Below are 72,089 nucleotides of genomic sequence, written 5' to 3' on the forward strand. Positions count from 1 at the left end.
TCAGGGGAGATTGGGTTCTAATAATGGACAAAACCATGTGCACTGCAGGGGGGCAGATGTAACATGTGCAGAGAGAATTAGATTTGGGTGAGTTATTTTGTTTCTGTGCAGGCAAAAAATACTGACTGCATGATTTTACACTTCAATATAGATCTCACTTTGAAGAAAAACCCCACCCAAATCTAATTCTCTCTGTACAAGTTACATCTGCCCCACCCGCAGTGCACATGGTTTTGTCCATCTAAGAAGGATTTTGTCAGAAAGAATGGACTAGAATAACCCCAAATTTTTGGTATACATGTAAGCATCATTACGGTGTGGCATTATGTGTATAAGGACATTACTAATGTGTGGCATAATGTGTAAGGGGAATTAATGTGTGGCATTATATGTAATAGGGAATTACTAATGTCTGGTATAATGTGTAAGAGGAATTACTGTTTGTAAATTATGTGTAATAGGCATTACTGATGTGTGGTATAATGTGTAAGGGGAATTAATACTGTGTGCCATTATGTGAATAAATGTCTCTATTACTGTGTAGCATAACATGTCTAAACTAAAGGGCACTACTGTGTGGTGCAGGGTGAATAAAGTGCAATGTAATTTGTATAAGGAGCAATGCAGTGTGGTGTAATGTGAATAAGAAGCAATGGGTCGGGCGGTTCTAGCAACAGTGCTAGGGGGCACCAACCAAAATCTTGCCTAGGGCATTAAGGGGTAGATTTATTAAGCTCGGTGAAGTGATAAACTGTCTGGTTTTTATCAACGGCCAATCAGCTCCTACCTGTGAAGTTACAGGCTTGGTTTGAAAAATGATAGGTAGGAGCAGATTGGCCGGTGATAAAAACCAGACAGTTTATCACTTCACCGAGCTTAATAAATCTACCCCTAAATTAGCTAGGGCCTGCTCTGCTAACCAGCCTCCCTCCACAGTGCCCTGCAGGCTAACCCCAATCATTACCCTGCAACCTAACCTTAAATCATCCACCTATGCAGCCTAACCCTAACCATTCCCCTGCAGCCTAACCCTAACCATTCCCCTGCAGCCTAACCCTAACCATTCCCCTGCAGCCTAACCTTAACATCACCCACCTATCCTGATGCTGTTTGCATCTCTACAAACAGAAATCACTTCTTTATACATGTTTATGTATCATAGAGTGTTATAATAAAGTTGCATGGTGTATTAAGACTATCAGACCATAGATTATTTTGTCACCTCATTGTGTGGAAAAGAGAATTGATACTTGTGATATTTCTGTGTCAGCATCACAGCCCAGGGCAGCCCAGGGAGGGACATCTATGTGAAATCATAGGACCCTGGTGCCACTGAGTCTAATGCTGAGTTCTGTTCAAACTTTTCGACAAGGACCTGTTCAGTTTAGGGTGTCAGGATCATATGTGGACATGGGTTCAGGGGAAGTTCTCAGTGCCTGGTACCATCAAATTGTACATTGTTTCTCTATTAGGGGGTCCGATCCAAGCTCTGAAATGGCTGTGCGGACTGGTCTCTCCCCGTGGTAACTAGGATGCTGTGTCCAGGTGACTAACTAGATATTCTTAGGCCCCATGGCAAAAGTTTGTAAGGGCCCCCATGTTACTTGGACAGTAAAGATGGGCCCCATTCAGTTTAGCAGCTGCACCTCTTGCACCTATGGTAGTTACGTTATTGGCTGTGTCACAATCTGCCATCCAATCATTGCCCATGAATAAACAGGAGAACTCCCCTGGTTCCTGGCATAAAAATACTTGTAGACGCAGTAGCGCACGCAGGGGGGGTTTCTGAGTACCCAGAAACCCCCCCAGGAGTCTAAGGACCCTAGGCTGAAAGCTGAGGGTCCCCTCTTTCAATGGGTACAAGAATTTTAAAAATCGGCCCCTGGGAACTGGAGATATCTGACTTCAAAGCAGTGGTCCCCATCCAAGCCTGTTAATTGCTCTTCCCAGTCAGATATTTCAGATTCTGTCTCACTTAGAGTTTTTCTGAGGGTATATTCCAAAAGCTGGGACTCTCCCCCTTTGATGGACACTAGAAGCTTGTCTCTACTGTTCTCAGAACCAAGAGATATCAGCCTTCCAGCAGCTGGTTACTGCTCCAGCTCCACACACCTGGTATGTAGTTGTATATACTGGTTGGCAGATTGCTCTGCCTCCTGAACTCTCATCCCCTAGTCCCCAATACCATTTGGTAGGTGGGATTCTCTAGTTTTTAATTCCATTAAAATCTAAGAAATCTATTTCCGGGAACTGGAGATATCTGCAGTCAAGCAAGCTGTCCTCCCACCAGAAAATTATGAATAGTTAGCCCACTCCACTATACACCCCTCCTCTGTGTATTAAACATCCTCTACCACCCTGGAAGTTATGTATCAGGGCCCCTTCATTCAGCCCAATGCCCCCTTATCCCACCTCATCTCCCACCATCTGTGCAGTAAAGGTGTAATTAGTGGAAATTACTGATCCAGACCCTACATGCTGAGGAGTTGATATAATACCCCCTACCACCCGGGGGGACATCAAAGCTTCCCCCACCCCTAACGCTGGAGGATCAGTGGGGGCCTCAATACATTGCTATGCCCAGGGGTCTACACTGCTGTTGACGCCCCTGTATGTGTGTATGTATATATATATATATATATATATATATATATTTTATTATTATTTATATACATTTGGTCTATCTATAATACTTTAACTGACCCGGTATATACTGGGTCACCTAAGTGTCCATCTCCGTGCTTTGCTCCGCCCCTCTAGAAACCCCCTTCTGAAAATCCTGAGTTTGCCACTGGCTAGACCATACTGTATATATATTTCATATTAAGAAAAATAAATCTGTCAGATTTTTTACAAGTTTTTATCTTTATTCAGTAATAATAATCATATACACCTGCATAGTGTTTTGACTTTATATATAAAAAATATAAGCAATTATTATTACAAGTCATTGTTTGTAGGTTTAGCAATATTCAGGATGTCCAACTTTACTGCTGCTGTAACTACTGACACAGTTAGAAAATATTCTGGGCAAAGCACTAGATCACGCATAAGTGTACATGAGTAGTGGCGTATCATCAATCAGACAAAGTCATCTGTATACTGTGACCCATCAGCCCTAAGGGAGAGAAAATGGTATATATCAATACAACAATGTCAGCAGAATAATGAATGCAATGAATGTCCTCTCTCCCCCTTATTTATATAATGTTTCCTACAGGGGGAGTGGCCACGAGCCCTCCATTTTGCCGTGGCCCACCTGACTTGTCGGCACCCCAGCAGAACCCAAGGTGATGGGAATTCCCCCACACTGATGGCCGTCGACTATTCAAATATCGAATGATTTTTTACTTGTTCGGTGGCATGTGAGGGGATGTGAGATACCCCTTTTAGACATACTACCTGGGAATTACCTGCCATTTTGACTGCTGGGTCATTTTCCCGGGTGCAGCCTGCACCATTTCACAACTACAGCAGCAGATTACTGGGTGAAGCAGTTCTTCTACCTGGTAATTTGCTGAAAAACCCGGGTTTTTCTTATGTCTGAAAGGGTCAACCTGGGTCGTACATCCCAGGTCCTTAAGCCAGGAAAAAGAAGGGTTGGAGACCCGGGTTTTAACACCCAGGTTGACCCTTTCAGACATACCAAAATCCCGGGTTGATGCGCATTCATGTGCAAAAACCTGGGATTTTGGAGTATGTCTCAAAGGGTATAAGCGTAAACATCCCCTCGGATGCAAACACGGGGATTGGAGCAGCATGGTGGGGGGGGGGGACGGACAGCTGTTTGGTCGGGGCGCGGTTAACTGATCGCTAGGCAGCAAACATGCGCAGTCTACCGAATCAGGCCCTTTTTGTGGAAAAGCAAACTTTAGCCCTGACTGATTAGCACTGACTGAAAGAAGGAGATGTCTGTTATGGGAGTGTTGGACTTTGATATGACCTTTATACATCTGCAAGGCGTGACTCTGGAGAATTCTCTGACTCACAGTACCATGCTTTTACGTTGTTTGTGAGGGCGTCTCCTAAAGGAAGAGGGCAAACGTGCTCACTAAGATTGCTAGTGCAGATTGCTAGTGCAAGGCAAGACATTTCGATGTTGTGACTTAAAATATAACCTTGAGCAAACAAAGCAGCAGTTATTTGTAAGGAACAGGGAACGGAGTAATTTGGGGGGGGGGGGGGGGGTATTTAATTAGCTGCGATAACCTGTTTTTGCCAAAATGATGCTTTTTTCGCAATTATCGATAAATTGCATGCGCTATTCTCTCTAAGGTTTATTCACCTACAGTACTCTGAGCAAGTGAAAAGTTGGGGAAATCCTTGTTTTCCAGTAACAATATCGGCAATTGGTTTCGAACCCCTTGGCCACCCCCTTAAAAACCAATTAGGCACTTTGAAGTTTGCAATTGTTATTTAGCCAATAATGAGATGTTTTGCAAGGTTTTTGAAAGTGCCTATAATTTACCCAAATTTATACTTTATACTGATCCATTATTATAGTGTTCCAAATTTTATGAGAGCATTTATTTTACACAAAAAAACTTTTTATTGTTTTTTTTTTTTGTGTGTGTTTTTTTTTTTAGAATGCAGACTGTGAAGGACACATTTAAAGTCCCCCAAATCATTTTTAATATAACCTCTAATATACTTTTATACAGTTATCCAATGATTTTTGTTTTGCCTTTGATTTTTTCTATTTTGGCCTCAACTTTTCCCTGGTTAACACAACATAGGTCACCTGGTTTCACAATTTTCTAATAGGATAGGTTGAAAAACGGGATTGCGCATAGGTGATAGGTACAATAACTTTACCTGCGATAGCAGATTGTGTTATTACAGCTAATTGGATACCCCCCATAGTTTGTGACTTTTGTTGGTACTAATTTATAGCTATTGGTTTTCCATTCTATTTAGTTTTAAATATAATTTCAATGTTTAGCCAGAACAAAATGATTCGCTATGCAGTGTTTTTATCCTGGACATTCTCTACAGGTACACGTAATTGTTTTTCCATGCATTCTACATTAGACTCATATCCAAAGAACAAAATGGCTACCTCAAGCGTACACCATTTGTAACCAGTTGCACTTTTGTGACTTTTGTTGGTACTAATTTATAGCTATTGGTTTTCCATTCTATTTAGTTTTAAATATAATTTCAATGTTTAGCCAGAACAAAATGATTCGCTATGCAGTGTTTTTATCCTGGACATTCTCTACAGGTACACGTAATTGTTTTTCCATGCATTCTACATTAGACTCATATCCAAAGAACAAAATGGCTACCTCAAGCGTACACCATTTGTAACCAGTTGCACATTAAGAATACAACTAAATACTTTGTATAGCGTATAATTGTCCCTTTTCTCCTCATATATACATATAAATCCACTGATAAATGGCCAAATGTAATTGCACATACATTATTGGGTGTAACAGCGTACTTACTTGTTATTTGAAAGTGTGACTTTCTGTTCCACCGCGACCAAACCCTGGAAAGAGAAGGATATACCAGCACACTTAGTACTGCATGCTTAGAAAATAGTTCTGAAAATCTGTAAAGCGCACCAAAATATAGCTGCAGAAGTATCCAAGTTTGGAGAGAGATAAAGTGGACATAACTGTCATGTTACAGGTTGTGGGCGGGATGCATTAAACGTCATCAGAAAATGTTTTTTGGTTGTTGTTTTTTAACCGCATTCCTCCTTTAGTGCATCCCGTCCTGTGTCTGCAAAATATCAGGAGCTGAATGGTTAGTACTTTACCTCTCTCTCGGAGGCCGATTCAGACCCGTACACTATGGGCCAAATTCAGCCGCATCCCTGGTGTTCGGGGGTTTGTACACGCAGAAACCCCTGGAGCGAATGGCTTCCACGCGTTCCACACTCGCAAGGCCGTTTGCTCCAGGAGGAGCGGGGGAGTGCAGGTGTTGAAGACTGTTCGGGGCAGGCGGCTGACATCACATGACATCATCCCCCACCCCGAATTCGGAGGACAGCGTGTAAATGAAAGTCCAGGCTGACTTTTCATGACAAATGGCAGAAAAATGATTTAATGGGAAATGATTTTTTTGGCCGTGCGACTGCATGCGAGGGGATGTGTTACCATACACATCCCCTCGCATGCTAGCGAGGGGAATCATGCAGTGGGGCGTTCAGCTGGGCGGCGTTTACCTATTCGCTGGGCTACGATTACTGCAACCTAGTGAGTAAGGCTGTAAGCTTGGATAAATCTCCCTCATAGACACCGGCAGTCTTACCTTTTGGTCCAAAGAGCGCTGCATAACATGGCTGGTTGCAGTAGGGCTTTCCATCATGCTGTAAAGGAAACAAAAATGTAAATAAATAAGGGGTGTATAAAATTATATATATATCTAATCAAAACGAGATATTAGAGGGCGCAATGTAAACTCAGTTATGAAGTGATCACAATTCAAAGCTGCCACAAAGTTTATATAATGTACATTTATTTAAAATTGCAGCTTTTCATAGTTGTCAGTTGGTTACAGATTCCATACAATACAGTCATTCTCAAAAACCCAACGCGTTTCGTCTTTAAGACTTCCTCAGGGTCAAATCACGAAGAATTTGTACAGTGATCTTATAGGACATCTGTTATCATTTTATATTACGCCTGTTCATTAAGAACATGCGTAATATAAAATCTTTAATATCCTGACGGAGGGTCTAGTAGACCAATAAATGTATTGGGGTGGAAAAATTCCTTTTTTCAAAAGGACCAACTTTTTCTTCCAGGGATAATCTCCAATCTGAATCATCCACCAACTGAATGTGTAGTCTGCTGTCTCTTGTGAAGGATATTGGCCCCAGTCTGACGGAGTTACTCTCTGCCAAGGCTCACCAGCGTGGACGTTCTGGCGAGCGCCGGCAATGGAAGAGAGTGGATCCAACTGAACGTGTGGCACTCTGTCCTCGTATAAACATATACAGTCAGACGGCTGTTACCATTAGCGTTTCCGTTTATCAGTCTTCAGCTTCAGACCTCATTTTCCAGTCAAATCTATATATATTGTTTGAATAATCTGCATGACGTGTGCCAGCCGAAGCCATCAAACATGACAACATGACACTGACACCTTTAACGCAACAGCACTTTTTTTTTTTTAAAGCACAAGTTAAATGAATCAGCTGTCCACAGGCCTGCCAAAGGGCCAAAATCTTTCTCAAATGGGCAAAACCATGCTGCACTGCAGGTGGGGCAGATGAAACATGCGCAGAGAGAGTTAGATTTGGGTGGGGTGTGTTCAAACTGAAAATTGCTGTGTAAGGATAAAGCAGCCAGTATTCACCCTGCACAGAAATAAAATAATTCACCCAAATCTAACTCTCTCTGCACATGCAGGGCAGCCGAGAGGAATGCCGGGCCCCGGTAAAATTTTGGGGGCGTGGCCTAAGTGTGTGTGTGTTGTGGGAACCTCCCACACTTACGCCACGCCCGAAATGTTTAGAATAGGGTGAAAGAAAACTCTAAAAACTGTAATCTCAGAAGCAGCACACACCTACAGCATGTGCTGTGCTGACAGCAGGCTCAGCTTGACCTCTCACGCTGTCAGTGAGATGCTCATGCTGAGCCTGCTGTCAGCACAGCACATGCTGTAAAAGTGTGTGCTACTGTTGCTACCCGGGAGGGATGGAGGGGGAAGGGAGGGGTCAGACCAGGGCCCCTGCAGGGCCCCTTCAGCAAGCGTGGGCCCGGGTAATTAGTACCCGCTCCCCCCCTCTCTCGGCTCCCCTGTGCACATGTTACATCTGCCCACCTGCAGTGCAGCATGGTGTTACCCAATTTAGAAAGATTTCTGCCCCACCTGCAAGAATCAGGAGCAGGGCCTTCTCTGCTTCCTCTGTCATACCTGTACCTTGTACGTATGTGTGTGTCCCGTTTTCATGGTGATCTGTATTTTCTATGATTTGCCAGAAATGACAGAGCCCTGTTACTGGTAATCTTACTGCTTCCATCATCATTCATAACACTTGGCCAAGGGGACTGAGACAGCCCGGTAATTAGGAAGGTATGGTACAGTATGTTCCCGCTGTGGACAGGTGGCATGGGCTCCTGCTTTGTTGTATGGGACATACTGGCATTGCAATAGAAGCTATCTCCGCTCCTCTAACTCCTGAGTTTATATATTGGCTCCAGCTTGCAATGTGTGGATAAGTAATGTGGGTGTTCGCCAACACAGAACCATCGCAGAGATTGACAGTAGCACATAGTGACGTGGGGCTCGGATCATCTCTATACACATTTCTATGTGGCACAAAGTTCATGCATTCAACTTGTATCCTATAGTTCTAATATTGGCAGTGCTCCGAATATGTCGCTGTGCCATTTTATAATGAAATAAAAATAGTTATATGTCATTTGTAAGGGGTTGTGTGTCATATGATGACACCCAGCGTGCTGTTGGTCAGAATCCCGGCAACGGAATTCCAAAATTCTAAATCCAGATGGATTTAAAGAAGTGTTGTAACCCTAAGATTAACCCTAACCCCTACCACAGCCTAATCCTAAACGACCCCTTCCACAATTTAACCCTAACCCATCCCGCAGCCTAACCCTAACCCACCCATCCCTCAGCCTAACCTTAACAAACCTGTTCTGCAGCCCAACTCTAGCCCACCCGTCCCGCAGCCTAACCCTAACCCTCCCCTTCCAAAACCTAACTCTGAACCTTCCACTAGTGTCTACCCATAGATGTAACCCTAACCTGGGAAGCTGGTCTTACACAAGTCAACATGTTGGGAGGTATGTAAGGGGGGAGTTGTCCTATGGGATACTATATTTAATTTACAATCCTTATATTAATATTGTATACTGTACCTCAGCATGGCTGCCGGGGGTTAGCGTCTTGTTGCATTTCTCACATCTTAGGCATGGTCTGTGCCAGTCTTTATTTAGAGAAGTCACCTTCTCAGCTGTAACCAAGCAGAATAAGAAGTTCAGTATTAAAGGAAAAAATAAATATATATATATATATATATATATATATATATATATATATATATATATATATATATATATATATATACAGAAGCAGGCAGGATATGCCGATAGCTGGCAATCACAAGTCCACATGGAGGGGACAATGACATCACTGAGAACATGGTGGTGCAAAGCTTCCCAGAGGGGAACCCCTCCACTTGAAACAGCAGTGTGTGGTGGCCCTTAATGTATGGGGGTCCTGGGATGGCTGCCCCTCCCTTAATCCGACCCTGGCTGCAATGTGTGTCAGGGGGACTGTTCACTTTGATTGGCAGGATGGCTAATGTTGCTGAAGTTTCCATAGAAACAAACTAACATCCAAGGTCCTGCTCCACCAAGTTACCTACCCACTAGTAAAGTAGAAGTATATAATCTGAGTGCACAGTCTAGAACACAGGTTCTCAAAGTCGGTCCTCAGGACCCCACACAGTGCATGTTTCCAGGTCTCCTCACAGAATCAAGTGAAATAATTAGCTCCACCTGTGGATCTTTTAAAATGTGTCAGTCAGTAATGAGTGCACCTGTCGGGTGACCTGGAAACCGAGGACTGTGTGGTTCCTGAGGACCGAGTTTAGGAACCACCGGTCTAGAATCTGATTCCTAAAGGAGGGCGTAAGCCCTCAGACAGTAGGGCGTACCGAGGGCTTCCCCTGTTTACCTATTGGCCAGTCCAGCCCTGCGCTCCATTATACATACACCTGTGACATCAGTGCACTTGTTTCTTTGTTTTGTCACCACTGAAGTAGAAGTTTTGTATTTATGTATCATGAATAAAAAGATAAGAGATAAAGCCAATACTGTGTGTGTGATTTGGCCACCGAACCTTCTTGACTCAAGGTGGTGCCAGTCAAGGAAACACTGAAATGCAAACATCAGTGACGGAACAGAGTTATTGCAGGTTCCCTACAGTAAGTATTACTGCCCTTATTCACACAGACACTTCCATCACAAACACTGCAGTGTGCCAAAGACGCAGACAGAGATTTGTGTTAGGCAAAGAAGCGGCTGACAGTCCGCTGCCAAAGGTATGGAAATGATTCTTAAAAGTACAAAAAAAAAACACAACTGCTGTGACACACTGTAACACAAACAGTGTAACCCATTTGTTGTGCTTGCCATATCTGCTTGGTTGCGCAAACAACATGCAGACACTTTCAGCTGTAGTCAAAGAGTGATGTTCTTAGGCAAATAGTGAGGATACTAGCCTTACTGACAGGTTACATAGGAAGGACAAGGAAGGAAGCCTTACTGACAGGTTACATAGGAAGGACAAGGGAGGAAGCCTTACTGACAGGTTACATAGGAAGGACAAGGGAGGGAGCCTTACTGACAGGTTACATAGATAGGACAAGGGAGGAAGCCTTACTGATAGGTTACATAAGAAGGACAAGGGAGGAAGCCTTACTGACAGGTTACATAGGAAGGACAAGGGAGGAAGCCTTACTGACAGGTTACATAGGAAGGACAAGGGAGGAAGCCTTACTGACAGGTTACATAGGAAGGACAAGGGAAGAAGCCTTACTGACAGGTTACATAGATAGGACAAGGGAGGAAGCCTTACTGACAGGTTACATAGGAAGGACAAGGGAGGAAGCCTTACTGACAGGTTACATAGGAAGGACAAGGGAGGAAGCCTTACCGAAAGGTTACATAGGAAGGACAAGGGAGGAAGCCTTACTGACAGGTTACATAGGAAGGACAAGGGAGGAAGCCTTACTGACAGGTTACATAGGAAGGACAAGGGAGGAAACCTTACTGACAGGTTACATAGGAAGGACAAGGGAGGAAGCCTTACCGACAGGTTACATAGATAGGACAAGGGAGGAAGCCTTACTGACAGGTTACATAGGAAGGACAAGGGAGGAACCCTTACTGACAGGTTACATAGGAAGGACAAGGGAGGAAGCCTTACTGACAGGTTACATAGGAAGGACAAGGGAGGAAGCCTTACTGACAGGTTACATAGAAAGGACAAGGGAGGAAGCCTTACTGACAGGTTACATAGGAAGGACAAGGGAGGAAGCCTTACTGACAGGTTACATAGGAAGGACAAGGGAGGAAACCTTACTGACAGGTTACATAGGAAGGACAAGGGAGGAAGCCTTACCGACAGGTTACATAGATAGGACAAGGGAGGAAGCCTTACTGACAGGTTACATAGGAAGGACAAGGGAGGAAACCTTACTGACAGGTTACATAGGAAGAACAAGGGAGGAAGCCTTACCGACAGGTTACATAGGAAGAACAAGGGAGGAAGCCTTACCGACAGGTTACATAGATAGGACAAGGGAGGAAGCCTTACTGACAGGTTACATAGGAAGGACAAGGGAGGAAGCCTTACTGACAGGTTACATAGGAAGGACAAGGGAGGAAGCCTTACTGACAGGTTACATAGGAAGGACAAGGAAGGAAGCCTTACTGACAGGTTACATAGGAAGGACAAGGGAAGAAGCCTTACTGACAGGTTACATAGATAGGACAAGGGAGGAAGCCTTACTGACAGGTTACATAGATAGGACAAGGGAGGAAGCCTTACCGACAGGTTACATAGGAAGGACAAGGGAGGAAGCCTTACTGACAGGTTACATAGGAAGGACAAGGGAGGAAGCCTTACCGACAGGTTACATAGGAAGGACAAGGGAGGAAGCCTTACCGACAGGTTACATAGGAAGGACAAGGGAGGAAGCCTTACTGACAGGTTACATAGGAAGGACAAGGGAGGAAGCCTTACTGACAGGTTACATAGGAAGGAAAAGGGAGGAAACCTTACTGACAGGTTACATAGGAAGGACAAGGGAGGAAGCCTTACTGACAGGTTACATAAGAAGGACAAGGGAGGAAGCCTTACTGACAGGTTACATAGGAAGGACAAGGGAGGAAGCCTTACTGACAGGTTACATAGGAAGGACAAGGGAGGAAGCCTTACTGACAGGTTACATAGATAGGACAAGGGAGGAAGCCTTACTGACATGTTACATAGATAGGACAAGGGAGGAAGCCTTACTGACAGGTTACATAGGAAGGACAAGGGAGGAAGCCTTACTGACAGGTTACATAGGAAGGACGAGGGAAGAAACCTTACTGACAGGTTACATAGGAAGGACAAGGGAGGAAGCCTTACTGACAGGTTACATAGATAGGACAAGGGAGGAAGCCTTACTGACAGGTTTCACAGGAAGGGCGAAGGGAGGAAGCCTTACTGACAGGTTTCATAGGAAGGGCGAGGGAGGAAGCCTTACTGACAGGTTACATAAGAATACATGCCAACTGTTTCTTATTTTGAATATATTCAAATGTGTACCTTGGACACTGACCTGTGATACAATGTTATATTACTACAGATAATCTCATCAGTGTGGCTGATAACCTATCTGCAGTTGTAAAGATTTCTATAGTAAATAGACCTTCTGTAGGCGCTGATAGGACCCACAACGGTGATATTGCAGGGTATAAACACACGCAATAACTACAGCATAGTAACTTTTATTAACATCAATGTCCAATGAATATAATTACGAGGCTGGATTGAAAGGTAATGCCTCCATGGCTAGAAGTGTTTTTGTACATGATAACTCAGGTTATCCTCTATGTAATACACTATTCATTTTTCACTAGTCCCCATCCCTTTCCACGCATGTCTGCCAACGCTTGTGTGCCAATGGGCAAACCCAATCGGAGAAGAAATCTGGTGGTTACTGTTGACAACGGTAGCTTTCGCCTTGTGGTCACAGTTGAAGTGTTGACCCTAAGGTGCTCCTTCATCTTTGTGGACTCTGGAGCTGGCACTGAGGGGACGCATGGTCTTTGCAGATTCCAATGAGACTGGTCCTCCACAAGGAATGCCCAGCAGATGCCCAGCAGTTCACAATAAACTGGTGTCCCCACCCCCCTCCTTTTAGGGGTCAAAACTGGCATTGCGGTAATGACAATAAATAAGAAACCCCTGAAAACAAGCATGAAAACCCTGGCTACAAACATGTAACTGTGGGCAATGAGCATAAAAAAAACCCTAGCAACAACCATGCAACCCCTGGCAATGGTCATAAAATCCCTGGCAACGAGCATGTAACTACTGTCAATCAGCATGAAACCTCTGGCAAAGGGTATTTAGGTAACAAGATAAAAATAAAATGTATGAGGGGGGAAGGGGCACCAGAATTTTTTGGGGCAAGGGGGTGCAACATTTCTAGTAACGCCACTAACTAAAAGTATGGTCAGAAACTATTTTATTAATGGGGAATGTGATGAAGGAATACTTGTGGCCGCGTGTTCTCTAAGACGGTAGTCCTGTAACATGTTATAATTCAGATGGCATAAAATCAGACAGGACTAACGCTAAAATATAAACACAAAGCCTTAGTTTACATCACATTACTACTCGCCGTTTTTCCATTCACTAGACCTTGGCGGGTAACTGCGCTATATTATCATTCGTTACAGGCGTAATAGCTGTTCTTAATTATTTATACGGTACTTTATCATAACAGCCAAGTCTTGAAAAACACATTGGTAGAACATCTATATCTTACCCAAGGGTAAAGCAATGTATAATTTAATATGTCTGACCTGTAATTTTAGCTATAAATAGTTCTGTGTTAACCATGGCAATATGTTATTTTCTCAGGAGCGTGAATAAAAGGGAAAGTCATTTCCATTGCCTTCCATGGCAGAGCTCATTCGGTGATATATATTTCTTCCAATGAAAAGGTCCAAATTAAACAATCTATATTTAAAGCAAACTAATGAGAAAGATATTTTACTGCCCCACACCCTGGAGGACTTTCTAGAGGATGACTGCCAAAGCGCAATTTCTATACTGGAAGGTCTCGGCACCCGGATTAGTGAAGGCCTTTGATTTTGGCTATCAATCAGGTTTATGTGGACCTCTGTCATGCTCCTAAATATCCCCAGATTACAAACAGAACACCCTATAGCAGGGCTGGGCAACACCGGCCCTCCAGATGTTAATGAACTACACATCCCAGGATGCTTTGCATTAGTTTTGCTATGTGGCCATGCTGAAACTGATGCAAGGCATCCTGGGATTTGTAGTTCATTACCATGTGGAGGGCCGGTGTTGCCCAGCCCTGCCCTATAGCCAGCTCTGGCCCACACATCCCAACTGTCAGTTTAGGCCAGGGGTTCCCAATCTTTTTTGAATCACGGCACCCTAGAGTATCAGAATTTTTTTACGCCACCCCTAGGCCCCCCAAAAAGGTAGAAAAATATATAAAAATAATTAGATTGTGTTTATATGTGATCCTGATGTTCAGTTATGTGGTAAAGGGCAGGATTTGCTTCTGTTTGTACACATAGTTTATGATTGGCAGCCACCAGCACTGGTTTTGTCCATAAATAATTAACCATAAATAATTTGAATTGATCCAGCACCACCAACCCGTGGCACCCCTGCAAGTGTCCCGAGGCACCCCAGGGAGCCGCGGCACACAGTTTGGGAACCACTGGTTTAGGCGGTTCTGTCCCGCCATCCCGAATATCAGTACTTTGTCTAGATTGGATAGAGTATTTCCCACTGTTTGAAATTCATTCAGAGCTGGACATCCAGTTCTAGGGCATTTAAAGGGGCATCTTGATGAAGATAACAACAGGTTGGAACAATTAGGATATTAGATATTAGAAACACTGTCGCAACATTAAAGGGCATATTTACTAATTATTGGGTTACAGACCCTATAATTATAATATCTGTTGCTGATATTCGCAGCAATAAGAAATTATACATTGCATGAATATACTATTCTTCACCTTCAAGGGTAGGTCCTCCAGAAGGAGTTGGGGTTCTACGAATCCACTGTCTACTGACCACACATGTGCAGCAGTTGTTACCTGCCAGGGAGGGTTCCAGAGGAGCGGTCTAAAGGTAAGTTTTGTGGAATGAGGCCCCTAGCCTACAACGGATAATGGGACTAGATCAGCACCAACATCTGTGCATGTGCAGTCGGTGATGTGCAAGCGGCACGTAATATCGCATCTTTGCTGGGCAGCCCCCCCCCCGCAGCCTATCGCTGGGGGTTGTAATTACGCAAAATTTTGAAAAAATTACAACTCATCCTGAATCAGGCCCAATGCCACCTGAAGATGGTAGATATGGAGATGTCTGCTGTGGTCCCTCCTTCATACATTTGGGAGATCTTTTTTAGGTTTGAAATGACTGGTGGACAACTGAAGAGAACAAAAATCTTTTGAGTACTTTTTTTTACAGCTGCGGCTACTGTAATTATACTGTAATTATAGGATGGTTAATTAATTATTGGAAAACACCAGTACAAAATACAATAAAAAACAAGAGATGTCCATGGGTCCCATTCTCATCATCATCATCATCATCATCAGCATCACTAATAATTTATATGATTCCAAAAATCTCTGCATTGCCGTACAGTCAAAGCTGCAAATTGCACATACAAACTGAAAGTCCAAATGTGGTTGGTGAAGATGAAGGACCAATGGTAGATAAGACTGCATGTGGGAAAGAAACAGTCTAAATTGTGAAAGCAAAGGTCCAAAGTGTCTAGGTCAACCCAATATGGTCAACATGCATTAGGTCAACAGAGTAAAAAGTTTGACATGGTCAAAAGATCGACAGATAAAAGATACACACCTCAGAATGCACTGATTTTATGATGCCATCTTTCCTGGGTACACCTACTAAGCACACTTTCCACCAGTTAGCCATATTCAATAGCTGTGGGAACTCTGGCAATGAAAGCCTAAACCCTAACACTCATCTCCCGTAAACCAAACCCTAACCATCCCACACAAATGACTGAATGTATGTCGAACATATGGGGTTGACCTAATGACTGACAGTGTAGATCTTCTATAACATGTCCATATCAGGTTGCCTAGGAAAGTCTATAGCAAAGAGGTGGGTTTTGAGAGAACGTTTTAAGGATTGAAGGCTGAGGAAGAGTTTGGTCAGGCCCAGAGCAGCACAAGAGAAATATTGGTGGTGTGAGAGGGAGAGGTGGTTACCAGAGATGAGGGTATATGTAGGTCAGAGCCAGGACAATGAGTATAAGAAGGAGTCGATTTTGCGAGGTTGAGAGATGGATGAAGGGGAGACGGTGACGAGGCTAAGAAGACAACTGAGCGGCTTGGACTGAATTGTGGAGGAAATGATGAGACAGTGTATGAATTTGCAGAGTGGTGTAGTGGGTGTAGATTGGCAAGAGCGTTAAATCCATCTTGCCACAGGGGTGTGTCAGGACCACCCACTTTGATTGGTAGGAAGGCAAAACTTAATGTCACTTCCATAGAAACAAACCAAGCACCCAAGTTTATCCATGATCCTTGCTCAGTCATCAAGAGGATGTTGTGGGACCCACCCGGGATTTCTCCAACACATCTCTATGGGCCAGTCTGACCCTGACCGTATTAGTTCATTGAGAAGATGTATAAAATAAGAAAAGGAGATGATAAAATAACAGAGCCTTAATGAAACCTTAGAGCTATAGCAGGGGATCCCAACCATAGTCCTCAAGGCACAACAAAAGTACAGGTTTTAAGGACAGCACTGCTTAAACACAGGTGGTTTAATTAGTCCCTCAGTTATTTTGATTTATTTATCTGTGCTCAAGCATGGATATTACTTAAACCTGGACTAACAGGAGCAAATTTACTAAGATGGGAGTTCTATTGAAGATGGGATGTTGCTCATGGTAACCAATCAGATTATCTCTATGATCTTCTAGAGTAAATAAATAAGAAGTGAAATCTGATTAGTTCCTATGGGGAACATCCCATCTTCAATAGAATTCCCATTGAAGTGAGCCTTGGAGACCGAGGTTGGGAAGCAGTTGGGATGAGGATCTGGAGTGTACTGTAGGATGTTTCACTTGTAGAGACACTAAAGGAGCATTCAGAAATCAGGGAGTTGGTGAAACCAGTAGGAAACTGCTGCCAAGACCAAGGGAGGGAAGGTTGTGGAGTGGATGAGGGTTGTCAACTGTAGTAAAAGGGACAGAAAGGCCAAGAGGAGGAGTATGGAGGGAAGGGACTCAAGAAGCTACCGCACAAAAAGTGTTTTCTCGGGTCAGTGCAGGAAAAACATTCTAGTTGCGTGTTAGTCCTTTCAAGAGGAGACTAATTAAACAAACCAAGATCATTGAAACTTTAGTATAATAACAAAAAATGCTATTTAAAAAAAAAAAGTGATCAATACAAATAAACAAATCCACATGTGCAATTACTGCCATATCATTCCTGTTATAACAGAACATAATCTAATATGTCTACCAGAACTCGTAGGTTAAATCCATGCATTGACTCGTACTTTGATCTTGTAGGCAGATTAAAGTTCACTTTGGCCACATACTAGGCAGAGTCAAACCTAGGATTTTCATCACCCAGGGCAAGGCAGTAATTTGGCTCCACTCCTTTTCAACCACGCCTGCATGCACATATGGGTTTCACATCCAGCAACCGGGACATGCGACCCCCTAGCCTCCGAGGCGGTTACAGCCTCACCCTATGGTTCGGACCATTATGGCTTTTACCCAACCTACTATCTTCCTGCCTGTCTACCCAATGACAGCTTGTGACTGCAGACACCCTCCCATATGGGACACCCCATCATCTCCAAGCACCAGCATTGCACCCGTATGCAGTGTGAACCGTGCGGACCCAGGATTATTCCGGTTTGGTGCTGCAGTAGGAACGAGGTAAGTCCCTGGTCCTTCCTGGCTTGGAACCACGTTCCAAAGCCCAGGTCACACCCGGGACTTTGGTAGATAAGTGGCGATACGTTCTTTAAAACTGAGCCAATTGTCAGATATTAGTTCAAATATTGCAGCGTCATTTGGCAGCAAAAAATTACAGCAGGGTCGGTATAGTGGTTAGCATCAACTGAATGGAGGTCATGGGTTCGATTCCCACCACGGTCCTAACTGTGCGGCATTTGTATATTCTCCCCGGGCCTGCGTGGGTTTCCTCCGGGTACTCCGCTTTCCTCCCACAATTCAAAAAATATACTGGTAGGTTAATTGGCACCGTACAAATTAATTATAAAATGAATGTGCATGTACATGTGGTAGGGAATATAGATTGTAAGCTCCACTGGGGCAGGAAGAAAACACACTAAAAAGCAGGGACTGATATTAATGTTTTAATATTTTCTGTAAAGCTCTACAGAATATGTGTGCGCTATATAAATAACTATTAATATATAAATAATATAAATCTATCATGGAGACTGCACATTAAGCAAGGAAAACTTATCAGTCATAAAGTGGATTAGTTGACATTTATAAGACAATAAAACTACACCCCCAACTAATGGCAGAAACTCTTCTTGATCTCTGACCGGTTACTTCTGTGTTGTACAAGAATGCAGACAGATCGTACAGGGTGCGGTTTGTAAACTTGCCTTGAACTTGTAGAAACCACTTTGAAAGGGTTTGTGAGCAGCGATCTGTACCGCTGGGAACTAATGCCCAGAAGCGACAAGAAAACGCCTTTTTTAGAGTTATATTTTTAATTGAAACTAGAAAACAAATACCATATTTGCTCTGCATGCTCGGTATGAATGAAAACATCCTACACATATTTTACATAATCACCCTACTACAAGTCAACACCTGCAATGAAGTCATTCGGGTAGAAATGATGTAGTAATTATTGTATTGCATTAGGAATTACGGGGGAAATTTACTAAAGGAAATTTGTAAAAAATAGGTGTATTTGTATCCAGAAATACACTTATTTTTTACATTTACTATCCCGAAAATACGACAATTCATATTCGTATTGATAGCACATCAATACGACTACGAATTGCCGTATTTTCGGGATAGCAAATGTCAAAAATAAGTGTATTTCTGGATACAAATACACCTATTTTTTTACAAATTTCCTTTAGTAAATTTCCCCCTACATGTCTACATAATCTCAGAGCAAACAGATCCAAAATGTTTGATGTAGCAACAGCGGTGTGTAACTTCATCCCAGTTGCCCTGAGGCAAGAAAAATATTGGTGGGGCAGGTCAACATGCGTTTTTCACGTTTTTTGTCGTCTATGTTGGCATATGTTGACACGGACACCGTATTACTGTACCGCCGCCCCTCGCTTGGCTCACTGCGCTCGACTCGCAATTATATTCTCACTCTATGAGAATGGAGTTGGTCTACACCCCAAAGAAAATTTGAAAAATGCATGTCGACTTTGTGGGTGTCAACCATGCCCATGTCGACAAGCTTGTGACGATCGCTTTCGACCATTAGTGGTTGACCTAGTGACTGTCCTAGACATTGTCCACCCAGGGGCCACATACCGAATCTGTTTAGTTGCTATGGGAGAATTCACCTGTTTTTATTTTTAGAAGCTTTAGTAAATTTACCCCAATGGGGTTTATTTACAAAGATGGGAGTTCTATTGTAGATGGGCAACCAAGCAGATTCTATATATATTATCATCTAGAACATGGGTCTTCAACCTGTGGCCCTCCAGATGTTATGAAACTACAAATCCCAGCATGCCTTGCCACAGTTTTGCTATAAGGGAGTGTTAAAACTGTGGCAAGGCATGCTGGGATTTGTAGTTTCACAACATCTGGAGGGCCACAGTTTGAAGACCCATGATCTAGAAGGTGCTAAATAAATAGGAGATACAGGGTCAGATGTACTAAAAGTACCAAAAGTGATAAAATGGAGAGTGATAAACAGCCGGCCAATCAGCTCCCACCTGACATGTCACAGGCTGTGTTCGAAAAATGTCGGGCAGGAGCTGATTGGCTGGCTGTTTATCACTTTTCAAGCTTAGTGCATCTTCCCCATAATCTGATTGGTTGCCCACAGCAACATAAAATTCCATTAGAACTTTAATTTTAGGAAATAAACCCCTATGTGTCCCGGATTATGGAAAGATGTGCTGTGGATTACCCCTTCGAGTGCCAACATTGCTGTGAGAGATCCTCAAAATATCTGCTAAAAAAATGCCAGCGGCGCTCACAGCGACTGTTCCCTTTTTCGGGTGCAGTATTTACCTAAGCTTCAATGAATTGAACTCGGCCGTATCTGTATGTATTCATACTGAGAGAACAGTCGCTGGAAGCGGCGCTGGCATATTTAGCAGATAAATCGTTGTCAATTACACATTGTTTACTATAACCATAGTTATTAGGTCCACTCCATATTACGTGGCATTACAGCATTATTAATTAATGTAACCAATTCAATTTTGAAGCCCAATCTGGTTAGACTAATACACCCCCCTCCCGAAAAATTGTAACTAGATTTTGAAGGTTTTCCAATACGGGTGTCATCTCCAAATACCTGATAACGATGCCAACTAAAACTGTAGCAAGCACTTCAATTGTGATTGTGGTACTATATAAGAGACAATGACAGGAAAGGATGCAGAACAGCTGGGAGCTGAACAACCCATCACTTATCCAAACAGTTTCTACAGTAGCACAGAAGCTGCTGTTATTTCAGGAAAGGTCACCACCAGTGCATAAGAGGGTAGCCTACACTGCATGTCCTCAGGTGGGAGAGGAAGGAAGAGTCCTTAGAAAGGTTCACAGCTCTCTCTGGCTCACTTACCAAAATAGACCTCCTTGCTGCACTTGGGACACTTCGGCATGGTGGTGCTGGAGACGAATGACTGTACAGCAGCTCAGCAGCCCAAGTACTCATCAGCTCTGGGAGGGACAGGCATGGTAGGGGAAGGAAATTTGCACACGGCTTGCACACAGAACAATACTGTTATATGTCACTCAGTGCAGTATCTGGGGATTAACCCTTTGCAGGCTGCACCATAGGGTGCGGAAGATTTTCATTCTCAGTTTCAAAGTGGATTTTGTTTTGTCTGAACCTCGGTTTGCGTCATACAATTAGACTTTGTAATCTAATTCTTTGCAAATCCATATTTTAAATATTCTATAAAGTTAACATCGATCTAATTTATCTATCTCATTCATATTATACCCCGTTCTCACTGCTGCAAAAACCCGGGTATTTGTCAGGGCAAGCAGTAATTTCCCGTGTCGCGTCTCTGTGAGAAAGGGTCTTTGTGAAATTCCCGGGTGTTATGCCTGGTTTTTCCTGGGTAATACACGGGTGTGTGGCAGTGTGAACAGCACAGACATGGGTTTTTCACACATCATGCCAAAAAACAAGCTCATTGGGGGATGTAACCATGTGATATGTGACAGCCAGCAAATAAAAGCTGTTTTTTAAACAGCCAATCACAGCAATTTGTACAAATTTCCCAACACCCAATCAAATTCCATACACTTGTTGGAAGGCAGACCATGGAAAGCAGTGTGAAAGGGGCAGGCACGAGAAATTCCCGGGTCTGAGGTGCAGTATGAAGCTGAGAAGCTGTTGAGCTGAGAAGCTCTGTGCCCCGCCAAAAATTCGGCAAGAAAAACCCGGGATTTTGCAGGGGCGGCAATGAGAACGCAGCATAATTTATTTATTCATGAGAAAATGCAAAGATTGGTCCCAATTGTAAATCACAATGGGAATATGCTTGATATATATATGTGTGTGTGTGTGTGTGTGTGTGTGTGTGTGTGTGTGTGTGTGTGTGTGTGTGTGTGTGTGTGTGTGTGTGTGTGTGTGTGTGTGTGTGTGTGTGTGTGTGTGTAAATAATAAGTAATTTGGGATAGTTGATGTTAGAGAATTCTCTTTTAATAAACATCAAGTTATAAAGTATACAGAGATAACATTCCAGCCAATCAGCTCCTAGCTGTCATGTTACAGTCTGGGTTTAAAAAACTTATTGGCTGGTAGTTTATCACTCCCCACTTTATTACTTTTTAAAGTGATAAAGTACATCTGGCCCTTAATGTTGGAACTGGTTGGGGCAGGGACTGTAAATGTTGGTGTTATTGATGTACAGATGGAGTCCCTCTTGTTATTGCGAGGGCTGGTGATAGAATCGCCAGCCCTTGGCCAGCCGCCAGGCCCTGCCATCCGGGGGGCATCAGAAGGGGCGCGTGCGGACAAGATGCACGCACGCCCCTTTCCGGCGGAGCTCCCCGTCGGTCCCCGCCGCAAGTCCCCGTTGGACGCCGCCACCCCCCCCCCCCCCCCTCCGCACCACCCCTATCCCTGCCCATCTCCCTGAAACGGAGACAGCAGGGTCTCCGCCGTCGAGCCAGCAAGTGACTCGGACACGCATGCGTGTGAGACGTCCGTGCGTCCCAGTCCGATGGAGTCCACCAGCTGGGGCTAAATGAGAGGGGCTCATCTGTATTCCTGTATCAGATATGCTTTGCACTTGTTTCTCTGCTTTTTGTGGAGATGAATCAGAGGTGGATTTAGACTTTATGGGGCCCTAGGCAGGATACCGTTTGGGGCCCTCCTCCCCCCAACAATCCATAGCACTGGATAGAGCACCTTGGCGCGTGCACAGTCTACAGATAAATGCTCGGCTGCATTGCGTACAGATCTGAATCAGGATCTCTGTATTTTGGAAGTAGGCCTTGTGGGCACAGTAAACTGATTGCGCACATACAGCGGATGAGACCACTTTGTGTGTCGAAATTTTTTTTATCCTATCAAAGAACATTAAAGGGACTTTGGGAGTGTGGGCGGGTCCGAGTGATGTCATAACATCATGTGATAGTTACGCAATACTCCTCTGGGAACATTTTGGATGTTCAATACATCTTTATGGGGCCCCTTGGGACCTAGGCAGGCACCTAGGTTGCCTTGGGGGAAATCCGCCACTGAGATGAATAGTAAATATCCATTTCCCAAAAAATGTTTCCAACATTCCATGATATACATACCCTCCAACACGACCCATTCCATTAGGAACAAAATGCTCTGTTCCTGGACTTCCCTGCCAGTGGCCACAGGTGCCGATTTATGTTTTTGCTGGTGGGTGCTCAAGCCAAAAATATAAGGGAGTGGCTTCATGGGAAAGGGGCGTGGTCACAAAATAATACCAATTTATATTACTCAGCACAGTTGTCTCCAATATTTAAATTAAGGCAGCAGAATTCCCCTTTTTACACATTACAGCCAAATACATAAATGCCCCCACAGTGCCAAATACATAAATGCCCCCACAGTGCCAAATACATAAATGCCCCCACAGTGCCAAATACATAAATGCCCACACAGTGCCAAATACATAAATGCCCCCACAGTGCCAAATACATAAATGCCCCCACAGTGCCAAATACATAAATGACCCCCACAGTGCCAAATACATAAATGACCCCCACAGTGCCAAATACATAAATGACCCCCACAGTGCCAAATACATAAATGATCCCACAGTGCCAAATACATAAATGCCCCCACAGTGCAAGTACATACGGTAAATGCCCCCACAGTGCAGGTACATAAATGCCCCCCACAGTACCTGTGCCAGCGACGAGGGAGGGGAAGTGTGGTGGGACATGGGTGGTCCGCTGCTGACCTACTCAGTCAGTGCACGCTGTGAGGCACTGGCATTGACGTCAGATGCCGGCGCCGCAGAGCACACCCAGGCTGGCCCGCCCCAGGTCCGCATATAATTCCGCGGATGGGATACACTCTTCCCGCCATTCCGGCATACTGTTTCACAGGAGGCGGGTCCGGCGATGCAGGTGCTGCAGCCGCAAGTTAGCAAGTTATTACAGCGGCCCAGCAGCGGGACTCGGGCCCGTGGGTGCTCATCAATTTCCATGGGCACTCGGGCCCTTAAGCACCCATAGAATCGGCACCTACAGTATGCCAGTGGCAGTTACAGAGATTGGACTCCAGCACAGTCCAAAATTCAAATAGGGGGGACACATCAACTGCCAGTGAGTCCAGGACAGTGATGCTTGCAGTGGCATTAGGTGTGGCTCCCCTTTTTGAATATTGGACAGTGGTGCAGCCCCACCTCTGTAACTGTCACTGGTAAGGAAGTCCAGAAACAGAGCATTTTGTACCTAATGGAATGGGTCATGTTGGAGGGTATGGATATAGCCAAGCAGCATCTGGGCTTAAAGGCCTACACACACTATGCGACTTCTCCCCTCAGAGAAGTCGTATTCAAAACCAAAAGGGGGAAATTTACTAAAGGAAATTTTTAAAAAATAGGTGTAAAAATAGGTGTTTTGTATCCAGAAATACACTTATTTTTGACATTTACTATCCCAAAAATACAGCAATTCATAGTCGTATTGATGTGCTATCAATACGAATATGAATTGCCGTATTTTCGGGATAGTAAATGTAAAAAATAAGTGTATTTCTGGATACAAATACACCTATTTTTTACAAATTTCCTTTAGTAAATTCCCCCCTTGGTGCCTTGGGCCAGGGTTGAGAATTGGTGCCTGCCACATATTCGAAGCAGGGATAGCGTGTCGCAGATCTCCCAATAAGAGCTGTCTTTTCCAAATACAGTACTTCCTGGTTTATGACCCGGAAGTCCTTCTCTTCATGCACCTGTTGGCGCACACTCTGCAGAATCTCATCTAATCGTCCATTGTGGATTCCAATTGCATATGGACACCTGAACCAGGACTGGAGCACTTCTACTGTGGACCTTAATTGCCAGCAAAAGGACAATCAGCAGCTGCCACCACTCCATAGGACATCAGGAATCTGCAATACTAAAGATGCGGGATCCATCCCAGGAATCGTGAGTGCTTTACGAAATTATTTGTGCCTACAACAGCTGCCACCACTCCAAAGGGACAGCAGCATTTTACAGTACTGACGGAGAAGGCTGCCGGACGGGGTCCCGACTGTCGGTGAATCATACCACACCCGACGGAGAAGGCTTATCCCTCGAATGTGAATGGTTTACAAAATTGTCCTAATCCATTTCCACAAAAGCATCAGCTTTTTAATACAAGTCCTTAAAGGAACAGGGGCCCATAAAATAAGAGGATAAAACAGGGGTGTCTATTCCCTCATATTGCATATATTCAAAGCCGGAGATCACTTTTAATGATTTATTAATTAATTATTGCTAGTTGTCATTAATAAATGTTGTCATTAATAAATGTTGTCATTAATAAATGTAAATAAATGAAGTTAATCCTTCCTCAAAAGCGCAGTTTCCTTTCCTCTTTATTTTGCAACCATTGAACAATAGTTGCCAACCAGGTCCAAGCTTCGGAAAGAATAGCATTCCGGAACTTGGTACATTCAAAAACTGCGACGGTCCCACGAAAAGTGGGACAGTTGGGAGGTATGCCGAAGCAGCAGTACTGTGAAAGGTCCATGGGAACCAGTCAGTAGTAGCGCCACTTGTACATAATTCCCACAGTAGTAGCGCCACTTGTACATAATGCCCACAGTAGTAGCGCCACTTGTACATAATTCCCACAGTAGTAGCGCCACTTGTACATAATTCCCACAGTAGTAGCTCCACTTTTACATAATACTCACTGTAATTGTGGCACTTACGCATAATACCCACAGTGGTAACGCCCCTTATGCACATAATGCCCATAGCAGTAGATCCCCTTATATGTGAATTGATGGGGAAACCAATGACTGAAGAGACAGTCCCTTTGCCTTCAGTTCTTGGACACTGATGTGCAGTACGGATTCTGCTGGAGACCATTCCCTGATGGCCGTGTCCTGAGTATGACGTAATGGAGAGAACGATGGGTAACAATGACCGGCTCTGTGTACATGAAGCCAAGGTACTAGGTCATTGTAACTGCCCCTGACCCCAAAACCCTTCATCTGGCTCTGCATTAGCCAGATAGAAACGCATTAAAGACTGAGACTGTGCAAAGAGATTCATTAATTATTTAACACTGGAATAGAGACTGAGATAGAACATTCATCAGCCCTTAATGGGTTCTGTAAGTGCACACACAAAACAATGTCTGCGATGTCACCTGTCGCCTGTGTCACCTGCTAACCCCGAGTAATTCATTTAGGACATCAGTGTGTGGGTTGCTAACAATCTAATACTGCTTCAGAGCTATTGTCAAAGTACTGACAGACTTAATCCTTCAGTGTGTTATATTAATATTTGATTCATCCATTCATGTAACAATACTATTGACCTAACGCAGGCACATTTCAGCTCTTTCTTTCCCTGTTAGCTAATATGCTGCTGTTCCATTCAGAGTTGTGTTCATTGTGTGCAGCAGCCTCTCTCCCCAGCACAAGCTGCTCATTGCCGTGCGCTGAGCGGGGAGAGAGGCAGCTGCAGCGGCAGCCTGTCCTCTCTCTCTCCCTGAGAAGGTGTACCAAACACCATTCGGCCACCCGCAAACTCCCCCCCCCCCTCAAAAAAAGGGGCATGGCCACGCCCTTTTCGATTGACCATGCCCCCTTTTTACCGGGGCCCGTTTGCACTGTTGGCGCCCCTGGCTCCACGAAGGAAGACTTGACCCCTACTAACTCTACAGTGCCCGTAGGAATACTCAAGTCCCGAGATGGAGGGCCTGCCCTTCCAAAATGTCCGGGAGGCTTCCGAAAATCGTTATCCTCCCCAGGAAAGGTGGGTAAGTCTCCCGCATGTAGGGATGCCAATCTCGGGGCATTTTTTTCAATCGCAGGATTGGCCTTCCTAATTAAAAAAACAAACGACTCCGCCCCCCCTCAAATGTCCCTATGAAGGTCTTCTAAGCCCACCTCCCCCTGTAAATCCTCCCCATCCTCCTTGCCCTGCACTGTCACTTATGGCGGTGGTGGTGACAGGCAGCAGCAGGACGGTCCGACCATCTCCAGAGGGCGGCCGGGCGGGCAGCTGGGAGAGGCACAGCAGGTGTCTGGCTGGGCGTCTGGGCTTGGGACAGTGTGCTGTGCTGACAGGGTTGGCGGCGGCTAGGCCTGTGCAGCGTAAAGTGATGTCAGGGGTCACGCTGCGCAGCTTGGGCCCCTCCATGCCTGTCAGCGCAACACACTGTCCTGAACAGCGGCACCGCCGGGGGCCAGTAGCAGTCAGCTGGGCAGCATCTGAGCCATATGCAAGGTGCTCAGCGCTGTCCCGCTTTGAAAAAAAAATTGCACAGGTCTACTAATCCCGGAATCCCGAGATTGGAAGCTTCAATACCGGGATTCAAATCCTGTCGAAAATCCGAGGATGCCACCAATCCCGGGATTGTCCTCCCTACCCACATGCTTGCTGCAGGGATAAATGCCATAATTTGTCCGTCTGCGGAGAGGGGCTAAAATGACGCAAATCACATCATTTGGGGTCATTGCAGCCCCACCCCGGAGATCCGTGACTCATGGCATTTTGTGAAATGGAGCTGGCCCTCCATAGGGTGTTAAAGGAACGGGTTATCTATTCACGCTGTTCTTAACCAGGATCCTTCTATGACCAACCCTGCAAGTTACCCAGGCTGACCGGACAATAATCTCGGTGGACAAGTGATTCACTCGTATTACAGAGTTACCATGACTACAACACTGGAAGAATACAAGGAAATATGTGGCAAGATTATTAGTTACTCATCTTATTGCAAAATATAACAATACCAGCAATAAAATACAAGACGGCACCATAATATTACAAATAAATAAGTTGATAAGAAACTTAGACACTGATTAAAATGAAAGGAGAGTTGATTGTTATTCTATCCAGTGGCGTAACAAAAAATGTGCGCCCCCCGCTGGGAAAATTTTGGCGCCCCACCCCCCCACCCCAGTTAAAACAGGGTACCTGCAGTCATAGAGAGGTCCCTGCAGCGCTGAGTATTACGTTGGCGGGGTCCCTGCAGTGACCTGGAAACGCGCTATCCGCAGGGTGGTGGCGCTGGAAACGCTTTTGATTTTGAAAACATTGGCCGCATGCTGATTGCTGATGGCTGAGATTCAGGTGTCACTGCAGGGACCCCGCCAACGTAATACTCATCCCCGCAGGGACCTCTCTATGACCGCAGGTACCCCTGCGCCGCACGGACCCCCCGCCCACTCCCCGCTGCACCCACAAGGAGGGGGGGCTGGGGGAGTAACAATAGCGCCCACAGACCCCCGGCGCCTCCCCGCAGTCACCGGGGCTGCGGCGCTATAGTTATGCCACTGATTCTATCTGAGAACATAAATAAAACTATAAAAACTATTATAACAGACAAACAATAATCCATGACCTTCACTGTGACCAAGGTCAAACGAGTACTACTTTTTAAAAATGCTATAAGTCCGTCTACAATCTAAAGCTGGGCCGATTCCGGCAGGTCGGAACAACAAAATGTTTAAATCATTCAGGGCGTACCTGCTATGTCGCCGATGATGGGAGCTCCCATGCGTCATCCTTCATCGGTTCTACCTACAGGACAATGGACTTCATCACTAGCAAGGATACCTCACATGTCAAAGGAACGCATTCAATGTATCGGGTCCTTCAAAGGGTTCAGATGCCTTCACAAAAGTTGTCAAGATGGGGGTATTCTCTTGGATCTCTAAAGTCCATTATGGAGGTCATTCTGGTCGCTTCGCTCCCCTGCACGTTCGCACAGGGGAGAGGCGGGCGTTCTTGCGGGCGGCGTTTATATGACCCACAAAGCTGTGAATTTAGGGAGTTCCCGTGAAACCGCTGGCTGTTCCCATGGTAATCGCTGGGTGACGTGGGGGCCAGGGGTGGTAGTTGGCATCACCAGATGTCAGCTGCCCGCCTATTTTCGCCCAAAAGTGCATGCACATGTACAGTAAATGACCTCCACTTCATTCGACCATTGAAACATGTGAGAGGTTCCCACTGGCCTGGTAATGGATGTAAAACATCCAGCCGCATGCTGGGCATATGAACCCGGCAGCCAGCATAGCACCATTCGCAGGGTGGTTTCTGGTTGACTCACAACGGTGCGAATTCGCATCCGAGCGAGTCAACCACAATAACTCCCTATGGGTGACATTCTATGGGATGAGATTTGCGTTTTTTGGCGTTAATTAGTAAAAAAAATTGCGATATCGCATTTTTCCTTCAAAACGCATATTTAATAGGATGCGCTAAGGGACAGAAATCGCATATTATGTGCGTTAATGCATGCTGACCAAAAGTGCGAGATAAATTCGCATTTTTATCGCATCCAGATGTTTTCGTAAAGAAAAGTATACAAATCGCTTATTTAATGCAATGCGTTTTCGCAAATCGCACTTTTAAGGTGACTAATATTCGCACTTATTTCAGACCAGGTTCTGTTTGGCAAATTAGCCAGAACTCTGCACAGATCGCAATGTTCTGTGCAGGGTTCTGGTGTAAAAAAAAAAAAAAAACGGTTAAAAAAAACAAAAAAACGAGCGCGGGGTCCCCCGCCAGAGCATAACCAGCCCCGGGCTCATTGAGCCGGTGCTGGTGACATAAAATCAGGGTCCCCGACAAATAGGGGTCCCCTTGATTTCATGAAACCAGCACCAGGCTCAAGGTCCGGCGCTTGTTCCCAAAATACGTGGGACAAAATGACTAGGGGTCCCCCGTATTTTAAGAACCAGCACCGGACCCAACCAGCCAGCAGGGTAATGCCACAGCCGGGGGACACTTATTATATGAGGTCCCGCGGCCAAAGCATTAACCCCCTGGCTGGTCAGCATGGGCAGGGGTCCTGGGGAAGTGGGGACCCCCCCCCCCAATGAAGGGGTCCCCCCCCTCCAGGACTTACCAGCCCATGCTGATAGTCCGGGGCTGTCCCCGATGCCCCTGGGCGGTGGGCATCGGGCTGATGGATTGTGTAAAAAAAAAGAAGAAAAACTATTGTTTTCTACTGGCGAACTATGAGTCCCAGCAAGCCTACCCCGCATGCTGGGACTTGGAGAACCACAAGTCCCAGCATGCGGGGCATTAAAGGGCCCGCTGGCACTTGTAGTTCTACAGTACAAAAAAATAGTAAAAGAAAACACACTGACACCCTGAAAAATAAAAGTTTAATACACACATAACACACACACACTGATACTTACCTACCTTGAGCCCGTAGGTCGGTCCCTGGATCCTGGGTCCGGGCTCCGGGGCTCCAGGGCAAAAGAGTCCGGTTCCAGGGCCGGGGCTCCAGGGGGTTAATGCTTTGGCCGCGGGACCTCATATAATAAGTGTCCCCCGGCTGTGGCATTACCCTGCTGGCTGGTTGGGTCCGGTGCTGGTTCTTAAAATACGGGGGACCCCTAGTCATTTTGTCCCCCGTATTTTGGGAACCAGCGCCAGACCTTGAGCCTGGTGCTGGTTTCATGAAATCAAGGGGACTCCTATTTGTCGGGGACCCTGATTTTATGTCACCAGCACCGGCTCAGTGAGCCCGGGGCTGGTTATACTCGGGCGGGGGACCCCGCGCTCGTTTTTTTTTTTTTTAATTTGCGCTTTCCTGCAAACGTGCGATTTTCACACATGAAAATCGCACATTTTCAGGACTAAAGACATCGCACCACTTCGCCGCAAATCGCACCACTTCGCACTTTTCAGCCTCCAATGCGCATCACATTAAATATGCGAATTATGACTGAAAAATGCGATTTGAAAAAGTGCGAATAGCGGCGATGTGGTGCGCTAAAAAAACATGCGCATTTATCTCAAAGCATAGAATGTCACCCAATGTCTCTCTATGACGCATGCTTGTTATTGCCATTTATTGCAGGCAGCTGTTTCCACATTCATGTTTATATTTCTTCTCTATCACATAGGAAAGATGCACAAAAGAACTTCCTATTAGATTACAAAGAACAAAGCCGTGATTGATACATTTGGGGAATGTTTTATTAATGAAACTTTCCTGCAAAAAACATGTCTGGATTATATATGTTTATATTGTGTAACTATATAATTCAGTTTGCATTGTTAGTTACTGGCCAGACCCTCGTTTTGGCACTACAGACTCCAGCATGCCTTGTCAGTCAATGAATGCCAGTTTATATTGGGAAGTGGAAATGCTACAGTTGGCAGTTGGACCACAGCAGTTCCATAACAGCAGTTCCATAACAGTCAGACAAACGGTCGGTGAATCAGAGCTGCTCACTAGTACCAGAGCTGGAAGGAGTTTGTGCCAAGTGTCATGTGACGGGAGCAGGATATTCTGTCGCTTTAGTGATACTTTGGGTGTGAGATGACGCACTATGTTACGTGAGCAGCAGTTTCCGCTCATGGCGTGGAAATGAAATTACCATTTGTGGGCTGATGACTACTAGGCCAGGTTTCATAGTGCAAATTGTTTGTTATTTCTATGAAAAGTGGGCACACGCGTGGGCTCATGCAGATTTCAGGGATGCTGCCACTTACGTCTGCATTTTTTGAAAAACCCATGTCAGCCTTTTTGGCTGTTGACCTTCCCAATGTTGCGCTAATGCTTATGTCCTCCTTTGGAGCCTGTCGGCCGTAGGCATGTCGACCTGTCGACCTCAATTGGTAGACCCAATGACCCATTCCCAATATAACATACATATATACATATATAAAATTGTTATATATTCTTTTTTTTAGATTGTTAATGTGTAAAAAGATACATTCCAAAAACATGGGATTAATAATTAAATGAAAACACTAAAAAATGCTGTTATTTATTTACAGTTTCTTATGAAAGTCATCCTTTATAATAAGCTTTTCTGGATAGATAGATAGATAGATAGATAGATAGATAGATAGATAGATAGATAGATAGATAGATAGATAGATAGATAGATAGATATTAAAATCAAATAAGGAATACAATATTATTAAAGGTATATATTCTCAAAATACTGTAGTTAGTAAAAGTGGAATTTGTAAGTTCTAGAAATAAACCAAGAACATTTTCCAGTCTCTGCTGCTCTCTTGTGGTCAAAAGCTTCAACAGATCAAGTTATGAAACTAAGGGCCACATGTACTAAGCTTGAAAAGTGATAAAATGGAGAGTGATAAACAGCCAGCCAATCAGCTCCTACCTGTGATCTCACAGGCTGTGTTTGCAAAATGTCAGGTGATAGCTGATTGGCTGGTTGTTTATCACTCTCCATTTTATCACTTTTCAAACTTAGTACATCTCGCCCTCAGTACTCAAACTAAATAAAGGGTGTGGTACAGAACACCGACAGTCGGGATTCCGACATTCATTATCCCGACGTCGGAATCCCAGCTGGCAGGACTCAGACAGCGGGTCTCGCTGCGAGCCTATTCTATTCCTCCTCTATGGGGGTCGTGGACACCATGAGGGAGAACAGCCGCTGCCCATCTGTCGGGGTTTTAGCAGTCGAGATTCTGACATTGGTCAGTCATCCGGCACCCCTAAATAAAGCCCCACACACTGGGTGTTATTCAGACTCAATCGGTTCCCCACGCGTTTGCACGAGGGATCGATTGTTTGCGACTGCTCACTGGATTTTCTACCAAAGTGCAACTTGCCCACATCGCTCGCACACAGGAGTCCGGGCAAGGGGTGGCGGGCCAGCTTTTTATGGGCGTCCCCATGGGAATGCTGGGTGTTCCCATGCAAATTGCCTGGTTATGTGGGTGCGGGCAGCGGATGCCAGCTGCCCGCCCTGCCCTCGCACAGGGCGCCTGCAGGTCCGAGGCACCATAGAGGGGTCTCAGATCTGCGAGCGCTGAAGAAATCATTGGATGATCGCCAACCATCCAATGATTCCTCCCCCGCACCCAAGGCTGCGATTGGACATAGTTACCTCCCCTCCTGCATTCTGCGGGAGACTCCCTGACATAGCAGCAATCTCCCTCTCTCCCTCATTAGTCTAGCAATCTCCCTCATGTCACCTAGCCCACATTACACTGTTACATCATAGTTACCTCCCCTAATGCATTCTGGAGGAGACTCCTTGACATAGCAGCAATCTCCCTCTCTCCCTCATTAGTCTAGCAATCTCCCTCATGTCACCTAGCCCACATTACACTGTTACATCATAGTTACCTCCCCTAATGCATTCTGCAGGAGACTCCCTGACATAGCAGTAATCTCCCTCTCTCCCTCATTAGTCTAGCAATCTCCCTCATGTCACCTAGCCCACATTACACTGTTACACCATAGTTACCTCCCCTCCAGCATTCTGCAGGAGACTCCCTGACATAGCAGCAATCTCCCTCTCTCCCTCATTAGTCTAGCAATCTCCCTCATGTCACCTAGCCCACATTACACTGTTACATCATAGTTACCTCCCCTCCAGCATTCTGCAGGAGACTCCCTGACATAGCAGCAATCTCCCTCTCTCCCTCATTAGTCTAGCAATCTCCCTCATGTCACCTAGCCCACATTACACTGTTACATCATAGTTACCTCCCCTCCTGCATTCTGCAGGAGACTCCCTGACATAGCAGCAATCTCCCTCTCTCCCTCATTAGTCTAGCAATCTCCCTCATGTCACCTAGCCCACATTACACTGTCACACCATAGTTACCTCCCCTCCTGCATTCTGCGGGAGACTCCCTGACATAGCAGCAATCTCCCTCTCTCCCTCATTAGTCTAGCAATCTCCCTCATGTCACCTAGCCCACATTACACTGTTACATCATAGTTACCTCCCCTAATGCATTCTGGAGGAGACTCCTTGACATAGCAGCAATCTCCCTCTCTCCCTCATTAGTCTAGCAATCTCCCTCATGTCACCTAGCCCACATTACACTGTTACATCATAGTTACCTCCCCTAATGCATTCTGCAGGAGACTCCCTGACATAGCAGTAATCTCCCTCTCTCCCTCATTAGTCTAGCAATCTCCCTCATGTCACCTAGCCCACATTACACTGTTACACCATAGTTACCTCCCCTCCAGCATTCTGCAGGAGACTCCCTGACATAGCAGCAATCTCCCTCTCTCCCTCATTAGTCTAGCAATCTCCCTCATGTCACCTAGCCCACATTACACTGTTACATCATAGTTACCTCCCCTCCAGCATTCTGCAGGAGACTCCCTGACATAGCAGCAATCTCCCTCTCTCCCTCATTAGTCTAGCAATCTCCCTCATGTCACCTAGCCCACTTTACACTGTTACATCATAGTAACCTCCCCTCCTGCATTCTGCAGGAGACTCCCTGACATAGCAGCAATCTCCTTCTCTCCCTCATTAGTCTAGCAATCTCCCTCATGTCACCTAGCCCACATTACACTGTCACACCATAGTTACCTCCCCTCCTGCATTCTGCAGGAGACTCCCTAACATAGCAGCAATCTCCCTCTCTCCCTCATTAGTCTAGCAATCTCCCTCATGTCACCTAGCCCACATTACACTGTCACACCATAGTTACCTCCCCTCCTGCATTCTGCAGGAGACTCCCTGACATAGCAGCAATCTCCCTCTCTCCCTCAGTAGTCTAGCAATCTACCTCATTTCACCTAGCCCACATTACACTGTTACATCATAGTTACCTCCCCTCCTGCATTCTGCAGGAGACTCCCTGACATAGCAGCAATCTCCCTCTCTCCCTCATTGGTCTAGCAATCTCCCTCATGTCACCTAGCCTACATTATACTGTTACATCATAGTTACCTCCCCTCCTGCATTCTGCAGGAGACTCCCTGACATAGCAGCAATCTCCTTCTCTCCCTCATTAGTCTAGCAATCTCCCTCATGTCACCTAGCCCACATTACACTGTTAGATCATAGTTACCTCCCCTCCTGCATTCTGCGGGAGACTCCCTGACATAGCAGCAATCTCCCTATCTCCCTCATTAGTCTAGCAATCTCCCTCATGTCACCTAGCCCACATTACACTGTTACATCATAGTTACCTCCCCTTCTGCATTCTGCAGGAGACTCCCTGACATAGCAGCAATCTCCTTCTCTCCCTCATTAGTCTAGCAATCTCCCTCATGTCACCTAGCCCACATTACACTGTCACACCATAGTTACCTCCCCTCCTGCATTCTGCAGGAGACTCCCTAACATAGCAGCAATCTCCCTCTCTCCCTCATTAGTCTAGCAATCTCCCTCATGTCACATAGCCCACATTACACTGTCACACCATAGTTACCTCCCCTCCTGCATTCTGCAGGAGACTCCCTGACATAGCAGCAATCTCCCTCTCTCCCTCATTAGTCTAGCAATCTCCCTCATGTCACCTAGCCCACATTACACTGTAATATCCTAGTTACCTCCCCTCCTACAATCTGCAGGAGACTCACTGACATAGCAGCAATCTCCCTCTCTCCCTTATTGGTCTAGCAATCTCCCTCATGTCACCTAGCCCACATTACACTGTTACATCATAGTTACCTCCCCTCCTGCATTCTGCAGGAGACTCCCTGACATAGCAGCAATCTCCCTCTCTACCTCATTAGTCTAGCAATCTCCCTCATGTCACCTAGCCCACATTACACTGTTACATCATAGTTACCTCCTTCCTGCATTCCGCAGGAGACTCCCTGACATAGCAGCAATCTCCCTATCTCCCTCATTAGTCTAGCAATCTCCCTCATGTCACCTAGCCCACATTACACTGTCACACCATAGTTACCTCCCCTCCTGCATTCTGCAGGAGACTCCCTGACATAGCAGCAATCTCCCTCTCTCCCTCAGTAGTCTAGCAATCTACCTCATTTCACCTAGCCCACATTACACTGTTACATCATAGTTACCTCCCCTCCTGCATTCTGCAGGAGACTCCCTGACATAGCAGCAATCTCCCTCTCTCCCTCATTAGTCTAGCAATCTCCCTCATGTCGCCTAGCCCACATTACACTGTTACATCATAGTTACCTCCCCTAATGCATTCTGCAGGAGACTCCCTGACATAGCAGCAATCTCCTTCTCTCCCTCATTAGTCTAGCAATCTCCCTCATGTCACCTAGCCCACATTACACTGTTAGATCATAGTTACCTCCCCTCCTGCATTCTGCGGGAGACTCCCTGACATAGCAGCAATCTCCCTATCTCCCTCATTAGTCTAGCAATCTCCCTCATGTCACCTAGCCCACATTACACTGTTACATCATAGTTACCTCCCCTCCTGCATTCTGCAGGAGACTCCCTGACATAGCAGCAATCTCCTTCTCTCCCTCATTAGTCTAGCAATCTCCCTCATGTCACCTAGCCCACATTACACTGTCACACCATAGTTACCTCCCCTCCTGCATTCTGCAGGAGACTCCCTAACATAGCAGCAATCTCCCTCTCTCCCTCATTAGTCTAGCAATCTCCCTCATGTCACATAGCCCACATTACACTGTCACACCATAGTTACCTCCCCTCCTGCATTCTGCAGGAGACTCCCTGACATAGCAGCAATCTCCCTCTCTCCCTCATTAGTCTAGCAATCTCCCTCATGTCACCTAGCCCACATTACACTGTTACATCCTAGTTACCTCCCCTCCTACAATCTGCAGGAGACTCACTGACATAGCAGCAATCTCCCTCTCTCCCTCATTAGTCTAGTAATCTACCTCATGTCACCTAGCACACATTACACTGTTACATTATAGTTACCTCCCCTCCTGCATTCTGCAGGAGACTCCCTGACATAGCAGCAATCTCCCTCTCTCCCTCAGTAGTCTAGCAATCTACCTCATTTCACCTAGCCCACATTACACTGTTACATCATAGTTACCTCCCCTCCTGCATTCTGCAGGAGACTCCCTGACATAGCAGCAATCTCCCTCTCTCCCTCATTGGTCTAGCAATCTCCCTCATGTCACCTAGCCTACATTATACTGTTACATCATAGTTACCTCCCCTCCTGCATTCTGCAGGAGACTCCCTGACATAGCAGCAATCTCCTTCTCTCCCTCATTAGTCTAGCAATCTCCCTCATGTCACCTAGCCCACATTACACTGTTAGATCATAGTTACCTCCCCTCCTGCATTCTGCGGGAGACTCCCTGACATAGCAGCAATCTCCCTATCTCCCTCATTAGTCTAGCAATCTCCCTCATGTCACCTAGCCCACATTACACTGTTACATCATAGTTACCTCCCCTTCTGCATTCTGCAGGAGACTCCCTGACATAGCAGCAATCTCCTTCTCTCCCTCATTAGTCTAGCAATCTCCCTCATGTCACCTAGCCCACATTACACTGTCACACCATAGTTACCTCCCCTCCTGCATTCTGCAGGAGACTCCCTAACATAGCAGCAATCTCCCTCTCTCCCTCATTAGTCTAGCAATCTCCCTCATGTCACATAGCCCACATTACACTGTCACACCATAGTTACCTCCCCTCCTGCATTCTGCAGGAGACTCCCTGACATAGCAGCAATCTCCCTCTCTCCCTCATTAGTCTAGCAATCTCCCTCATGTCACCTAGCCCACATTACACTGTAATATCCTAGTTACCTCCCCTCCTACAATCTGCAGGAGACTCACTGACATAGCAGCAATCTCCCTCTCTCCCTTATTGGTCTAGCAATCTCCCTCATGTCACCTAGCCCACATTACACTGTTACATCATAGTTACCTCCCCTCCTGCATTCTGCAGGAGACTCCCTGACATAGCAGCAATCTCCCTCTCTACCTCATTAGTCTAGCAATCTCCCTCATGTCATCTAGCCCACATTACACTGTTACATCATAGTTACCTCCTTCCTGCATTCCGCAGGAGACTCCCTGACATAGCAGCAATCTCCCTCTCTCCCTCATTAGTCTAGCAATCTCCCTCATGTCACCTAGCCCACATTACACTGTCACACCATAGTTACCTCCCCTCCTGCATTCTGCAGGAGACTCCCTGACATAGCAGCAATCTCCCTCTCTCCCTCAGTAGTCTAGCAATCTACCTCATTTCACCTAGCCCACATTACACTGTTACATCATAGTTACCTCCCCTCCTGCATTCTGCAGGAGACTCCCTGACATAGCAGCAATCTCCCTCTCTCCCTCATTGGTCTAGCAATCTCCCTCATGTCACCTAGCCTACATTATACTGTTACATCATAGTTACCTCCCCTCCTGCATTCTGCAGGAGACTCCCTGACATAGCAGCAATCTCCCTCTCTCCCTCATTAGTCTAGCAATCTCCCTAATTTCACCTAGCCCACATTACACTGTTACATCATAGTTACCTCCCCTCCTGCATTCTGCAGGAGACTCCCTGACATAGCAGCAATCTCCCTCTCTCCCTCACTAGTCTAGCAATCTCCAACATGTCACATAGCCCACATTACACTGTCACACCATAGTTACCTCCCCTCCTGCATTCTGCAGGAGACTCCCTGACATAGCAGCAATCTCCCTCTCTCCCTCATTGGTCTAGCAATCTCCGTCATGTCACCTAGCCCACATTACACTGTTACATCATAGTTACCTCCCCTCCTGCAATCTGCAGGAGACTCCCTGACATAGCAGCAATCTCCCTCTCTCCCTCATTGGTCTAGCAATCTCCCTCATGTCACCTAGCCCACATTACACTGTTACATCATAGTTACCTCCCCTACTGCATTCTGCAGGAGACTCCCTGACATAGCAGCAATCTCCCTCTCTCCCTCATTAGTCTAGCAATCTCCCTCATGTCACCTAGCCCACATTACACTGTTACATCATAGTTACCTCCCTTCCTGCATTCTGCAGGAGACTCCCTGACATAGCAGCAATCTCCCTCTCTCCCTCATTGGTCTAGCAATCTCCCTCATGTCACCTAGCCCACATTACACTGTTACATCATAGTTACCTCCCCTCCTGCATTCTGCAGGAGACTCCCTGACATGTCAGCAATCTCCCTCTCTCCCTCATTAGTCTAGCAATCTCCCTCATTTCACCTAGCCCACATTACACTGTTACATCATAGTTACCTCCCCTCCTGCTTTCTGCAGGAGACTCCCTGACATAGCAGCAATCTCCCTCTCTCCCTCATTAGTCTAGCAATCTCCCTCATGTCACCTAGCCCACATTACACTGTTACATCATAGTTACCTCCCTTCCTGCATTCTGCAGGAGACTCCCTGACATAGCAGCAATCTCCCTCTCTCCCTCATTAGTCTAGCAATCTCCCTCATGTCACCTAGCCCACATTACACTGTCACACCATAGTTACCTCCCCTCCTGCATTCTGCAGGTGACTCCCTGACATAGCAGCAATCTCCCTCTCTCCCTCAGTAGTCTAGCAATCTACCTCATTTCACCTAGCCCACATTACACTGTTACATCATAGTTACCTCCCCTCCTGCATTCTGCAGGAGACTCCCTGACATAGCAGCAAACTCCCTCTCTCCCTCATTAGTCTAGCAATCTCCCTCATGTCACCTAGCCCACATTACAATGTTACATTTGGGGGGGGGGGGGGGGAGGAATGAGAGTTAGATAAATTTACATTGAATCATCAGCACCATTTCCCAGCACTTTACCAAGTATAGTAGCTCTTACTAACTGCTTTGGGGCTCATCTACAATTGTATATAAGTCATTTTAGATTAAGCGAGGGCTGCCTAAGCCAGAGCGTACTTAAGAGGCTTACATTTTTTGGGTTGGCAGGAAAGAGTTAATGACTGCTAGTGTGTTATAAGTTGGTTACAGTTTTGTTTAGTTAGCCTTTGGGTGAACTGGGGGGGGGGGGGGGGTGAGCCTGGGGAGAGGGGTATATAGGCAGGTCCTTACAGGAAGTTACTTCCTCTTGCAGAAGTTTCTTCAGCCCCACCCACCATCCCTTGCCTTAGGCATTTCAATTTATAGTCAAATTGGTACATTTATCATTATTCAACTTAGGCGGTAGGGCGTCACGGTCCAGCGGTCACTTGTGGCATGAGAGGGTGCTGGGAGGCACTGCCCCCTGGAAAGACGGCAGGGTGTCCTGCCTTCGCGGGGGGGCGCAGTGGGCACTCCGTCAGAGTGTCCACACCGGCCAGAGCGGGGGTGGTGAGACTTCCTAGCGTTAGGTTGTGCCTTAGTTAGATGGGCCGTCTCAGTCGTTCCCATATTAATATCAATCAGTTGGGGCGTTTAAGTCGCCGCCATTTTTTGGGCTGTGACTAGAGCTGGGCATTCCGTGGCGCCTTATTGCCAGCCCTTTACGAGAGGGTCATACCACATTAATAAATATACTTATGACCTTTAAATCTAATTGTTACGGTGTCCGTGTCTTTATTGTGTCAGCGTGAGTTATTTTTAGTTAAGCTAGCTTAAAGTGTGTGTTAGAATTTCAAGCCAAATAAATGTATAGACTCCTTAAAAGATTCCTCTCAGATGTAGCTGTACACACAGACACTTCTAGGTGCCACGTTCACAATCTGTTTTCACAATCTCTCCATATATGGAACTAGACACGCAATTTAGGTGGAGCATGACACGCCCCCTCAATGGGGCGCTGTGCAAAATTCTACCACCAACTAAAATCTCCCTGAAACTAGTTTTCAAAAGTAGGCAAGTATGCGATTGGATGATTATGCAAATCATCCATTAGCATGCCTGCGAGGGTTCATGGGGGCGGGCAGTCATGCGGGCAGCCCTTGGTGGACTCCCGAATCAACCACAATAAGGGCCACTATGCGATCCCCGCCAATATCTTACGTCATCTTAATCAAAGTAGGTAAGTACGCCCGGGGTAAGTATTATGTGGTGGAAAATTAAATCATAACGATTACATTAGTAATCGGGATGGTAAAATAAGTGCAATGACACTTGGACATCATTTTTTCTTCTAAGTACTGTAACTAACACAGAATAAAGCTACAACTGTCTCTGTTCACTTGCCAGTCACAAATATGGCCGCCCCTGACGTGTCATGTGACTCCCATGGTTCCTCCGCGCTGCTTCCGCTGTCCTCCTCAGTTGCCCGGCAACCAGTGACAGCGGCGGCCTTTCAAACTGCAGGAGAGAGTTTCGAGAGTTGCGGCGGATGTGCGGGACGCCATGCAGCGGGCAGGTAGCGCCCGGGAAGTGCTGGGCGCCCTGTGTCGGGTCCTCGCCGCCTCCGGCTCCCTCTGGGACCCTGAGGTTTTGCGAAAGGCCAAGTTTAACCGTCCAGAAGCGGTAGGTGTTCCGCTCCCTGTTACTTCCTATCAATGGCCGGTGCAGTTAATAAGATGCCGGCTGTGGGTGGACATATGTCGACAGCATCATGCTGACACAGTTGTTATGTTCATTAAAACATTTATCACTGTGTTGGCATTACAATTTTAAACCTGACCATACAATTTTGGGCATGCGCAGTACCAGTGCATCCAGCATGGCATCTGACAACTGCGTTGTATAGGTGCCACTTGGCAACGGTGACCCGGCTGCGCGGGCAGGACCCCGGACAGCGGCAGCCCCCTCCTACCCTGGTGTGGATCATGAGGTCGACAAGCATAAGATTGACAGTCAATGGGGTCAACAATTATTGGTCAATAGTCAGAAAGTTGACATGGAAAAAGTTCGACGTGCGTTTTTCAGGTTCATAGGTCAACATGGAGCACGCCAGCACAAAAAAACTCATGTCAACCTCTTTCATGTCATCAGTGAAAGGCTCCAAAAGTGTTCAGATATTGCCTTTGTTTGACCGGATTTACCCTGCGAGGGGCTGTGGGGGCACTGCAGTGCATTGTGAGGGGCTAGGGACCCCACCAGCATCACTATTGGGGGCAGTCCAGCTCCAAGTCACTACCTAAGAAGGCGCTAGGCTCCCCCCAAGCTCTCCCATTAACGCATATATTTATGCAGCACCGGCAAGGGAGAGTGCATGTGCTTTTAGTGGGGCACCACTAAAAAAAAGTCTAGAGGGAACAATAATTTTGCTGCACTTCTACACCCTCTGTATTTGGACATTTATGTATGTACTGTATGTATGTAAGTGCAACAGAATACGCTGTTGTTATATGAGTTACTGGTATTATAATTATGTATATATATATTATATTTTTCTGATTTTATAGACTCCCGAATTTTGGAAATTACTTTATAGTTTATTAATGCAAATCTATCCGGCCAAAGAGGATTTATCAGCTTCAGCACCAGAGAAGAATGTAATTGGTAGGTATCACCCTCTGATCTTGGTTACAGTTACTATGGTAGCACCAGTACAGCGAATGTTCTCATTTCCTACTTTTCCTATAGATGCATCCTCTTGTAGTGTTGCTGTGATTGATCGCAGCATAGCGGGGTACATGGCTACTTTACAGTGGGAGTTGCTCCTGCATGCATGTACATGAGACCGCCAGCATTTCATTCCTATGGGAGCCCAGCAGCGATACGTACTCCCACGCCATGCCGCAATGCGTACGCATGACAATCCCACTGTAGGAAGCTGCTACACATAGTCAAGCTGTAGTGGGTCACATCTGTATATACATATTTTCAAAGCAGGACTTCAGATAATACTGAATAATAAAAATGTGGTTTAAGATGCAATTTCTGCATCATGGGGGGGGGGGGGGTTTCAATTGTTTGTGCCTGTGGCTGACCGTGCCAGGCATCCGATGGAGCAATTCAATTGTTGCTTCGTTGGGGTGCCAACAGCTGCCAGCATTTCAGCTCGCAGTCCCCAGAGCATGCAAGCTGCAATGTAGGATAAGTGACATGTCTTGGCACCCAAATGGCACTTTTTGTTAATCGCACCCAGCATTTTTAGTCGGGTTTAGCATTTTACGCGCCTAAACCTGGCACGTAGGTTGTGTGATGAAACGATGGTGCTGACACAATTGCATATCACCCTGTCTAAAGCAACTGGCTGTATGCAATTATAAGCAAACAGAAAACAATGGAATTATCCCCATAGTGTAAAGTACCAGGAAACCGGACAGAATAAACATGACGGCAAGTGGTGGAGCTGCTTTGTATTCTTTATTGTTATAGGGTCTGATTCAGAGATGGGAGCAGAATTGTGTAAATCAGTGGTTCTCAAACTCGGTCCTTAGGACCCCACACAGTTCACAGTTTCCAGGTCACCCAACAGGTGCCCTCATTACTCACCTACACATTTTAAAAGATCCACAGGTGGAGCTAATTATTTCACTTGATTCTTTGAGGAGACCTGCAAAACATGCACTGTGTGGGGTCCTGAGATGTGGTGCAAATTGATGTTCAGCGATTTACGCAGCTCTACGCATGTGCCCACATCTCACCAGGACCGCATTTTAATTTGTAATGCAGACGGCAAAGGAGTGTTGGGTTGGGCGGCGACGGACCATTTTGTAGGAGTGGTCTGGACAACTCAAGCATGTCCTGACCACTCAGGGGAGGGCCCCGGCAGCTGCATGAAGTCGCACGCAGCCGCTGTGGCACAAAACATGGGCCCTTATTCTGGTTGGTGCGGTCAGAGCCGCACACGGGGCTCCGACCGCACAAACCAAGGGCCGCCCACCGGACGGATCGCCACGGCCGTCCATACACGGACGGCTGGCGATCCGCACAAAAATGGTGGAGGCTACGCCTCCACCATGGTGGGAGCTGCCCCCTGCCTTCGATGGTCGACGACCATCGAAGGCAGGCCTGCACGCCGCGGCAGCTCCCGCAAGCTCAGACCACACGGACAATCGTCCGTGTGGGAGCTTGTAAGGGGGCTGAAAGCTGACATCCGGCGACGTCAGCTTTCCGCCCCCATGTCATGGTAATGAGGGCGTCATGCCCTCATTACCATGCATACGCCCCGCGTTTTCATGGGAACGCCCATGAAACGCGGGGCGTACACATAGGGAAATGAGGGGCTGAAGCCCCTATACGCCCCCTTTGCGGCGGACGAAATCCGTCTGCGGCGAAGGGGGCTGCACATGCGCAGAATGACCTCTGCGCATGTGCAGACAAAAAACATCGGCGGTACGGCCGCACGCGGGCCGTACCGTGCCGATCAAAATAAGGGCCATGGTCAGGCTGCGAGGCCAGTAATGTGTGAGTGGTTCGGTGTGTAGCGCGCAACTCACTGGACCAGGCGTGCGGGGCAGCTGTGTTCTGGTCTGTGCGCTACTAGGCATAATAAATCTTAAGCCTGGCTTTTATACAAGGTTGATAATAATTAGAAATGACAGTTTGGGACCACAAACATTACCATGTCTGATTATGAAATGCTAATGGCAGTATGTTTTCTTTGTGTTTTGCAGCTAACCAAGTTCAGTATGTGAAGAGGGTGTTGCAGACTCAGGGCTACGGCAGACCTGCGTTCTACGCTCTCCCCCATAGCGGAGAACGGGGCAGCCGGGAAGTGCTACTGGCCTTTTCCTGGCTCTTATGCAGAGTGAAGATACTTGAAATAATGTTGGAAAAGAACAGAGTTAAAGTGGGCGACCATGTGACCCTCTGTAGGGTATGTGCTTTTGGAATATATATATAGATGTTTGGCTTCGTTAGCTATAAGGAAGACATAAACCAAATTCAGTGCAAAGGGCCTGATTCAGACACAGACAGATGTAAGCATGTGTCTTGGAAACGTATGGTGGCGCCTTAGATGCCAGATCCCTTTTGGTACTCTTTACTTAGCACGGCGCCCATCGCTGGCATTGAATGCACTAAAAAATCGGGTGCGACGCGATGCCCGCGATTTCCCATAGGGAACAATGTTAAATGTCTCAATTGACCCGATTTTCCTGTTCAATGCCTCAATTGACCCGATTTTTCCATAGGAAACAATGTTAAATGGCCCACAGAGGCCAAATAGGCACCCTGAAGTGTGAAATGGCCCCCACAATTGTTAACGCCACCCCACGATCAACATGAACCCGAAGCGTGGCGAGCGGCGGCGGTACGCGTCCTACGACCTTTTCATACCCCCACTATCCACGTCGGCGTGGAGTTGAGAATAGAATAGTGTGGCGAGCCACCGAGCCCGAAGCGTGGCGAGCGTTCGCGGATACCTGTGAAGCCCGCGAAGGGACGCGTTTACCTGTGAAGGTATCCGCGTCCCCTCGCGGGGCTCGCTGCGCTCGCCACGCTTCGGGCTCGCCACACTATTCTATTCTCAACTCCACGCCGACATGGATAGTGGGGGTATGAAAAGGTCGTAGGACGCTCGCCACGCTTCGGGTTCACGTTGATCGTGGGGTGGCGTTAACAATTGTGGGGGCCATTTCACACTTCAGGGTGCCTATTTGGCCTCTGTGGGCCATTTAACATTGTTTCCTATAGAAAAATCGGGTCAATTGAGACATTTAACATTGTTCCCTATGGGAAATCGCGGGCATCGCGTCGGTCACGTCGCACCCGATTTTTTGTGCATTCAATGCCCGCGATTTTTTTACCTGCGATGCCCACGATCAAAATCGTGGGAGCCGTGCTAAGTAAAGCGTACCTCCCTTTCTACTGCGTATGAGACTAGTCACAGGCTGAGACACCCCAGAAAACGGCAGAGATGGATGAGGTTAAGTTGCCGCATGCACTTGCTGACCACAAATAGCACCATGCTGCGTGACTATAGGGTTACTTAGAACTCTGGTCATTAAACGATCCACAATAGATGCTGCATTTTGTACACAGACACTGAGATCTGCAACAGGGTTGGGATCGTTTGGTCTACAGTATGTTGGTCAACAAGCATTGGGTCGACACCATTAGGTCGACATGGGTCTAGGTCGATAGGACATTAGGTTGACAGTGCATAGGTCGATAGTCAAAAGGTCGACATGGGGTTTTTCACAGTTTTTTTTACCCGAATGTCAACATGGACACAGTTTGAAGTGCACCGCATCGCACGCTTCGCTCGTGATGCTTCGGGCACGCCCCCTCGCTACACTCTGCACACTATTTTATTCTCCCACCACGCCCTAGTGGATGTAGGGCATGAAATACTGCATGTCGGCTCAAAAAACAGTGAAAAACCCCATGTCGACCTTTTGACTGTCGACCTAATGCTTGTGTTGACCTAATGACCTGTCAACCTAGACCCATGTCGACACAACGCTTGTCGACGAACATATTGTAGACCAAATGACCGTATCCCCTGCAACGCTGCCTGTGGGCATGTGAATACAGCTTCAGGCGGTTACAGTATTGTATAGGATCAGACATTGGTCTGCTGCAGCTGTGAATGATTTAGCTTTGCATCAGTCTCTGCTGGGGAATACAACAGTGCGTTAATCCCAGGAGAAGAGCGTTCCTTGCAGTCACAGTGCTGTTTGGGAGTTTAATGCTGTGGGAATGCCATATAGTATTTTATGGGGACTGTTAGGGCTCGTTAGCCCTGTATTTGCTGCAAGGGGAAAAGACTGTTTTTTTGCATTGCGCTGGGAGTTATTCCCCACACTGCTAATTGGATTCCCACCTTTCTTTCTATGAGAGCCTGGGATTTGTGGGTGGTGATCTGCAATAGTTGTGCAATTCATTACAAATTAGCATGGGGCGTATTCTCTTTCTGAATCACCATAGTTAGTTAGATGCTACAATCGGCACAAGACATACACATGTATTCAATGCCAGGGGGCGAGCGGTGACAGCTCGCAGGGTCAGTATTCCACTGACCCCCCTGCATACTCAGTTTCCCCCTCGCTGCGTTTTTGGAGCGAGGGGGGAAAGGGGTGATGTGGCCGGTGAAACAGTGAGACTCGTGGCTAAATGCAGCCTCCTCCCTGCATTAGCCGCGAGCCTCACAATGCAGCCTCCTCCCTGCATTAGCCGCGAGCCTCACAATTATTATTATTATAATTTTATTTATAAGGCGCCACAAGTGTTTCGCAGCGCCGTACAAAGGAACAATACAGGGAAACAAAACTTGGCATAACATTAAATAAATAACAAAAATACAGTACAAATAAAGAGCGCCACAGATCAATACACATTACAGCTTGGATATAAGTAGTGAGGACTCAATCAACATACAACTAGAGGCTTGTGGCCAATGATGGAGAGGAGTATGCAGACGAAGATGGTCACTGAGTGTTGGAGTAAAGGAGAGCTGTGAGTGAAATGTGAAGAGAAGTGGGCTTTGACAACAGGAGGGAAAAGGGCCCTACTCGGAGGAGCTTACAATCTAGTAGGAAGGGGAGACAGACAGATTACAAGAGGTGCAAGCGAGGGGGTGGTGGTTAGATAGCAGGATGTAAACAGGAAACAGGCAAGGGGTGGGAGAACCAGCTGGTTTATGCAGTGGAAGGGTACGCTTTGATGAATAGGTGAGTTTTCAGTGCCCGTTTGAAGCTTTGCAAGGTCGGGGATAGTCTAATGGAGCGAGGGAGTGCGTTCCACTGAAGGGGTGCAGCACGGGCAAAGTCCTGTACTCTAGCATGGGAAGCAGTGATCAGGGTGGAGGAGAGACGACAGTCGTCAGCTGACCGTAGAGGGCGGGAGGGTGTATGAATGGAGATGAGGTTAGAGATATATGGAGCAATGGAATTAGAGATGGCCCTGTATGTGAGTGTGAGGTGTTTGAAGAGGATTCTGTAGGGGAATGGGAGCCAGTGCAGATTTTGTTGAAGGGGAGTGGCGGAATTAGAGCGGCGGGAGAGGAAGATAAGCCTGGCTGCAGCATTGAGGACAGATTGGAGAGGAGCTAGTTGGGATTGAGCAAGGCCGGTGAGAAGAGCATTACAGTGGTCAAGCCGTGAGATGACCAATGAGTGGATGATCAGCTTAGTTGCACTCTGTGAGAGAAAGGGCCTGATGCGAGCAATGTTGCGTAACGAACCGGCAAGAATGGGCCAGCGTTTGGATGTGGGGTGCAAAGGAGAGGGAGGAGTCAAGAGTGACACCCAGGCAGCGGAGTTGGGGAACAGGGGAGATGATGGTGTTGTTAACAGTGATAGAGATATTAGTAGGGGGCATAGCTCTGGGTGGGGGAAAGATAATAAGTTCAGTTTTGTCCATATTCAGCTTCAGAAATCGCTCAGACATCCAGGTAGAGATGGCAGCGAGGCAGTTGGAAACTTGAGAGAAAACAGTGGGGGACAGATCAGGAGAGGAGAGGTAGATTTGGGTGTCATCTGCATAGAGGTGATATTGGAAGCCAAAGGAGTTAATGAGTGCACCCAGAGAGGAGGTGTACAGAGAGAACAGAATGGGGCCAAGGACGGAACCCTGAGGGACCCCGACAGGAAGGATAGAAGGTGGTGAGGTAGAGCCAGAGGCAGAGACTGAGAAGGAACGGTTGAAGAGGTAAGAGGAAAACCAGTTGAAGACTGTGCCAGAGAGGCCAATGTTTTGGAGTGTGTGGAGGAGGAGAGGGTGATCCACAGTGTCAAAGGCAGCAGATAGGTCCAAAAGGATAAGCAGGGAGAAGTGACCCTTGGATTTGGCTGACAGCAGGTCATTGGTGACTTTCACTGGGGCAGTCTCAGTGGAATGAAGTGGGCGAAAGCCAGATTGAAGGGGATCTAGGATGGAGTGGTCAGACAGGTAGCTGGTGAGACGCCTGTAAACCAGCCGTTCTAGTATTTTAGAGGCAAATGGGAGAAGAGAGATAGGGCGGTAGCTTGTGGGAGATAAAGGGTCCAGGTTAGGTTTTTTAAGAATAGGCGAGACCAGAGCGTGTTTGAAGGGTGAGGGAAAGATGCCAGTAGAAAGAGATAGGTTAAAGAGGTGAGCAAGGTGGGAGCAGCCTCCTCCCTGCATTAGCCGCGAGCCTCACAATGCAGCCTCCTCCCTGCATTAGCCGCGAGCCTCACTGTTTGGGTGAATCTTTGCTGTCCTCTGACAGCGAGTATTCCCCCGGATTGCTGAATAGGGTGAGCGACTGGCGCGGGGGTTAAACGCTTATTTTCTGCGATCCCCGCCGTTTAACCCCCTCGCCGGCATTGAATACACCCCATAAAGCGCCAAGAGGGGCATTTGGCACAGCTGAAGTCACAGTACAAAGGGACACCTCTGTACATGGAAAAGCAGCCGGTATCTAACCTGCATGCAAAAATATATTTGCACACCTTGCTCCCAACTTAACATCAGCCGCTATGAATGCAGAAGCAGGGCTGTCCGTGCCACCACTGCAGATGATCTACCCGTATAAGGCTAAGTCTATCGATTTTTGCGTGACATAGGAAAGCATTTTATAATAATCCTTTCCAAATCTAAGTTGTGTCAGCCCCATTCAAACTAAATTATATTTTAAACGATATCGCTCATTTTGGCTTTTCTGAGCGATATTGCCTAATCATTATCGTTAACCATGTGCTCAATAGTCTGTACATGCAGGTCTGTTTTGACTATTAGTGTTCCCTCTAAGCTTCGTTTGCAGGGTACCGCACCCTGCCCATTTTTAAAACCTCAAATGCACCCTGCCCTTTTTGTGTGTGGCACTGCACGCACTCATGCTGCCCCTCCCCCCCCCCCCCCCCACTGAGAACTTTCGGTGTATGCCATCATGTGTAATGGGCATTACGGTGTGTGGTATAATGTGTAAGAGGCATTACAGTGTGTGCCATAATGTGTAATAGTCATTACTACAGAGTATGTAATGGGCATAATCCTAGTGCAGTGTGCAATTTTTTAAATATGTGGGGGGGGGGGGGGGTTGGTTTCTAATTTAAATTTCTAATATAACATGTGCCCTCCCAATTGAAAAAAGTGCCCTGCCCGGTGGTCAGCACCCTACCCTAAAAAAATCCTAGAGTGAACATTAACTATATCATCAGCTACTGCATGTAGGGAGCAGGGGACCCGATGGCGTTACTGAACGATATTGTTCAGTGTGTATGCTTGATATTGTATTTGCTGAGAAACCGGGTTAGTTCTAGGTGAAGTGGTTGATGATATCGCTCATGGAGGAATCGTTCAGTGTGTATAGAGCTTACTTCCTCTTAAGCATCCAGTATCCATATTGGGGAAACGGTTGACATACATTGGGTCGACCACTGATGGTTGATAAACCTTAGGTCAACACATGTAAAAGGTTGACCTGTCTAAAGTCGACAGGGTCAAAAGGTTTACATTGAGAAGGTGGACAGTTAAAAGCTCGACATGGTTTTTCACGTTTTGTTGAGCCGACATGTGCCGACAGGCGGTACTTCATGCCCTACCATCCACTAGGGCGTGCAGGGAGAATATAATAGTGTACCAGGCATAATGAGGCACCGAGCCATGCGAGAAGACACGGTGCACTTTTTAGGTGTCCACGTTGACATTCAGGACAAAAAAAAGTGTGAAAACCCCATGTCGACCTAATGCTTGTGTCAACCTTGGGCATGTCGACCTTTTTTATTTGTCGAGCTACGGCGTGTCGTCTTTCAGTGGTCAACCCAATATATGTCGACCTTAGTTGGGTTGACCTAGTGACCCATACCCCCTTATTGTCTGTCCACGATCTGAGTGCCCTGGGGACTGAAGCCATAGTCACACTAGATTTCATCGTTATGTTTCCAAAAACAATTAATGGTACTTGTGTATTATCAAGGCGACCGCGAAATTGGCCACTAAATCGCATGCAAAAATTGGATACGATTTAGCGGCCGATTTTCGCCCTGCTATTCCATCCTTGCACACCCCCACTATCCAAGTCAGCCCGAAGCATGGCGAGCGGACGCATAATACAACCCTGAAGCGTGGCGAGCGGACGCGGTACGCGTCCTCCCAACCTGTTCATACCCCCACTATCCACGTCGGCGTGGAGTTGATTTCATAAAGCATGGCGAGCGCATCGAGCCCGAAGCGTGGCGAGCGGACGCATAAAACAATCCCGAAGCGTGGCGAGCGGACACGGATTACTTGACATGTATTCTGCGTCCCCTCGCGGGGCTCGCCACGCTTCAGGATCGTTTTCCGCTTCCCCTCCCGGGGTTCGCCACGCTTCGGGCTCGGCGGCTCGCTGCGCTCGCCACGTCTTATAAAATCAACTCTACGCCGACGTGGATAGTGGGGGTATGAACAGGTCGGGAGGATGCGTACCGCATCTGCTCACCACGCTTCGGGCTGACTTGGATAGTGGGGGGTGTGCAGGGATGGAATAGCATGGAAATTAGGCGCGGAATCGGACGCTAAATCGTATACGATATCGTATGCGATATTGTATGCGATTTAGATTAAATCGGGCGCCGTAATAATACACAAGTAACCATTTAATCTTATAAACGACTTTTCCATCTTTCCGTCCTCCGTCCTAATGGCATAGCGAGTTTTGCTGATAAACAAGCTAATACTTAATCCATTTTGGGAATTGAGACCCAATTAGTGTTCCTCAGTCTCTTCAAAGTGAAACATTTGGCTTAATCTCTTAAATTTAGTAGTCCATTTTCCGACGGATTCCGTTCCTTATCCAGAATCTTTAATCACTTTATGTACTTTAATTACTCTTAATAGATTGCTTCAAGATGACCTCTGCTTGTGGCGGGTTGTTGGTGGGTTTTGCTGCCAAGATGGAAGGTCCTATCCTGCTTCCGTAGTGGTTAGAAATGTTTTCCTGGAGATGTTGTGCATGTGGTTGGTGGTGGGTTCCGTGGCTGTAGATTCTGGTACACCGCTGTATGTCCGGAGGAGTGGATGCAGCTGTTGGACTGAGATCTTAGCCAGTGCAGCTGACACCTGTACAAGGAGGAATATGCAGGAAAGTACAATGCTTAGTAATTATCGCTGGTATCCTTCAGAAAAACTGGACCATTTTTAATCTCTTTTTCTGGCTCAAAAATGGGTGTGCGCTAGAGACGTGTTTTGCAGAGAATATTTTTTTTTTTTTTAATTGCGTAATTTTTATTGCTTTTAAAATAACGATAACAGGTATACAACCCTATGTACAACATTTTAGCGGTAGATCAACAGAGAGATATCAAAAGCATATAGCAGACAGGATATCGTACAAACAAGCATATATATGTATAACAGTGGGCATGACCATATATACTCATATCCGACATAGCATATACAAAGTAGGCTCTTACTACACAGGAGATAGGAAAGCATATATTTGGCTGGGACCTCGGAGGCGCCATCCGGGTCCCCAGTAGCCAATACATGAAAGGATGATAATAGCGCTTGGTCGCGTTACACAGTTCTTTACGTATAAGTGATCTACGTCAGACAGGAACAGTCAACTAGCAAGAGGGTTGCTGCCTAGCTATCTAAACGTGCCCTAAAAAACAGAAACAGAAAAACATCCCACCCAAAGGACCCAAAACAACCCACCACATAACCCCCCACCCTGTACTGCCCATCCCCAACTTAGGTGTACCTGGAGCCCTGTAACCATACTATCACTAAACCCTTACAGTAACTATCCCACTAGTTAACCCAGCTAACTACCCTCCCCCCTCCCCCCCATCAAACTTCAGGGTATACTACCCAGGATGAATAGTGGGGTAGTGGCCTGTAGATTCTAATCGCAATCGGATCATGACCCAATTGCCCCACCTGCGGAAACAGCAGATTTCTTCCTGCCGTATGAAACATATAACTCACTGAAACATACGTCAGAAAGGGGAAGCATATATCCATAAAACACTGTTGCCTCAGCAATATATCCCATCCACATCCTAGTGAGAAGATAGGGAAACACCAAAATAAAAATTAAAAGAAAAAAACCAACATAGTAGAGCAACGTCACAGATCAGATAATGAGAGAGATGTACTGAATGCAAAAATGTTGTTAACCTGAAAAGGCATATCAATGTTAGCAAATATAGAACCCAAAGGGCATCAATCCGGCCAGGCTGTCTCTCCAACCAAAGTTATAGGCAGAAAAGTCCCACCATCATAGGTCCACAAGCATATAAACTGCAGTCGGCAACATAGGGATGCGTATTCCAGGGTCAACTTATCCATCGATATGTATAGGGAGAGGCAAGCAGAAAAGGGGTCCCCTGCCAACAACATCAGTAGTAGGGGTGTAAACCGGGGCTTCATCTTGATCGACATAGAAACTGAGAATTCAGAAGGATTTCCAGGGGAGCCCACTATTTGGTAGGATGAGTCCAGAGGCTGAGGCTTTGTGGAGGCAGCCTGTATCTCTGGCACAGGATATAGGGGGGTAGTGCTGTCAGCGTCAAAAGCAGCCAGAATTCTCTGAGTGGAAGTGTCAATGGCCTGCAGGATTTGTAGCCAAGGGTCAGACATAACTGGAGAAATATACTGAGAACTCGCTCCAAAGAGGTTATGGGGATAGGATAGTGGCGGCTAGCACACCACACACACCACCCCGGTAACAGGATATTCAAATGGGGGTGATAGATGGAGCAGTTCACTGCTACATGTGTTCACCAGCGAGAGATCCACAGGGTATAGCCAACCCCAGTATAGCCAGGCAGATCCACCGTAATGTAGTATAACAGGTGGCTGGACACTGACACACGAAGCACACTGCTTAGCAGCTCAGTCCTCACCTCACAGTCCCCAGGTACAACAGGGCGTCTGTGGAGTTCAATGGATGCAGAGTAGAGTTCAGCACAGGAGTTCCAGCCCTGGCGCTCGATCGGCAAGATGGCGCCGGCTTCTCCGTGCGGCACAGCAGCGCACCCCAGTTGAGGTGTCTCCCGCTTCCAACCGCCAATTTCCGGAGGGTCACCGGGCTTCCTCACCCACCCAGACGTCGGGCAGGACACCAGCGCAGCCAGCTAGCGGGATCCCACCTCGGAATCGCCGGAGCCCAGCAAGCACCGCCCGAGAATCCAAGATGGCGCCCGCGCTGGAGGAGAAAAGGCACAGACGACAGCGGGCCCAGTTCAAGACACAGCTCTGGCACTCTCACAGGAACAGCGGCAGTCAAGCAAGGGGTGCAGGAGCAGCTCCGGAGCAGGTGGAGGTAAGTGTAAGGTGTCCAGGGGGCCCGAGGCAGGATATTATAAAAGGATTTTGCAGGAGCTCTCACCCTCGGCGCCCGCTCCCGTCGCCGGCCAGGCCACGCCCCCCTTGCAGAGAATATTTAGTTATTCGCATCAGTCCCAGCCACAAAAAGACACCCAGGCCTATAAAGTCACAATAGAGGAGGGTGTCCGTGTAGACAAGCGACGAGGTACCTTTGGCCCTCCAGCTGTTGTGAAACTACAAGTCCCAGCATGCCTTGCCACAGTTTTGCTACTAGGCAAATCTCTGTTCAGGAATTGCTGGGTTTTGTAGTGTCTCGGCAGCTGGTGAGCCGCAGGTTCCTACAATTGTTTTTTTTTTTTTTTTGGGACAATTCACATTAAAAGTACCTGACTCCCATAAAACTGAGTTGCCTAAAAACCTTGGTTGCCATGGTGACCCAGTGCCCGGGACTTGTCGAGCTCTGATATAGATAGATCATTTTTAAAAGGGAAAAGGAAAGAATGTCCGCAATCTAGACTGAACACTTTGTATAGAAAGGCTGATCCGCTGCATGGAGAGAGTGGGTGATAGAACGTTGTTATTCTCAGATGATCATTTGTACATGGGCATTGTAACACAATGTGCAAGCTGTATGTAACCGACGTGACATAATTATACCGCTGCCTCGCTATTTTTACAGCTAGCGGTTTTCCTCCGCTGGATTACATTGTTCATGTACAATGTTCTGCTCCACGGAAATCATCCCATGCAGGTTTAAGTGCATATATCTGAGCTGAGCCACAAAAATGTTGGACGGGAAGAAAAATGGCAATTGTACGGCTGTTCTAAAAGGTATTGGTATAGGTTTACTCTAGGGTTTTTTTTAGGGCAGGGTGCTGACCACCAGGCAGGGCACATATATAAAAGATGGCATACTCTGCTATGTCCATTACATATTCTGTCGTAATGACAATTACACATTATGGCACACACTTTAATGCCTCTTATACATTATACCACACACACCATATTTACACATGATGGCATACACCGAAAGTTCACAGCGGAATGTCAGTTCGGTGCGGGGCAGCGTAAGGGCGCACAGTGCCACACACAAAAAGGGCAGGGTGCATTTGCAGGTTTTGAAAAAGGGCAGGGAAGAAACTTAGAGAACACTATCTATTATATCCTATTCATTCCAGTGATTTTCTAAAACACAACTGCTAAGCTAAAGTAATATAACATGAGATCTAAATACAGCAGCATGTAGCCGCTCTAGTGACAAAACCACCCTGGGAAATATACAGATGAAATATTCCCATTATAAGAGTTGTGATAATATATATATATTATATACTTTTTTTTTTTTTACACAATTTATTTATCTATATTTAAAGAATAAAAATTATAGGGTGAAGCTTATCAGGGACAAGGTGGGTCTCACACCTGTGGCGCCTTGCTGCACAGGCAACAGTACTGCCCACAAGTAAACAGAGCTCTGATGGCCATGAAGCTAATTTGCATAATGACATCATCGCTCAACAGCACCACCTCTGGTAGATGCTTAAACTGCCTGCTTAACATAAGTGAATGCCTGATAAGAGAAGGAACCCCCATACCACCTGGGACCAATACCAGCCTCCTATCACAGGGGCAGATGTAATAAGCAGCAGCCAGTCATCTCCTAACTGTCATTTTCCAAGCACAGCCTGTATCTTTACAGTTGGAGACAGCTGGATAGTTGGAGGAAAGTTGGTCTGATGTGTGGCCAGAATTAGGGTTTGGCACTTGTTGGAGGGTTAGGCTGAAAAAGGGGATGGGTTAGACCCTTGGTGGAGGATTAGGTTTAGGCAGCAGAAGAGGAAGGTTAGGGTTAGGCACTTGGTGGAGGGTTAGGTTATATAGCATAAATGTGCTGATGGTGTGACGCTCTGGTGTCACAAGATGGTTATATAGCATAAATGTGCTGATGGTGTGACGCTCTGGTGTCACAAGATGGTTATATAGCATAAATGTGCTGATGGTGTGACGCTCAGGTGTCACAGAATGGGTTATATAGCATAAATATGCTGACGGTGTGACGCTCAGGTGTCACAAGATGGTTATATAACATAAATGTGCTGATGGTGTGACGCTCTCAGGTGTCACAAGATGGTTATATAGCGTAAATGTGCTGATGGTGTGACGCTCAGGTGTCACAAGATGGTTATATAGCATAAATGTGCTGATGGTGTGACGCTCCGGTGTCACAAGATGGTTATATAGCATAAATGTGCTGATGGTGTGACGCTCCGGTGTCACAAGATGGGTTATATAGCATAAATGTGCTGATGGTGTGACGCTCCGGTGTCACAAGATGATTATATAGCATAAATGTGCTGATGGTGTGACGCTCAGGTGTCACAAGATGGTTATATAACATAAATGTGCTGATGGTGTGACGCTCAGGTGTCACAGGATGGATTATATAGCATAAATGTGCTGATGGTGTGACGCTCAGGTGTCACAAGATGGTTATATAACATAAATGTGCTGATGGTGTGACGCTCAGGTGTCACAAGATGGATTATATAGCATAAATGTGCTGATGGTGTGACGCTCAGGTGTCACAGGATGGTTATATAGCATAAATGTGCTGATGGTGTGACGCTCAGGTGTCACAAGATGGTTATATAGCATAAATGTGCTGATGGTGTGACGCTCCGGTGTCACAGGATGGATTATATAGCATTAATGTGCTGATGGTGTGATGCTCAGGTGTCACAAGATGGTTATATAGCATAAATGTGCTGATGGTGTGACGCTCCGGTGTCACAAGATGGTTATATAACATAAATGTGCTGATGGTGTGAGGCTCAGGTGTCACAAGATGGTTATATAACATAAATGTGCTGATGGTGTGTTGCTCAGGTGTCACAAGATGGTTATATAGCATAAATGTGCTGATGGTGTGACGCTCAGGTGTCACAAGATGGTTATATAGCATAAATGTGCCGATGGTGTGACGCTCAGGTGTCACAAGATGGGTTATATAGCATAAATGTGCTGATAGTGTGACGCTCAGGTGTCACAAGATGGTTATATAGCATAAATGTGCTGATGGTGTGACGCTCCGATGTCACAAGATGGATTATATAGCATAAATGTGCTGATGGTGTTACGCTCAGGTGTCACAAGATGGTTATATAACATAAATGTGCTGATGGTGTGACGCTCAGGTGTCACAAGATGGTTATATGCATAAATGTGCTGATGGTGTGACGCTCAGGTGTCACAAGATGGTTATATAGCATAAATGTGCTGATGGTGTGACGCTCAGGTGTCACAAGATGGTTATATAGCATAAATGTGCTGATGGTGTGACGCTCAGGTGTCACAAGATGGTTATATAGCATAAATGTGCTGATGGTGTGACGCTCAGGTGTCACAAGATGGTTATATAGCATAAATGTGCTGATGGTGTGACGCTCAGGTGTCACAAGATGGTTATATAGCATAAATGTGCTGATGGTGTGACGCTCAGGTGTCACAAGATGGGTTATATAGCATAAATGTGCCGATGGTGTGACGCTCCGGTGTCACAAGATGGATTATATAACATAAATGTGCTGATGGTGTGACGCTCAAGTGTCACAGGATGGATTATATAGCATAAATGTGCTGATGGTGTGACGCTCCGATGTCACAAGATGGATTATATAGCATAAATGTGCTGATGGTGTGACGCTCAGGTGTCACAAGATGGTTATATAACATAAATGTGCTGATGGTGTGACGCTCAGGTGTCACAAGATGGTTATATGCATAAATGTGCTGATGGTGTGACGCTCAGGTGTCACAAGATGGTTATATAGCATAAATGTGCTGATGGTGTGACGCTCAGGTGTCACAAGATGGTTATATAGCATAAATGTGCTGATGGTGTGACGCTCAGGTGTCACAAGATGGTTATATAGCATAAATGTGCTGATGGTGTGACGCTCAGGTGTCACAAGATGGTTATATAGCATAAATGTGCTGATGGTGTGACGCTCAGGTGTCACAAGATGGTTATATAGCATAAATGTGCTGATGGTGTGACGCTCAGGTGTCACAAGATGGGTTATATAGCATAAATGTGCCGATGGTGTGACGCTCCGGTGTCACAAGATGGATTATATAACATAAATGTGCTGATGGTGTGACGCTCAAGTGTCACAGGATGGATTATATAGCATAAATGTGCCGATGGTGTGACGCTCAGGTGTCACAAGATGGTTATATAGCATAAATGTGCTGATGGTGTGACGCTCAGGTGTCACAAGATGGTTATATAGCATAAATGTGCTGATGGTGTGACGCTCAGGTGTCACAAGATGGATTATATAGCATAAATGTGCTGATGGTGTGACGCTCTGGTGTCACAAGATGGATTATATAGCATAAATGTGCTGATGGTGTGACGCTCAGGTGTCACAAGATGGATTATATAGCATAAATGTGCTGATGGTGTGACGCTCAGGTGTCACAGCATGTTTATATAGCATAAATGTGCTGATGGTGTGACGCTCAGGTGTCACAAGATGTAATATATAGCATAAATGTGCTGATGGTGTGACGCTCAGGTGTCACAAGATGGTTATATAGCATAAATGTGCTGATGGTGTGACGCTCAGGTGTCACAAGATGGTTATATAGCATAAATGTGCTGATGGTGTGACGCTCCGGTGTCACAAGATGGTTATATAGCATAAATGTTCTGATGGTGTGACGCTCAGGTGTCACAAGATGGGTTAAATATCATAAATGTGCTGATAACCATCCTGTGACACCTGAGCGTCACACCATCAGCACATTTATGCTATATAATCCATCTTGTGACACCTGAGCGTCACGCCATCAGCACATTTATGTTATATAACCATCTTGTGACACCTGAGCGTCACACCATCGGCACATTTATGCTATATAACCATCTTGTGACACCGGAGTGTCACACCATCAGCACATTTATGTTATATAAACCATCTTGTGACACCTGAGCGTCACACCATCAGCACATTTATGCTATATAACCATCTTGTGACACCTGAGCGTCACACCATCAGCAAAAAAAATAAAATCAACTTTTAGTAAATAAAAGTATACCCAGGATTCGGATTTACAAAGGGCTGGCATACAAAAAGTACTATATTGGATTATTGCATAGTATGACTTGTTATTACAAATGGTATACATGGTATATTTCCTTCTCTGTTCAACATGCACTTATTACTCCCATTCTAAAAAAACACAATTCTGATCCAAACTGTCTCTCTAACTACCATCCTATTTCTCAGCTCCCATGCCTCTCCAAGCTACTTGAGAGACTTGCCTACACTCGCCTCACACACTTTCTTAACTCCTACAACTTATTGGACCCTTTTCAGTCAGGCTCTCGCTCTCAACACTCCACAGAGACAGCACTGACTAAAGTGGTGAATGACCTGGCCACTTATTCTTCTAGATCTCTCAGCTGCCTTTAACACTGTCGACCACTCTCTTCTCATACAAACACTACAATCCCTAGGTCTTCAGAACATAGCCCTTTCTTGGTTCTCTTCCTACCTATCTAATCGCTCTTTCAGTGTTTGCTTCTCTGATTCTACCTCTTCACTACCTCTGTCCATTGGAGTACCACAAGGCTCAGTCTTCGATCCTCTGCTTTTCTCAATCTATACCTCCTCGGGAAACTAATCTTTTGGATTTCTATCTATCCTCCCCGGAATTGTCACCATCAGTATTGCTCCGTGTCTCTGAATGTCTTTCTGCCATTTCATCTTGGTTGTCCTCTCGCCACCTCAAACTCAACATTTCCAAAACAGAATTAATTATATTCCCACCAGCCAAGAGTAGTTACCAACCCGATATCTATATTACTGTTGAGAACACAACAATTAATCCTACTCCACCAGCTCGCTGTCTAGGGGTCATCCTTGACTCTGAACTGTCCTTCATTCCTCACATTCAATTTGTCTCTAAATCATGTTACATCTAAAAAACGTATCCAAAATCCATCCGTCCCTTACACAAGACACTGCAAAAACTCTAATCCATGCACTCATTATATCATGCATTGACTATTGCAATGGCCTCCTTACCGGTCTCCCTAAGAAAAGACTTTCACCACTACAATCCATTTTGAATGCAGCTGCGAGGCTGATCTTTCTGGCTAGATGCTCATCGTCTGCTGATCCGATCTGCCAGTCCCTCCATTGGTTGCCTGTATATTACTGCATTCAATATAAAATACTTCTACTTACATACAAAGCCATCACTCTGACTACACCGACTTATATCTCTTTGCTTATCTCACAATATATCCCCACCTGACCTCTCCGCTCTGCACAAGATCTGCGCCTCTCGTCACCCGACCTCTCCGCTCGGCACAAGATCTGCGCCTCTCGGCACCTAACCTCTCCGCTCTGCACAAGATCTGCGCCTCTCGTCACCCGACCTCTCCGCTCTGCACAAGATCTGCGTCTCTCATCCACACTCATTACTCGCTCCCACTTACACTTGCAGGATTTTTGTCAGGCAGCACCCACCTTATGGAATGCCCTTCCACGCACACTAAGACTCTCCTCTAGCGTCCAAACTTTTAAGCGTTCCCTGAAAACTCACCTCTTCAGGCAGCCTATCATTTTCAGGACCTCACACAACCTCCAGTAGCATTCTTATCTAATTGCATCCCATCAGGACTTTCTTGTAATCTGATGGGACTGCCATGCTATGGAATTCTATCCTTATGTATCCCTCCCATTATCCCTATAGATTGTAAATTTGCGAGCAGGGCCCTCCTACCTCCATGTCGGTTTGTATTTACCCAGTTTGTTTAATCACTGTTGTTTCTAATTGTAAAGTGCAACGGAATATGCTACGCTATATAAGAAACTATAAATAAATGTGTGTGGGTAGGTGGCACTCGGCAATATGTTAGGCCTATCTTCTGGCACTGTCTATCTTGACCAAGTTTAAATCAATGTAGTTTTTGGATTGAAATGGAGGGGGGGGGGGGGTGGGCAACACAGGGTGAGCGGGTCCCCACTGGCGGAAGTTACGGGGCAGGAGAACAGGAGGCAGGGCAGTGATCGAGGTATGTGGGCATGAGGGGTAGTAAAGGTTTTTGGCTGTTGCTGAGTATGGATAGGCATTGGTGCAGACGCCATCGATGGTTGGCATTGATGGCGATTTTGCACCCTGCCATCGATAGTAGTAACATATTACTTGGATAACCATCGATTGTTGTAGCTATCGATGGTCATCCATTATATCTGACTGAAAAGGCCGTGGGTCAATCAGAACTTGGTGGCGGGACTTCCGGGTGTGGGGGGCGGAGCTATGCTCCGTGTCCCAGCACCTTAAAAAAATTTGACACTTGATCGGTTCTCCTTTGCCATCGATGTAGGGAAACCATCTGGTCCTCCCACATTGATGGCAAAAGTATGCAACATCGGCCATAAACCATCGATTATTTGAAATCATTGATGGTTGATGGGCATCCCTAGAACTGGAGGAGGGTGGGGGACAGTATGCAGCTCCCGGCAGTGGGTAAGCGTCTCCTCCCACTGGGAGGGAGTGAGCGTGCATGAGAGCAGGAGGCTGTATAATAGTGGTATGTGGGCAAGACATTGATAAAAGTTGTGGCGCTGGTGCAGAGGACCGTGGGGTCACTTCTGGCAGTGGGGAATCACGGGAGGGGGGGAGTCTCGCGGGGGGGTCGTGCGAATCGCGGGAGGGGGGGAGTCGCTGACGCTGTGTTTCCCACATACCCCTATCATGCCTTATAGCCCAGCCTCCTGCTCTCATGCACCCTAACTCCCACCCACTAGGAGGAGGCACCGTCCTGTACTCCTCTGCTGTCATGCTGGACCCTCACCCACTGGCAGAAGCTGCACAGTGTCCCCCACCCTCCTCTTTAGTCCCCCTTATGCCCACACTACCCAGCCTCCTGTTTTTCTGTGTTGTGACCTCCAGTGGGGAGCCGCTGACTCAAAAAACACCCTACTATACTATTGCACACACACACACCTCAACAACACGCACGCACACCCCCCACCCCCCCACACCCACAAATGTCACTGTACCCTCCACACTATCAATGTACATCTTACTCTGTAACCGCTTTTTAATTAAACAAAACAATGCACACCCCCTTCCAAATCATATGCTCTCTATATAACACATTTCACCTATAGCTCAAGTTGCAATACAGGGCATCTTTCATACAATTCTAACCATATTTCATACAATACAAACGTTCATAAATTAAGGGGGCGCAGCCCCTCGCGCCGGTGTGAAGAGCGCGATGAATCACCTAGTATATACAGTGTGTGTGTATATATGTATATATATATATATATATATATATATATAATTTTTTTTTTTTTTTTTTGCTATTGTCCAGGTGTATAAACCATTACATAAGTGTTTTTTTTTTTTTTTTTTTTCAATCTTCTAGTGTTCTTATGATGAAGCCTTCAAAGAAGTTAATGGTACTTTGCCATCCACTAAACGCAATTTAGATATCCGATATATTCAGTGGTTGAATGGAAAACTGCAACTCTGCAGAAGAACGTTATATGCTGGTCATATGGAAGAATGTGCTATTTTATATAAGGTACAGTACTAGTTGTATTGTAGATTACAATTGGGAAGTTATCCCTGACCCATTCACATTCAGTAGGAGACTCCGCAGTGGCAGGACGGGTGTCACATGAGTGAATGTGGGCGGTTTGTCTCCACCCCTGAGGAGCCCTCTAGGTACATATGTCCTGCTGTTGCATGTGGTTACAAACGGATACTATAAATGACAGTATACCTTTTTAGAACCAGTGTATATTCCTGTACAAGTGCTGCAGTCAGCTCCTAACTGCCATGTTACACATTTTGTTTGTAAAATGGCAGGAGCTGGTTGGTTGGTTGGTACCTTATAACTCTCCAACATCTGATATTTCTATCTCCAACATCTGATATTTCTATCCCTATACATTTAACGGGAGGGTGTTGTGTGTGTGTGTGTGTGTGTGTGTGTGTGTGATGTGAGAAACCATAAACTAATCAGCCTGATTGCCATTCACACTAATTGATTTTTATAGATTTTGTAAACACTGGGGATTCTATAATAGGTGATATAATGGTGTGTACACGCAGTGAGATTCCTTTGCTATTCGACTTAAGATATGATTGCTATACAATCATTGCTTACTCTTGTGCTAGTTACATACAATTCATTGCTATCTACATTAAATCTGCTCTATATAGTCATTGCTGCACTGTCTATTTGGCTTTTTGATGTCAGCTGAACAGGAGCGTGCAGAGAGTCTTGGAAAGACCAAGTCACCGTGCACCAGTACAGTCCATTAGTGACGTACATTTTGTCCGCGGTTGTTGCATTAGATTTATTGTTTTTTTTTTTTTATTTGGTGTAAAAAAATAAGGAATTTTATTATCTGAAGGGGCATGCTATTTTTATTCATGTGCTTACAGCACATGAATATATATTTTATTTAAAAAATATATATTTAATTTTTACACATAACAGCCAGCAGGGGGCCGTGAGCCGCTCATTACATATTCATATATTCACTGCTCCCGATCATTACATATGCATGATCGGGACCAGTGCTAGCGGCTCCTACCCGGTCCCCTGCTAGCTCTTCTGGGGGGGGGGGGGCAGCTTGTGCTGCCTAGGTCCCTGGGAGCCCTCCTCCCCCCCCACATACATTCTGGGGCAGGCAGGGAGACTTCCATCTCCCTGCCTGCTGCCATCCACCGGTTTCCTGCGGCATCCGCCGCAGGGGTTAAGATTCGCCGCCAGGGGCAGCGAGCCATTGCGACATTGAATACGGTGACAGGGAGGGCTGGCAGCGAAGGCTCCAACCCTCCGGAACACGGTGACAGTGCAGCGAATCCTAAACAGGATTCGCTGCACATGCCAAATTTTAACATGGAATTTGCCTCTGGGGGCAGTATTCATTCTCAAATGGCAAAACCATGTGCACTGCAGGTGGGGCAGATGTTACTTGTGCAGAGAGAATTAGATTTGGGTGGGGTTTTTCTTCAAAGTGAGATCTATATTGCAGTGTAAAAATAAAGCAGTCAGTATTTTCCCTGCACAGAAACAAAATAACTGACCCAAATCTAATTCTATCTGCACCTGTTACATCTGCCCCCCTGCAGTGCACATGGTTTTGTCCATCTGAGAAGGAATTTGCCTCTACGAGTGAACTAGAATAAGGCCCTTGGTTTGAAAAAAATGACAGGTAGGAGCTGATTGGCCAGTTACCGGTGATCAAAACTAGACACTTTATCACTTCACCAAGCTTAATAAATCTGCCCCACAGTAAGTTATTGCACTTTACTTTTAGTCAGTGTTTAAATGCATGAGACCCTTAGGGGCTGATTCGGTTGTGGCAGGCACCCCCTGCTTGGCATCTATACTAATGGGCGTCTATAGGAGCTATTCAATTGTTCTTCTGATCAGACACTATTTAGCCGTCAACGTGTCTGTCTGGGACCGGCGTAGCCGTGTACTGCTGCTGCACCTCTTGATTGGGTGTCTACAGTCTGGGTTTGGGCACCCAAACTAAGAACTTTAAAAAAAAAAATCTTGCAGAAGGCTGCGAAAAAAAATGTGACTGTTGCAGCTTCCGGACATTTGAGAGAAGCAACCATTGGATTCCTCTGATAGAACGCCCATTTCTGTGTCAGCCCCTTAGTTGCGCTCCCTTTTTATCTTTATGAGTGAGCAACGTTAAGTATGTCCATTACTCGTTTGTGTAATCATTGTATTCTTCAGATTCATTCCTCCACCCAAGGCTGTCACATTGACCCAACCACCAGACATTTGTCAATTATGGAAACAGAATTAGTTCGACAACCGAAAAGCTGCAATAAGGTAATTACCAAAAATAAATTACATACGGTTATTTGGTCGACAAGCATTGGGTCAACAATCAAAAGGTCAACATAGGCTTTTTCTCTGTTTATGAGCCGACAGGCGGTATTTCATACCCTACCATCCACTAGGGTGTGGTGGGAGAATAAAGTAGTGTGCCGAGCCTGAAGCATGGCGAGCGCAGGCAGTACACTTTAACCTGTGTCCATGTCGACTGTGTCAACATTCGGGTCAAATAAACATGTCAACCTTTTGACTGTCAACCTTGCCCATGTCGACCTAATGCTTGTGTCCACTTAACGACCCTGTCAACCTAATCCATGTCGACCTAGTGGTGTCGACCCAATGAATGTTGACCAACGTTTTGTGACCATACCCAAATAAATAATGCAGGATGAAGAATGAGCTGGCCACGTACGGGGGAACAGAGAGGGTGGTAATGGAATAATATGAGGATAAATCAACTTTATAAAAAATAGTTTGAATATGTTATTAATGTTGTCTTTTAGCTTGTAAGGTGCCACAGTGCTCTGCAGCGCCACACGGTGGTGGGAACAAAGCATGCATAACACAAAAGCATATAAGGCAGTGGTTCCCAAACTGTGTGCCGTGGCTCCCTGGGGTGCCTTGGGACACTTGCAGGGGTGCCCTGAGTTGGTGGTCCAGGACCAACTCAAATTATTATTGGTTAATTATTTATGAGCAAAACCAGTGCTGGTGGCTGCCAATCATAAAATGTGTACAAACAGAAGCAAATCCTGCTCTTTACCACGTAACTGACCCTAAGAATTGCATATAAACCCTATCTAATTACATTTTTTTGGGCCTAGGGGTGCCGTGAAAAAATTCTGATACTCTAGGGTGCCGTGATTCAAAAAAGATTGGGAACCCCTGATATAAGGTATACAAATGCAAAGGCTGGTCCTGAGATAGCTTAACCCATGGGGTGACCTGGCCTCTCTCGCTGCGTGACGTGCTCGGCGCTCATTGAGGCACACCGCGGCGTGTGTGCTGAGCGATCTGTGCAGAGCTGGGTTTTGCCCATTGTATATGATCGTGTTGTATCCTCACTATACCATCTCTCACTCTAGTTGCTGCAGCCTGTAGGATCGGAGAATTCTTACTTAGAAGCCTACCTGGAATGGAAGCATCTAGAATCTGTGTACTGGCGATGGATGGTGAGCGTTCCGGCTTTGTGTCATAGAGAATAGACGTAAACGCTTCATCCTGCTACAGACGCTCTGTCCTCACACTTCACAATTAGATTTCTGTATTCGATACCTGGGCTGAACTCTGGCAGGAGAAGGGTTTCTGTAACCCTGTGAGTGCCAAGGGAATTTGTCAAAGTAGGTGTGAAACCTGGCAAACAAACATTATTAGTAACCCTTTGAGTGCCAACGATGCTGCGGGAGATCCTCAAAATATCTGTTATAAATGCCAGTGCCGCTCACAGCAACTGTTCTGTTTTTGGGTGCAATATTTAACTAAACTTCAGTTACTTGACTTGGCTGTACAGGTCGGGCCTCCCTTATCCGTGTATTCCAAAATCCGAAATATTCCGAAAAGCGTGGTTTTTCTGAATATTTTTGGCCATCCCCTTTTTTTTTTTCATACTTACCTCATCCCCCAATGTCCAAAACGGCCTCCGGGATCGTCTTCAGTGGCATCTCGGGTCTCAGGGGTGCGGGCAAACCGGAGATGTTACAGGCATGCTCTCGCAATGCACTCCTGGGACTGGAGATGCTGCTGAGGAGAATCCTGAACGGCGCTGGGGGACAGCGTGGACGTCGGAGGACCATCAGGGGACCAGGTAAGTATAATAAAAAATTCCAAAATCCGAGAAAAACCCTTTGGATAAGGGATACTCAACCTGTATCTGTACTTATTTATACTGAAGGAACAGTCGCTGGGAGCAGCGCTGGCTTTTTTAGCGGATCTTTTGAGGATCACTCACCGCAACGTTGGCAATCAAGGGGTTACATTTTATTCAACACCTGTATCTGCAATAGGAAAATATGTGTAAAGCCCCATAAACACTATGCAATTTTTTAAACGATATCGTTCAGAAGGGTCCGACCATATTCACTTTCCCTCTGTGCAATCCCAGGAAGCTACAAATAGGACTTAAACGTAATAAAAAAGGGTTTACGAGGAGACGGCGTCTACAATGGTCAAGAGAACCTGCTGAGATCTTCAGTCGCGGGACATTCCAACATGGCCGATAACAGGCTTGTTTGGTGATAACGTGAAAATGTACAAGTTACATGTAAAGGGTGCCGGACGAGTCGCATACCACACCCCATGTAAAACTGTGCACATATTACAATGTAATTCTGCTACCATGTTATAACTGACATTAGTGTTCTATCGTCCGTTAATAGGACACGGTGTTACAGTCTGCCTCTGAAGATGAGCAAAGCATCTCTCCTCAGAACATACAGAAGGACACGTTGGTCTCCAATGGTTACCGCCCCAGGAGAAGCCTTGATGACATCCAGGACCTCGGCCTACATATCCGTGGCCTGCATGACCAGCTCCGAGAGCTAGCTTCAGACCGGAACCTATTGTGGCACGAGCAGGTATACTGCCTCTTCTGGAACCTAGATTTTTTATATGATGATAAATATTTCAGATGTTTTAGAATATTTACTGTGGCAACCAGTGTGGCATATGCCATCTACACAGTGAATGCCATTCAAATGAACATACGTAGTTCATCCAATAGTAACTTTCTCCCCTTTCTATTACTTCCAAGTGTGCCAAGTTCAGCGTTAAAGCCCCCATACACACGTCAGACCTGATTCCCCTTAACGTCCCCCAGGAGGGCTACACAGGGTTGCCGACTTTATTAGTCTCCTCTCTGGGAGAAGCCCGGAGAGGAGAATTCCAGCTGCAGTTTGGGGGCGGTGCTTGTGCATGATGTCATTAAGCCACACCCCCAGGATGTAAAATACCCCAATTCACGGATCTCCGTGGAGGGGGCGGGGCTAAAATGATGCGATTGTGGACCCACGGATTGCTGCACTTAAATGCAGAGGTAAGGGGGAAGACGCCGCAATCAGGGGTTACTATGGGGGTCCCCTAGAATTCGGGAGGGCTGCCCACCTTTCTGCGGGGCTGGGAGGAGGACCCGATTTTCGGGATCTTCCCGGCCATTCCGGGAGGGTAGGCAACCCTAGTGAATTTCTAGCATGTAGGACTCCCAGGGAACTGCCAGTGGCGGGCAGAAGATTTCAAAACTCCTATTCAAATGAATGGGCAGCAGCTCTCAGCCAATCAGTGGCCACCCATTAATTTCCATAGGTTTTTTTAAATCTCCTGCCCCCAGATTCTACTTCCTGTTTATTAAGCACCTTCTAGAAGATAATAGATAGTATCTAATCGGTTGCCATTAGCAACATATTATCTGAACTAGAACTCCTATCTTAGTAAATGTACTCCTTTGTATACAAGGACCGATTCAGACCTGCTCGTAGCGGGGCCGAATTTGTCCCCGTCTCCGATGGTCAGGGTTTTCCGTATGCGCATGTGCACATCCCCGGCCCCTTCGCTCCAGGAGGGGCAGGAAGGGGGCTGAAGCAGGGGGACGCGGAGGCAGGGGTGTCCAGGCGGCAGGTCACGTGACATCAGCGCCCGCCCTGAATTCGGTGGATAGCGGCCGCTGGAAAAGATGCTAGAGAAGTCATTCGATGGTGAGCAACCATCGAATGGATTCTCCTCTTTGTATGCGAGAGGATGTGTTCACTAACACTTCCCCTCGCATACTAATGAGGGGATTCGATTGGCGGGGGGGGGGGGTTTGGACAGTGAACATATGCAGCCAAGCAAACAGGTCTGAATCAGGCCCACAGTATGGGCACTGAGTGCTGTAAATTAGTATTCCGGAATCATTTCCAGCTCAGCTTGCGCTCTGTATGCAGTCTGATTAGTGTAGTCATTGTTATCAGGGCCCTTTGTTGTCTCATTCGCAGTCACGTGTGATCCTGGATTCTGGATTCTCCCATCACTGAGGAGTCCTGCTGTGCAGCGCAGAGTATACACTATGGACCTTATTCTGGTTAACTCGCAAGGCTGCTAATTCCACCAGATGCCTCCCTGTGAATGCCGATATGCATACCCCCCCCCCCTCATCGCACGCCGCGTTCGTACGCACGGGCTGCGAATGGATGTTTAACATAATTATCCATTTGCAGGCTGTGGGGAAACACCCACCTCATTTGATGGTTGACGACCATCAAATGATGTGGAAGGTGCACGCACATCTAAGGTTACTCCGAGGTAAGCTTAGATGTGTGGGGGCATTCAGAAGGAAGTGGGCGGGCAGCTGACATCCGGTGAGGTCAGCTGCCCGCCCACGTCACCAGACGATTTCCATGGGAACGCCCATGAAACGCTGGCAGTTTCATGGGCGCGACTATACGCCGTCGCCCCCCGGCTGCAGCCTTGGGTGCCTGTACCCAGCGAACAGTCTGTTCGCCGTGGCCAAAGGCACCTGGCGTATGCACATGTAATAGTTAACATAGAATGTGACGGCAGATAACAACCACTTGGCCCATCTCGTCCAATAGGCTTTCACTAAGAGCACTTTAACGCTACGTCATGGCATACACCAGTGAGTACCCATAAGCATTGGAGAGCTCACCTCTCGATAGGTTAAGGTAGCAGTGAATACACTTTTGGGGCCACATGTAATAGGGCAATAGTAATCAGACAGTGAGAGATTTTCAGAGGGGTAGCCCATTTTTTTTTTTTTTTTAAAGCTGCAATAATTTATATGGCAAAATCAACCTGATTTTTCCGTGTACACGATTGCTGCTTTAAAAAAAAAATGGAAAACTCTTCCAAAAGCTCTTCATATTCTGATTCTCCCACCCTGTTACATTTGGCCCTTTTAGTCTGTGATCTACTTTGAAAGCTGAAAAGCTTTTTGTAATCTACTGTACATGGGTGTAACATTAACATGCGCAACAGACCTGCACCCAAAGAAGGGGGTATAGTGCAACAAAAGGGAAAATAACACATTACCCCCACAAAAAATAATATGGGCATTGTAATGTGTGGCATAATGTGTAATAGTCATTACTGTGTGTGTCATAATGTGATATGGGCATTATGGTGTGTGGCATAATGTGATATGGGCATTATGGTGTGTGGCATAATGTGTAATAGTCATTACTGTGTGTCATAATGTGATATGGGCATTATGGTGTGTGGCATAATGTGTAATGGACATAACGGTGTGTGCCATAATGTGTAATGGGCATTATGGTGTGTGGCATAATGTGTAATGGGCATTGTGGTGTGTGACATAGTGTGTACTGGGAATTATGATGGAATATGTAATGGGCATTATGGTTTGCTACATTTTATATGTAGAATACCATATTGCAACAAAACAATCATCTTTGTTATAATTTAGCTTTTAGTATATTACATTTTTGCCTTTGTTCTTTTACTTTTTTTTTTTTTTTTTATGTTTCATAATTCCAAATATCTGTAATGAGTTTATTAGAAATGTTCTTTTGAATGTAATGTTCTGTTCTCTGTATTCTTATTTTCTCCATTTTTATATTCCACAGATTAAAGATTTGGAAAGAGATCACAGTCAGAAGGAATTGTGCTTAACAATGAAAAAAATAAAGCAAGAAGTGAAGAAGAAACTGGAACATTTTAAACATCAAAGTGCCCGGGCGGACGATATACACGGATCATTCCGACTTATCTATAATGACCGCAAGCATCGAACACCCGTAGCCCATAAGGAGCACAGCGTGAGAGACCTTCATGCCACAGAGGTGATCACACTGCACCAGGCTGCCATACGTAACATGGAAACCGAGTATGAGAGACTGCAGGACCAGTGCAGGAAGAGATTGGATGACATCACTGAGAGACTGGAAGGGGTTATTTGCATCCCGCCTACAAAGTGCTGATTGGGCCCAGTTCAGTGTATTGTGACATACAGGGGCGCCGATAGGTTGGCTGGGCCCTGATAAAAAGGACGGGAGGGGCTTTTTGGAGGGTGTGGCCACGCCCCCTTGTGGAAAAAATAAGGGGGAGAGAGAGAGAGGGGGGAAAGACTGAGCAGCGTGCCCTGAGCTGGGGAGAAAGGCTGTGCTGCGGTGGCAGCCTCTCATCTCCCTACCCGGGCCCGCAAACTCTCCACCCCACCCCCAGTCCCCACCTGCTCCTACCTCCAATCTCTGTCTTCACAGTTCTCTCACTCCATATCCAGAAAGTTTGAAACATACCAGTGTCCCTGCAAAATTGCTTTCACTTTCTGTTACGACATATAAAAAAATAAATTAAGCACACAAAGTAATTTGGTCTGTCTACTGGCCTCTAGGGGTCACTGGCGGTACTGACCAGTGACTTGCAGCTCTTTACAGGTAAGATTTAATTATCCACATCATCCCTGCCCTATTGCAGCTCCCGGTGCCAGTTCTCTGCCACACGTGTACGAGGGTTCCGCCGCCGACCTGAATGTCCACACTGATGAAATGTCAGTATGTTCATTACATCGACCATGCCTTTCTCTGATATCGCTAATACAAGACCTAACACAGGTGTAGCCACGCTCACCATGGCCACAATATGGCTGCTAGCGCCCGGTTGGCGCATCAAGTCGCACCTGCAACACGGTACACTGTGCCAGGCTGCCGGCGAATGTATTTTAATGAATCACGGGTGCGAATTTGACACATGCGCACGGAGTGCTTTTGGCGCACATGTCCGAACTGTGACATGGAGGATTGGTGCAGCCGGCTACGTCTGTAGTTAGCACGGCAGCATTGTCCACATTGACCAGTTCTGAGGACATAGGAAACATCAAGCGGACCGCGTGCCTTTGTGTCAGCAGCCAGTTATTACTTGGACAGGTTTGGACTGTGTGAGGAAACCAGAGAATAGAAACTCCCCACAGCTGGTGCCAGTTTATGGGCCAGATGCACTAAGCGTTAAAAGTGATAAACTGGAGAGTGATAAACCACCAACCAATCAGATCCTACCTGCCATGTCACAGACTGTGTTTGAGAAATGTGAGGTAGGAGCTGATTGGTTGGTTCTTTATCACTCTCCATTGTATCACTTCTGAAGCTTAGTGCATCTGGCCGTATGTGTGTATGTATGTGTGTGTGTGTATGTATGTGTGTGTGTGTGTGTGTGTGTATGTGTATGTATGTGTGTGTGTATGTATGTATGTATGTATGTGTGTGTGTGTGTATGTATGTGTGTGTGTGTATGTATGTGTGTGTGTGTGTATGTATGTATGTATGTATGTATGTGTGTGTGTATGTATGTGTGTGTGTGTATGTGTGTGTATGTGTGTGTATGTGTGTGTGTGTGTGTGTGTGTGTGTGTATGTGTGTGTATGTATGTATGTATGTGTGTATGTATGTATGTGTGTGTGTGTGTGTGTGTGTATGTATGTGTGTGTATGTATGTATGTATGTGTGTGTGTGTGTGTGTGTGTGTGTGTGTGTATGTGTGTGTGTGTGTGTGTGTATGTATGTATGTATGTGTATATGTATGTGTGTGTGTGTGTATGTATGTATGTATGTATGTATGTGTGTATGTATATGTGTGTGTGTGTGTGTGTACCCCTAATCCTATTGACTGACATCCACAAATAGTCCAATGTTGTTGTTCTCTACATAACCTTCGTCTTACATTGTGTCTACAGACATTTGATCAGAGATCATGAATTAAGGGCAGGAAGCTGGGTAGGTGGTCACTAGGAAACACAACCTCAAGGAGGGGGGTCCCAAGGCAGGAGGCCATTAAGGTTCTCACTAGGCAGCGAATATACGCTGCCCAGCAAGCCGACCTGAATCAGACCCTAGGTTTGTTGGTCGATGCTCTGCTAACAATGTAATCTCTG

General features: G+C 46.2%; 2 protein-coding genes across 2 annotated transcripts; one reads left to right on the forward strand and one right to left on the reverse strand.

Moving 5' to 3' along the window:
- Window positions 1-2,841: 2,841 nt before the first annotated feature.
- On the reverse strand, window positions 2,842-20,715 carry CRIP1 (cysteine rich protein 1). The gene is made up of 5 exons (XM_083165963.1): window positions 20,565-20,715; window positions 8,841-8,935; window positions 6,262-6,319; window positions 5,451-5,494; window positions 2,842-3,118 (listed from the first exon to the last, which is right to left on the reverse strand). The coding sequence occupies exons 1-4, from the start codon at window positions 20,602-20,604 to the stop codon at window positions 5,454-5,456; spliced, it is 234 nt and encodes a 77-aa protein (XP_083022089.1). The 5' UTR covers window positions 20,605-20,715; the 3' UTR covers window positions 2,842-3,118; window positions 5,451-5,453.
- A 19,820-nt stretch (window positions 20,716-40,535) lies between these two features.
- TEDC1 (tubulin epsilon and delta complex 1) lies at window positions 40,536-71,180 on the forward strand. Its single transcript, XM_083167728.1, has 8 exons — window positions 40,536-40,725; window positions 41,607-41,703; window positions 43,767-43,969; window positions 61,772-61,930; window positions 64,112-64,210; window positions 65,302-65,388; window positions 66,592-66,789; window positions 69,790-71,180. The coding sequence occupies exons 1-8, from the start codon at window positions 40,606-40,608 to the stop codon at window positions 70,141-70,143; spliced, it is 1,317 nt and encodes a 438-aa protein (XP_083023854.1). The 5' UTR covers window positions 40,536-40,605; the 3' UTR covers window positions 70,144-71,180.
- The last annotated feature ends 909 nt before the right edge of the window (window positions 71,181-72,089 follow it).

The sequence above is a fragment of the Crinia signifera genome, chromosome 12 (genome assembly GCF_055691185.1).
Source record: "Crinia signifera chromosome 12, ASM5569118v1, whole genome shotgun sequence".
NCBI lineage: Eukaryota > Metazoa > Chordata > Amphibia > Anura > Myobatrachidae > Crinia > Crinia signifera.

Bases quoted from the DNA above. Each gene is read 5' to 3' on its own strand.
- CRIP1 (XM_083165963.1), bottom strand. From the start codon at position 20,604: ATGCCGAAGTGTCCCAAGTGCAGCAAGGAGGTCTATTTTG. The intron at 6,320-8,840 runs GTACAGTATACA...TTTCCTTTACAG, and splicing joins CCCCCGGCAGCCATGCTGAG to CATGATGGAAAGCCCTACTG. The intron at 5,495-6,261 runs GTAAGACTGCCG...TTCTCTTTCCAG, and splicing joins AGCGCTCTTTGGACCAAAAG to GGTTTGGTCGCGGTGGAACA.
- TEDC1 (XM_083167728.1), top strand. From the start codon at position 40,606: ATGCAGCGGGCAGGTAGCGCCCGGGAAGTGCTGGGCGCCCTGTGTCGG. The intron at 61,931-64,111 runs GTACAGTACTAG...TGTATTCTTCAG, and splicing joins AATGTGCTATTTTATATAAG to ATTCATTCCTCCACCCAAGG. The intron at 64,211-65,301 runs GTAATTACCAAA...CTCTCACTCTAG, and splicing joins AACCGAAAAGCTGCAATAAG to TTGCTGCAGCCTGTAGGATC.